Raw genomic sequence first — 70,761 nt, forward strand, 5'->3', positions numbered from 1 at the left:
CTGATTTTCTGATTATGTTGAATTAAAGGGATATAGCGCGAAGCGCTGATTGGCTGTTTTTCTTACCTGTGTGGAATCTGCCGCAGTTTAAAATTTCGCTTCCGCAGACAGGTATAAAATCACTTGCGCGTAGTGTGCAGAAATCGGCATTGTGGATTTTCGTTTCGGCCTTCTGGCATGCTGGATTTTCACTGTGTGTAGACTGTGATTTTGACGCTTTTTCTCCTTACACTTTTCGCGTTAAAAGGTCACTAGTTTTCTTTCGTTTGGGCATGCCGCCTATTGATCCTAACCGTGCTTTTGACAAGTTAGTAGACGCCATCTTCCATTCGTCTTCTAACCAGCAGCAACAACAGTATAATGCCGGTTATAATCACCGAGGAAGGGGTGGAGCCCGTGGTGCTTACCGTGGCAACTTTCGTCCGTACGGCCGAGGAAATCATAGGAATTTTGGAGACAATAACTTGCGTCGTGGAAACGATCATTGGCGTCGTAATGGCCGACCTCTGGGCGCACCGGAAGTTATTGAAGTACCTGATGGAGACGCTCACCCAGTTGCTCCAGTGGAAGCTGCCGCCGCAAACATGGAGGTTGACGACCCGGGCAACCAAGCAGCGAATGCACCGAATCCGGTCCAGGGCAACGGAAATGTGGCTGCAGGTGAGCCCAATGGTTTCAACCCTGCTGTCAATCTACATGGCCCACCAGCCTTGAATGCCGTTGTCGTTCCTCCGGCTGTCATTCCACCTGTGCAGGCCCCGGCTAACGCTGAATTTCCCGGTTTGCCACCAAATGTTTTGCCGCTACCTGAAGTACCGATTGTCCGCGATGCCCGCGACCGTTCTCCAGCTGATCGCCCACGTGCGCCGTCTGCGCCTTCCGGTCCTGTTGGATCAGCCGAGCATAATTTTGTGCCTGGCTATTTGGCCCAACAGCAGCAGCGGGAATTGGATGCTGATCGCCGACGTCAGATGGCTGCGGAAGTTTCTCGCCGTTTGGATGCCGCTGCAGCGTCTGGCTCTGGCATTACTGGTCTTTTTTCATTGGCCCCCAGTGCTGGCAAGTAACCTTGACTCACCTTTGACATTGACCTTGGTTGCTTTCTTTGATCTCATATTATTACTGGCTTTGTTGCACTGCCTTGACTTTTGATTTTGTTGTCTTTTACTGGTTTACATTATTGTATCAGTGCGCTGGTAGATTGCACTCACCATTTTTGATACGCTTATTTGTAGCTTGTTTGTTGTTGTTGACATTTGTTGCTATACGATCTATTTGTAGTACTCGAGAATTCGTAAGAATACTACTGGTTGGTTGATTTGGTGCTTTTGCTGTTTAATCCATAGTTCTACAGAATCGCACACAATCACATTTAAGATTTTACTTTCACAATTAATAAAGCTTTATGCCGTATACTGTACATAAAACACCATCTAAACTCAAGCGGCACCATGTCAGTAATTCATAGTTCGCCTTCCTGGATCCTTGGACCTCCGCCCTGCCAAACCCGTGGACTTCCGGATGCCTCTTCGCCAAGGATTCCACACACTAACTCTCTGGAATCGCGGCGTACAGTCACATTGGGCATCGGATGGACGCGTGGATTGTGCGGTGGATCGGGATCAGGATGGGTGGAAGTGCACAATCGCACTGGAATGTTGCGGGATGGATTGTTTACTTTGGCACGGCCAAGCATCGTTCGTGGGGGTGACGTATGGGAGTAGGATCATACGCCGGATGTACGTACTGGATGATGACTGTCCGCCTTCCACCTGCAACATAACGGATAATCTAGTCAATCAATGCTGTGATTTGCTGTTCTCTTTTACTAGCGATGTATATGATGTCATAACGCGAAGTCTATATAAGTTCTTGTGATGCCTAATATCGGTATCAGTAGTCTGAGATTTACTTCTGAGACTGCTTTCTAATTACGATTTCCTAGTGTTGTGAACTGTGATGTGAATTGGATAAAGAGACAGCAATACTTGTTCCTACGGAAGTGCATAGTCGTTCCCGGATTATCGCTTAGTATACAGGTTTGCTCGTGACACAATCGTCCTAGCTCTTGCCGATCCTCACAGGACTTACGACCGGAAGTTGTGATTAGCTCGTTCCTGAGGGATTCCTGATCTTCAGTGTTCCTGATTCGTTCGTCTTATTTCCACCTTAGTTCTTCTGTTACAGTTTGAGAGTACGAGTGCCTACCGATTGAGCATTACAGGCGTGGAAGAGTAAAGATTGTTCATGGAGCCTTAACCGGCGTGAACGCTTATACACGACACAAGAATCTAAAGTCGAAGTTGAAATCCAGTTTCCTTGATGATGATGTGCTCGGTGGCGACCCGGACGACGTTTTTGATGACCTGTGTTCGCTAAAGGATGCACTGCGGGACTGTGCACTGCTGCTGAACTTAAGTAAATGCGAACTAATTGTTCTGGGAGGTTCGGAAGAAGACAAAGGAAAGGTGACAGCTGCATTCCTTGATGTGTTTCCTGATCTACAGTGTCCCAAATTACACGAGCTACACTATCTGGGTGCACCGCTACACGACGATGTTACGGCGGGAGCTATTGTTAATGCGACAGAGGTTGCAGAAAAAATGACGCAACGCTTGCAAATGTTACCAGCACACCAGGCGTTGTACCTCTAAAGATGCAGCATGGGACCAGTCAGAATGACGTATAAACTACGTACGGGTCGATGCTACATGCATAGCGGCCTTTTGCAAACATTCGACGCGGTAATCCGGGAATGACTTTGCACGATTACAAACGTTGCCAACACGGACCACATGTGGACGCAGGCATCCCTGCCGATCTCCGAGGGCGGTCTTGGAATCCGCAGCATTGAGAAGCTAGCCCTTCCGGCCTTTTTGGCCTCGGCTTACTCAATCGCGACGCTGGCATCCGAGACTGCGGACTTTCACCCTGATGAGTACTGCAGCGCGGCAGTAGAGCAATGGCAGGCAATTACAAAAAGGGATGCGCCGGATGTCAATATTCGCAACCTTCAGAAAGTGTGGGATGAACCTCTAATCGCGGAAGCTGTGGAAATGTTGCGGGTTGAAGCCCAGGATGACCTATCCAGTCAAGCTCGGCTGCGCGGCGTAAGAACAAAAGAGAATGGGGCTTGGCTAGAGGCGTTACCGGCAGCATCACTTGGAAACCTGCTGACAGATTCTGCCCTGAGAATCGCTGTTGGGCTACGCCTTAGAGCTGCTATCGTCACTCCGCACCGTTGCATCTGCGGGAACTGGGTGGACGCCCGAGGCTACCATGGCCTCAGCTGCAAGAAAAGTCGAGGCAGGAAGCCCAGACACAGCAGCTTGAATGCTGTCTGTAAACGAGCATTCGCATCAGCCGGAATTGAAACAGAGCTTGAACCAGTGGGCTTATGTCGAACGAATGGCCAACGCCCGGATGGCGTTACGTTAGCACCGTGGGAAAGAGAAGAGGAAGAATGCTGACGTGAGATGTCACCTGCGTCTGTACGGTGGCATTATCGCATATCGTGGCAACATCCGAGCGAGCTGGAGCAGCGGCGGCAAAGGCTGAACAGGATAAGGTAACCAACTACCAGAACATCACCCCGGACTACCTGTACGCCGCTCTGGGCTTTGAAACGCTAGGACCAAACGGACCGGAAGCTTCCCGTCTGCTGACGGAAGTGGGTAGAAGGGTACGGCAAAAAACTGGCGAGGCAAGAGCACCGGAATACCTGCGCCAGCGTATCAGCTTGGAAATCCAGCGCGGGAACGCGGCCTCCGTTCAGGGAACAGCCCCACCGGGAGCAAATTTAGATCAGTTGTTCTCTGTTCTTAGACCTCCCGAGGCTGTTTTCTGCTGATTGAGTGTACTGCCTTGTGATGTTAACGTTGTGTACAAGCTAAATGTACAAGAACAATAAAAATGAGCACCAAAACCAGTAAATTTTCCGTGATAAATACGTCTGATTGTTCTGTACAAACTTCGTTGTAAAGAGATATTTACAGCTTGTTTACTTCTGGACGATAAACAGGCCTGATCTGCAATAGTCTGTAGACCGCACATAATTCGATGGAGCGAAATAATACCATTACAATGTGAAACGCCTGTTGCATGATTTCCGGTCAGGAGAAGTACCTCAGCGCTGCGTTGCGCAAGTAAATAATGCTGAAATAATAGAAAATCCCATAAAGATACAAATATGTATGAAGTAAAGAATATGCCCATTTTGTTACACTTTGCAGTTATGCACAATGAGAAAACCGAAAACAGTGGGCAGCAAGTAGCGCCATGGCAGCAGTACTGATCCAGTAGGTTCGTAAATGTAATTTTCCGCTGTTTCTGAGTGCAATGTCCATTTCTTAACAGTTTCTTTACTATTTTGACGACCACACAGAAGCGCGTAGCCAACAGCTACCGCGTTTCGTTGGACAAAATTATCACGAACCAGAACAACGGTGTGGCCGACGGACAACTGAAAGGACTGTGCATGCCAGCTGGAGGACCGCCAAGAGCAAAGCCAAAATCACCGCGCCGTCAAATGATAATTCCTGTTTGACAATTTTTTTGACATTCTTCTCTCTGGTTACGGCCGCAGTGAAGCCGTTTCGTGTATGGGAAATGGTTCTTTTTACTTGTAAGGCGAATTGTCCTTTTTTTCCACGCGTGCTCACTGTCGACAGAATGCGATTATACGTCTGATTAATTTTTATCCCAATTGATTCTGATTGTTCGCGGCTGGGTTTGTAACGGGAGATTTGATCGTGTCGCAGCAACAGTAGTAATTCCTGATTTGGCGACGCAATGAGTTAATGGAATTTTTATGAAATTTTCTGTGTGGTATGTACCGAAATTGAAATTTTTTCGACCCGACAGTAGGGGTGTTTCTTTAGGATGTTGTATTGTGGTGAGCGGGATGACTCAGGTGAGCACAGCAACACATTGGAAATCGCAATGCTTGGTCTGCTCAAAAGTCAGTTAAGCTTTGATTTGAATTTTTTTGCAAACTTGGTAAATTTTGAAAAATTATTCGCTGAATTAAGTACTTATCAACAATATTATTAGGTTCGATTCAGTTTTTTTAGTCTTGTAGACTATGATGTTGTCACAGGAATACTACAGTTTTCAAAAACGCTTACGCTCACGCTTTTTGTACGGAACTATTACCGTATTAGAATCCGATCATCTTTGCAAAATCTGATGCCTATCCTCGTTGTTTTACGGCACGGAACAAGGCATAATATTATGTAACATACAGTATCCGAAGCCGGTCTGTTCGTCGAAGTGGTGTCGTAGTGCAAGGGCGTAATGGTATTTTACCAAATTGTCGGCATTTCGCTATTTCTCAGTTAAACGCACTGTATTAATTTGGTTGCTTGGATAAAACTTTAAAGTAACAATTTTTTAAAACCAATAATTTTATTAAAATTCGTACCCGGTTTAAAACACGACGTTGCGCGTAAATTTGCTTACTTTGCCAATGAGGTCACTCAATCAAATGAAATAAATAAAATAACATTTTATCTGTCATAAGACTCATAACACAACTTCAGATAAGGTTGAGTAAATGTTAGTTTGTCGTAGTAAAGCAGCATCGTAAGTTTAAATCGGTTCTGTCGTATCGGCTCAGTTCGGAAGCTTTTAGCCTAATATTTAAATTTGGTGGCACACTGCAAATTACGTTGGAATTTTTTCTCGACGTGTGCGCTTAGCCGATTAAAATTTAATTGCAAATGGCATTTCATTTGATGATAATCGATAACACGACGGTATGCACTGGTCAGTGCTTGTTTGCACAACATAAAATGGATGATGCAGCCGTTGAGCTGTTGCCATTTCGAGGGGATAAAGTAACCTTTCTGCAGTAATTAATTTATTACGGTGAACGCTTTCACTTACTTCCACTTCTTTGTACTTTATTGCAGAGCCTTTTAACTTCCAAAAACGAACCGAGAAAAGGCTGTTCGTGTACTGAAAAGAATTGTAACCTAACCGTACTTATAACCTAACCGTCCTTACAACACGATTTTTTTCTTGCGTCTGTTTTATTGAAAGTCTGAATAATAAAAGTCGCACCCTCTTCCTGTTTTCAGTTGATTTTTTTCGACTGCATACACACTGCTAACAAACTGCCATAATGACACAGAACGTCAAATAATTAGTGAGGTAAGTTCTGAAAGGTCGGTAGAATGCTTGCCACGGCTGCCACACCGCTGAAAAATAAGGAGGAGAAAACACCAATGAAACAATTTTTTGTTACCGGCAAGAGTAACATAACATAACGTTGAGGGTAACATTTCGGGTTTAGCAGCGGAGAACAGCGCTTGTCGAATGACGATTAACGATTTCAACGTTTTTTCTTCTCCTACATTCCGTTATTAGTTTTATGGCACACAAACTTAAATACACCAGTACAGTAAATAAATTCTTCTCTGCAAGACCGTGTAATTTTTATACCGCCACAACCGACATCTCACAATATGCACCGAAACAGGAAATCCCGAAAACCGACATATAGGGATACAAGCAAACATTCTTCGCGATTTAGATACAATACACAATTTTTTCCGTTGATACAGTATGTGTGATTAGTTTGTTTCCATCTTTTTCGATGGCAAAACTGCCACCTGAGATGCTACTGGCTCAAACTCAAAACATAATAATTAGACGCGAGGGATATTTAAAAAGTACAGCGGTAAATAAGCATAATATATAATATTAAACACCCGGGCGCAGCCAGCCGCGGTTTACAGTATATGCGGTAAGTTGAAGATGTTTGTCTGCGCACACACAGTCCCTGATACCCGTAATTATTTACAAGCAGCGATACTGCAATTAATCATCACACCGTGCGTTCCAAAAATATGCAGTGCCACATAAGCAGCTGCAGAAATCGCAATGAAAACAGGACGTTCTTGATGTTATCAACTGGTACGGTGTGCTAGCCGGCTACATGCGCGGCTCACACACCCAGAAAAACTGGTATAGTTGTCGTATACAGAATGATACAAAGTTGTCGTACATACTCCGATACTCGTAAGTACTTCATAGTATCATACCAGCAACCGGCAACCAGCAACCAGCAACACGCTCTTCAGCTTTAACCTGGTACGAGAGTTTTGCTTTTCTTTTGCTGCTGTGTCATTGACAAGTTCAAACATAACTGACTGCGCATACCCGGCGCACCAATTGTTTTCGTTTTTTTATCGTAGTAAAAATCCACCAATCCCCTTGATTGCGGCTAGTATCAGGAAGAAAATTTGGACAGCAGGGATCGGTTAGCAGGAGCTTTCTCTGACCAGATCTGCAGAAACGGTCCGTTCTCGGTTTATCAATTATCAGCACTTGAATTAATTCTTATTACTTCTACCATTTTTATTTTCCAACGACTTACGAATTTTCGTGTTCAAAATTTCCTACAAGGCTGCAGCTGCGACAGTAAAATTTATTTCACAGGCACTTCCATTCTTGTCTATATTAATTTTATGTTTTATAAGCAGGCGCAGGCAGGATCATGAATACCGAGAATTTTGAACTAAAACCACCAGCTGAGAATGCAACGGTTATCACCATCGTACCGGTGGAGAATGCTCAAGGCCTTGTGCCATCGACTAGTGCAGGCGAAGCGGAAACTAGCTACTCTACAGACTCTGAATCTGATAATGAAAGCCATGGATTATTAGCAGAACATTCTGGTTTGGAAGGTGTAGTAGTACATTCACCGGGTTCTCAAGATTCTCCTGAGACTGAGGGACAAACTTTGCGGCGCAGACATAGACCAGCAGAAAGCGATCGTAGCGATCGTAGCGATTCGTCTTTCCAAGTGACTGTGATGAAAACTTCGGCTGCAGAATTCATTGTGTCATGCGATCTGTTGGAAGAAAACCATTTCTGTGACGATTTGGACGAAACTGCGTTGGCATTAGTAAAGAGATCTGCTCTTGTGCTTGTGGAGATAATATGCACTAATGCTTTACGCCTATGGTACTATATAAACATATTTATCAGGAATGCGAAGATTGCTTGCATTGCCCTAATCGAACGTCTGCTTCGACTGACCATACATGATCTTTTTCGATATACTACTGAGTTTGTTTTGGACGCGTATGATCAAATCGGGCACTATTTCCTGGGGTTTCCGGATCCCTATTTTGCCAGTACGCCATTTCGGCAATGGTTTCGTTTAATCGTCGGGTTTGGAACCTTTACATTTACCCTGCCAATATTGGATGTGGGTTCCGATATTCTGTTCATTCGGAATCTTTGGTCGGATACAAATTGCTACATGAATCCGCAACTGTTGATGTTGATCACACTAGTGCCTTTTTTTCCGCTTATATTCTCCTTTGTAACGGAAATTTTCAGTGTGCATGTGGACTGGGCGGAAGCTTCTGCCGAGAACTGGCGGCTCGCTCAAGGACAGCTTATCAAGTTGCCGGACCCGCACCTTCTTTCAAAACGAATTGTTAACGATGGCTCATGGAGCGGTTTACTCCAGGAAAGCCAAAGCGAGACGTTTAAAAACCGGGTTAAAGAGAATGTATTTCCTTTCGAATTTTTTGTTCGGTAAGTCAGCTGTCTCAGCTTGTCTGCAACAAGCTTAAGAATGGCCATGAAGTAAGTGCCTTTTAATAATGGCAAAACCGTACGGCACTGGAAGATTCGATTTCGGAGGAAGCTTCCAATTCGAAAATACAGTAGTCGGCAAGACATCCCGAACGGAGAGTCAGGAGACAATTCGTCGCGAGGTGGTTTCGACGGCGGGACAATTCATCGCGAGACTGTTTTTCGAATACACACCCTAACCATCCGACAAAATAACATTATTGATAGAAAAACACAAGAACACAAGAAAATTTAAGAAACATAAGTAAAATAGAAGAAAATCACAGAACCAAAAATGCCCTTGAAAAAAATAATAAGACATAAGAAACCTAAGAACGGAATTGAGAAAACGTGAAAATTAAGCGTATAAATTTCCTTTGCGGTGATTTGTCTGCGACCAGAGGTTCTGCGTCAAAATGTCGCAAGGGCAAGATGTGTCAAAGTAACATGTCATAAACCTAAATAATAATCCCAGCGTCTGTATAGTAGTATATCCCGCGTCGAATTTGAGTTTTGTGAAATGTTACCCACCCGTGACCCAAATGTCTGGCTGCGTATGCGAAGTGCGGCTTGTGGTTCCGCTACCCGCTTTTCAACATGCTACAGTCATGTATTCCACTGGACCACTTGTATGCTGCTTGTCTGGTTAAGAACATTTACATTCTTACGAAACGAAGATTACGACTACGTAATATGGCTTAAATACGGCAAGGCATTACTACATGGATTTTTGGTACTCGTCTAATTTGTACTCGGTGAGATTGTTCCATTAATTTTAACGTTATCTAACTGCCTCCAGCGGGCCAACTAGCACACTCCCGCATTAGACTTTAAAGCTGCAGCTGTGCAGAATCTCGGCATGTTGATGACTAATTTAAGATCTGTTTTGGTGGTTTCTGCTTAGCTGCTGGTTGTTTTTCCAAACGTGGAGAAATGGTGCCCATAATGGAAAGGATTCCCGATACAAAGAGGAAAACGATCTGGAATTTCATGATATGCACCTTCAAGGGGCTCAGCTAAAAGAGATCAGATACGAATCCAGTATCCAGTTAATCATACTGTTGATTTTAATGGGGACCGGTACCCAGCCATTTTCCTATACAGGTTGCGCTTCCGTTGTCATGTCATTGTTGTCCGTTGCGAAATATTTCCCTTCTTCGGCGCAATTGCCCGAACGCTTCGCATTTAGCAGGAGTTTACTTATGGAGCGGGACTGCATTGGCTTTATGGAGGCCAATCAGCTGCTTCCGCCCAGTTTGGTCCTGTTATATGGAACCCTTAGCAACTTCCTTTATATCGTGTGCCGCTATCACGTAATAATTTCTTTGGCAGTTTATAACTGGCAGGCCGGACTCATGCTCATTGCTCTGCAGACTGTCATCGTAACTGCGTCCCTGATACTGTCCTACCTTCTACTGCCTTCTGATTCGTTCAGAATGCGCCGAATTAAGGGCAGCTGGATTGCAAAATACAAACAAAGATATCCGTGGCGTAGAAAGATCGGCAACGTCGTCGCATTTGTTGGGTGTTCGCTCAATATTTTATTTTATTTCCTTATTGCACCGGTTACCACAACCGTGACAATGTGGGGCTGCGTGCTGGGAACTGCACTGCAAGCAGTCGCTTTAGTGGCGTATTTTTTTGTGGTGCATTTTGAGTGGCGAAACAACATTTACTGCCGCGAAGAAGTTCCCCGTATTGGACAGTTTCTGCAGTCAGCTCCGGTTTTTCATAGACTGCTTATTACTAATATTCTTCTATCCTGTGTATTACTGCCAAGCTGCACATATGCGCTGAATGTGGCTGCGCGCAACGCGGAGAACTGGTGGATCCTCCATAGGCAAACTTGCACGCAGTGCAAAGGTAAGAAATTACGGAACGCAGCATGCAAACGGAATTTGTGCTTAAATGTGCAGATATTTCTGCACGTTATTACAACAAGACACTCAGACCTCTCAAAGAGGGTTGCTGTTAAATGGCCCTCGTAGCTAAACAGACTGTTCTGTGCTAGTGGTGTTGCACAGTTTAAGGAAAGGTCAATCAAACGATCACAACGCACGAAAGTAGGACTCACAATAACAACTCACAATAGGACTCACAATCACAATCACAACTTATTTATTGTTAAGAGGTGATACTCCTTTAATTATCATTAAAAATTTAACAGTTTACCGCATCAACTCAAACGCATTGCATCAGTGTGGTAAGCCACACTGATCAAAACAACACATGTAACGCTGTACGCTTCTGTATCTATCGTATGTACCTTGTTTTAAACCGTGTAACTGTATATTTTGCCGCATTATCGTTGACAGTTAGTTATTTGGCTAACTTGGCTCCTGTGCAGAAATTTAAGTCCTACAGTACAGTAAAACCCCTCGTTACGTACACCCTTATATAGGGGGCAAAACTAAGCATCTTCCACCGTTTCCGGCTACTACTGATTTTAGCCGGCTGGTGGTTTACGTTGTGGATTGACAGTGTATTATGTAAAGCGCCGCTATTAAGAAATTCAGGTGTGGACGGTACATGTGGTATTCACCGCATCGTATTAATTTATGTACAGCAAATGCATGTACAACATAATAAACATAAAATTTCAACATTAAATTATCAAACGCACGATTAACTCAACAACATCATAACGGCGAAAATAAACAACACAACTCTGACATCCGGGCAAAGCATAGCTCTACCAAATTAAATTCTGTGAGTTAGAGCTTCGAAACAAGCTTGATCACAATGTAGCTTAATTACAATTAATAAAACAAAATCTTTGGCCAGATCTCCAACACATAGAACCATAAAATCTCTGATAAACCTCTGTCACGGGTTTTTAAAATATCTGCCTTTTGTGCTGATTCTGGCACCGCGGTTTTTAATAACTGCTTCGATGCGTCCTGGAAGACTGCCGTAAAGTTTCTCGAAACTGATCTTGTCCGTCACGTACTGCCAGGACTCCAACACGTACTTGCGCAGCTCATCTGCTGTTCTTGGGGAATAGCGTTTGTTCATGTATTCTTTCATAATACTCCACACATTTTCTAATGGGTTAAGATCGGGAGATTTAGGGGGCCATATGGGAACTCGAACTTCTTCTCTTTTCAAGAAGTCCATTGTGTACTGCGCAGTGTGTGAGCTTGCTCCATCCTGCATGAACGTGACTGGGCCGTCTTCGCGCATTTCCTCCAGCACAGGAAAGAGCTCTTTACGCAGCATTTCGACATACTTTTCCTTGATAAATCGTCCACGGACTTTGAATAAATTCATCGGCCCAAGTCGCGAGATGCATCCCCAAAACACGAGGCCTATCTTTCTGTTGCTTCCAACAGGCATCTGCAGATCGTACTGGTATTCTGATTCGCCTTTCCGACGCCGCATCTAGAGATACCCAGGTTTGTCAGTACGTTCATGTTTGGTAGTGTTCATTTCGGTTCTGCTCTTTTGTTTCTGAAATACCAGTTTCTGACTGTAAGATAATTTATAGTTTTACCTGAACTTTATTCCCCACTAAGCGAAAACTAGACTCGTCCGAAAAGAGCCAGTAGTGAAAGTGCTTAGGATCTTTCCCCACTGCGACTCGCAGCCTGTGACAGTACTCCAGGCGCTTATTTTTGCTTCCGGAGACAACTTGTCCTGTACACGGGATGTCTTTTGAAAACCCGCAGCACGTATTCGTTTGCTGATCGTCTGTTTGCAGATGAAAACGGGCTGTGGACCTTCCCGTAGGATTTTCTGGATATCAGTATGGGTAATGGTTCGGTTCCTGCTCACCAGATCAATAATTTTTCGAACATGTGCAACAGATGTCTTTCGGTTTTTGAAGGCTTGTTAGGTGCTGATGGCTTTCTGTTACCGTCGGGAAGGAAATGTGTCAGCACGTAATGAACTCATTTTTTCACATGCCCGAATTCATCCCCGATATCGGAATATTGCTTTCCAATACTTTTCAGATAAAATACTCGCTGTACGATATATTTGTCGAACGGGAGCATACATATTACTGAAGGCATTGAAGCGAAATAATTATTATAACAGAATGATGTTGAGATTATCGAAATCAATAACACGCTCAACAACAGACAGAAGGCAGACAGATAAAAAAATACAAGAAACAGCCTCGGCTTCGCCTCCGCGTTTCTTGTGGTCCTTGGCCATGCTATTTGAATTTGAATGAATTTTTATTAGTATAACATCTATATTTCACCGAAACATTATCGGTACATGCAATAGGGCAAACAAGAATATACTATGAAAATCAGTGCATGATTCTCTCAACCTTGAAAGCATTTTCCTTGGCTGTACATACAGATAATTTCACGGTACCCCCTACCCGAAAAGAAAGCCGAAATATCAGTCTATAAGGTATGAAATTCGAAACAGTGATAGTGCACTGGATCACTAGTTCAGTGACTCGTCACTTAACTGGCTCTTTTCACTGGAAAGTGGTGTGTGCCCGGTGGTGTATGTCCGGTCAGTAGTGGTCGCTCGAGTACTTGTTTATCTAACCGGTTACGTTCGCCGGACAGTAGTGGTCGCTCGGGTGCCTAACGGACTCTGTGCAATCGACAGCAGCATGGTAGCTCAGTCACTGGTTAACCTAACGGGCTTCCTGCACCGAATAGCAGTGGTAGTTCGGTCACTCATGAACACTGTACAATAATGACAGCTTGGTCACTCGTTCACCTACCTACCGGCTCTCTGCACCGGAGAGAGTGGTAACTCGGTCACTCGTTCCCAAACGGGCTTTGTACACTGGCCAGTAGTGACAGCTCGGTCACCCACTCACCTCCCGGGCTCTGTGCACGGACAGTAGTGGTAGTTCAGCCACTCGTTCTCTAACGAGCTTTCTGCGCCGGATAGGAGTTAAAGCTCGGTCACTCGTATTACCTAACGGGCTTTCTGCGCCGGACAGTAGTGACAGCTTGGTCAACCGCTCACATAGCAATCCATAGTGGTAGTTCGGTCACCCACTGGGTTAGTTGGCTATTTTAACTATGCAGAATATAGTGGTATTTTGGTCACTCGCTGAACTAACGGGTTTGTGCACTGAACAGTGGCATTAGTTCGGTATATCACTGATTGAACAGACTAGCGGCGTCTGAGAAAGCGGCGTCCGAGAAAGAATCAGCGGCATGGTTGCACGCGTTACCGGCTGCAAGCTTGGGAACGGTGGTGAATGACGAACATGTTAGAATTGCCGTGGGATTACGATTTGGTTCGCCAATAGTGGCACCGCATGAATGCGCGGGATGCGGCTTCCAGGTAACTTCAGATGGCCACCACGGATTGTCCTGCCTGTGTAGCAAAGGTAGATGGAGCCAGCATTTGGAACTGAACAGTATACTGAAAAGGGGATGCGTAGCAGCGGGCATACCTTGCGAGTTGGAACCGAAAGGAATATTCAGAGAAAACGGAAAACGTCCAGACGGATTGACATTGGTGCCAGTGCGAGATGGAAAGCAGCTTGTATGGGACGCCACTTTTGCGGACACGTCAGCACAGTCGTACGTTAAACGGTCAGCAAGGGCAACGAGCGCAGCGGCACACCAAGCAGAATGCCGGAAGCGATACAACTATCGACAGCTGGGCGAAGAATACTGGTTCTATCCTTTTGCCGTGAAAACCCTGGGAGTGTTCGGCGAAGGAGCCAGAGAAATGGTCAGTTTCCTTGGATGGAAAACGAAGTAGAGGTCCGGGGAATGCAGATCCACGGCTTTTTTAAAGCAGCGTAATAGCCTCGCAATTATTAAAGGCAATGCGGCTGCCGTTTTAGGAACTTTACCGGACAAGAATAAACTGATGGATAATACTGATTTCGTTTGTTTTTTTAACAGTGCATTTTTGGCCGTAGTGATAGGAATAACGACTGTTATGTCGCGATAAGAACATCAATAAAGATTCATACTCGATTGAACAGACAATCCAAGTAGTGATAGTGTAGCGATATCTGCTTGGCCGGCACTTGTTTAGAAATTGTCCTCGATGACAACGTGGAGGGGAGTCGTTCTTGTCGTAATAACGGTCTGCTAATTACTTAAATCCATTCTGATATTTTAATTAGTGGAAAATACTTTCATTTTTTAACTATAATTTTTTGTTTACGCTCAATAACACGCTCAACAATAGACAGAAGGCAGACAGATATAAAAATATAGATGTAATATAACTTAAAACTCAATCCTTTTTTGAAAGTAGAACGAATAATTTACGTATGACCTTACATAAACAGCAACTTGCCTGTTTTTCATTGCCGTTTACCTGATACATTCAATCTTAACAACGGCGCTTTACATAAAGCACTGCCAAGCCACAACGTAAAGTGTAAGCCACCAGCCGGCTGACATCAGTAGTAGCCGGAAACGGTGGAAGAGGCCTAGTTTTGCCACCTATACAACATTCACCTCTTTATTATATACATGCGGCTGAGAACCAGACTGTTCGGTGGATTATAACACTTAGGGGCGGTTCTCTACATAACATTCACCCCTCTATAAGTACAACACACACCTTTCGTGGAACCGTGGACAATATACAACATACAGTCAACCCCTGCGTTACATACAGCTGGCTGAATAAGCGCAGAAGGGTCTCAATGAAAGTTCCGGTTTCTGTTTCAGATCTGTCCACAGTGTCCAGTACCAGATCTAACAGTGAAAACAGCAAAAAAGGCACTGAAAATTAATAGTTACCGGTTTATTCTCTAGCGTTAACTGCCAGTAATACGTTAGATTTTTGAAAAGGTATTGAAAACAGAAGCGCTGCGGAGTCATTTTTTGGAGGAATAACATGAATTTATAAACAAAACATCAGCGGCACCGTGCTTAGATGCTATCGACCAATATGTGGCCAGCCCCCTGGAGATAATGACCACCCCCAAGGGCAGTGCCCCTGTGTAACAAACACCTCTTTACAACATTCAGAGAGCTAAGAACGGAGGGTGTAGCGGAATTTTACTGTATATTGCGTCACTAAATCAGACTTAAATGGGGCAAAACCAAAGGAATAAAGATCTTGATTTAAGTTTATGGCTTTCTATTCACATACAGTTTGTATAGCTTTCGCTGATGCGGGTATCCTGAGAACCTCTCAGTTATGAGAATTCTGTGACCTCGTGCAAGCTAAACCTCTAGCTAAACCTCCGGCTGTCGCAGACATTATATTCCAAACACACGAATGTCATAATGCCACAGTACTTCGAATCCGCTCGTAAACCGATAACTTTTACTTCACGGTTCAGCAAGCGATCACTCGTGTTACGTTTATAAGATCGACAGTGCAGAATATGTTACTTGGTCAAACAGGTGCATAGTGAGCCAAATAACTAGAGTAGTTCACATTTGTTTTAGTCAGCACCCTCTTGTTAAGTTTTTCCTGATCGTTGCGGACGTAAAGTTTATAAAGCAAACAGAACAGCCAAGGGGTTACCCGCAATTTCGTCGACAAAAATTCGTCGACCGTCACTTCGTCGAACAGGCACAATGTCGACCCGTCACGACGTCGAACCAACGTTCAACTAAACCATCTCAGTTTTCTGAGGTTTTAGGTTTTTTTAGGTCCCTTAGGTTTTTTAAGGTTCTTAGCATTCTTGGGTTTCTTAGGGTTTCTTAGGTTTTCTGGTCGTCGCCCTCGTGACGGTAGACACTGTGTCGGTCGACGTAGTGTTAGTCGACGAAATGTCGGTGAGCCCAGTCAAGGTTGTTCAGTTATTCACAGTCAATAATATCACTATGCAGTCAGTGCAGTCAGTAATTATATAAGTTTCCTGTCTGTAGTCAAGTGGCGGCAGTGCGCCGAAAGCTGTAAGTTTTGATAAAGGTTTTGATTAAACATGTTCATTGTCTTTGTGTTCTTGTTCTACTTACCGGTTAGTATTACTTACCGGTTAGTATACAATTAACATGAGGTTAATATTTCTTGTAGGTTTTAAAGATCGGTTTTGCTCGCACCAACCATGCTGGCTTTGCGATTGGATTTGGTCTAACGAGAACGATAATCTAGAAAATTTCCAGATTATCAAACCGGTCCCGTTTCTATTAAATTACAAGGCCCCCAGCGCAACTTCCATAATAATACTGCAGGTTTTAGCTCTAACTGACGATGTAGAACGTGGCCGAAAGGGGGACATGCTGCTCTGCCACGACCACTACTCGCAACTTGTTATGATCAGACTTTGGTATCAAAATGCAGAAAGAGTGGCCCAGGATCGTATAGATTTGGATCGCGATCGCGTTTTATGGGATATTTCTGGTGACCGTTCCCTCCAGCTTTTTTTGATTCGTGTCCGTACTTGGGGACGCCAGTGCACAACCGATCTGCTGGAACATCTGTACACACCTGAAGGTGTACCATTGCAGTTATGGTTTAAAGCCAGATTGTATGACCAAATGAACGAGAGTGAGTGGATAAAAGAACGAGATTGTCTGGATATTTACTGGTTAAAGGCCAAGGAAATTCGACAGAACCATAGGTCATGCGGCCGTGAATGCGCACTCCGTCAAAGGTTTCTGGCGGGACGTTTGACCATTAACTTGGAGCCTTCAAAATCCATTACGAGCAACCTGCAGGATAAAGTTTTTACACTTTACAACAATTGCTCTTACTGTCGGAATTTCGCCAAATATTTCTTTCTCATAGACGAAAAAAGGGATGGATTTGGAAAATGTTGGTCTGCACGCCCTTGTCCTGGGATCGAATGATCAAGCAATTGTAGGGATTTATTAACAAACTTCCAGATGAAAGGAGGTCTGCACTGCTGCACATATCAAGTTTCAAAGCGTTCTGTCGCGAGAATGAACAATATCTGTTTTTTACTTGGTGTTGTTTTGTTGGCGGGAAGGTGGACGGGTGAATGGCGGACATTCAGTGAAATCGCATCCACCTTTCTGCCATCTCAGCAGCCAGCTGCATTCAGTGTTTGATTGTGTTTTCATACGTAACTTGTGAGTGATGAATGCATGTTTGCTGGTACTACTCTCTTATTGACAGACACGCTGGCGATGCACAGTAATAAAGCGGAAAGGCAATCTTGATAGTTAATAGTAGTTGATAGTTGATAGTTAATAGTTGATAGTTTTTAAAAAATCGAAGATTAGTGAAAGATGAAATCTAACATTACGCGTATTCCACAACAGGCAGACATTTAAAATGGCAGCATGATCAATCGGCGAGGCGGTACCGAGGGAGCTACGACTTCCCTTTGCTCCACCAACTGCTGGACTCTACGAAATTTTGATTGTTCGGCTCTGCCAAAGGCAGACGAAGTCATCTATCCATTTTTACTGTACGTGTGGAGTCAAAGCTGAATCCTAGATCCAAGTGACAAACCCCAGTGACAAACAAAAACACACATCCGAGAATTCGCCTATGTATCAGTAATATGTACTTAAACAATAAGCACACCGCATGTGAACAAACAAAACATCCGACTGGCAGTTACGGGTTGGGTAGTGGAGATAAAATTGTTGACACGGATTAGCATGAAGACAATTTTTTGCGCTTTTTTTCAAATCGAATGCTATTAAAAAACGTTATCCGTTACCAATCCTTGGCGTGCAGCGAGTCAAAAAGTATAGGACGGACAGGGCTTGTATTACATAATTGGGACATTACACGTACAATTTAAGTGACATGTGTATCCGAACAACATTTGAATTTTGCATCGAATTTAGGGTAACAGCTGCGCCCCGCATGACTTAACATACCACTATTCATCTGCCCGCCTTTTGCATTTCCTTTTTTAGTTGCCCTTTTCAGGTTTATTTTTGCCTTTGACGCCGTGATTACCTTCAACATCCCAGTTTACCGTTAGCAAGTACGGTTTCAAAAGTCTTTCTCGTTAATTATCGTTAAAAATAAGTTGATCATTTGACTCGTTTACAGCATTTTTGTGTTTCTGAGGTACTAGCATTAAATTTAAACAGGCATATGTACTGCATTGGCATTACTGCAACATATACATAGAAAAACTTACACAATTTTACTACTCCGATTAATCATTAAGTAACCTCACGAAAAAAAAAGGCTTTAATGTCGCACCTTTTTTGCAACGTACCGTACTCTTTTTAATAAAACAGCATTGAAAACCTTGTAACGTTATACGATTACATTACAACCCAGTACAGCATTACACTGCATAATTGTTAATTTGTTACTGCCAGCTAGCATTGTGATCCACTGTTACGCTGTATTACGTTGCAGTATTTAATTTTTTAACAGAACTATATTTAGTAAACTAATTTTCCACGGCGCACTGATAAAAAGTAATCAGTGCTGTATTTATAATCAAATCGTCGTTGTGAATGTATTTAACACCGAAAAAAGGTTGTAAAACGAAGGAAATTTCAATTTTCGGCACTGTACAACATTACAACAACATTACACCGTCTGATCTATGTAAACTGACGTTATCTCGGCCCATGCGTGCTCTTCGGTCTGTGTGCAGTAGTCATCTTGTTTGAGCTCTTTGTGTGGTACGTTCGTTTGTTTGCGTGTATAAGTGTGTTTGTATGTGTATGTGTAGATTTATCGCAGTTACAGTACAAGACCGCACATACCATTAAAGTTTGCTTCTGGCGTGTGCGGTATACACAGTACCGTAGGAAGTGTACAGCACACACTAGTACTATACACGCTCTCGAGTCTCGACACAGTCCTTAAAGCGTTACACAGCCAGAGATTGATGTTGTCTTCTGCAGGATCTTTTTGGCAGTCCGGGAGGAACGAGGTTTACCAGCTTAGTTAAAAAGAAGATTCACAAAAATGTGTATCGAATAAGTTTATTCACAATCGAAGGGGCGTATTAAAAAATCCAGTAATCTTTAGTTCAAGCGTTTATTTGAATTTTGATCATTTTACATAGTTCCGATACGAGTCGGAGTGATACCGAAGGTACGTAGAGTAGCAAAAACTAAACTAAACTAAACTAAATTAGAAATTGGTTGTAAGTTTTGATTGCTAAAACAGATTTCGCTAAATTTTTGAGTTCAGTTAACCTTTGGTGAGTACATTTTTTAGTGAATTAACTTAACCTGGCTACAGTTTTTACTATTTAAAAACTACTTAGTTTCTTGTTTTGTTGTTAAGCTGAACGAATAAAAGTTGTAAACTAGTGAGTTCAAAATATTACCATCGATGGAAATATGCTTTATAAAGGAACCAGAACTAACTTTATTTAGATATGGCCCATTTCGTACCACTCTAGAAAACCGACCCCCTTTTTTTGTTACTGTATTCCATGTAGCCTAAGTATTCCGGTTGTATTCCTACTGTATTCTCCGCTTCGAATATAACATGATTTCAGTGTTCTCTGCCAATTGGCCGGTATTCCTACGTATTCCGCCTGTATTCTGCCCAAATTCAAGGCGTATTCTAAGTTTTCTAATTCGGAAACCCAAGAATACATGGGGAATACAGGCGGAATACGGGAGAATACGAGGACACACTAAAGAAGACAACAGTCATGTCTGAATTAAAGCTATATAATGGAAACTCCCTCGCGAATACAGTAGAAATACAGGCAGAATACGGATGGAATACGTGGGAATACTGCTAAAGTCTAAAGGTACCTTAGTCATAGAGGCGAGGTTAATATATCTGTGGAGTGTGCCCGTATTCCCACGTATACTACCTGTATTCTGCCTGTATTCCTAAAGTATTTCCTAACTCACTTATCTAACCTCAGTGACTGCTGCCTTCCTGCAGCATATTAGCGCATTCCCACGTATTCAGCCAGTATTCACCACGTATTCCCTGTTCTAGATAAAATCTAAGTAGCCTAAGAAACCGAAGAATACACGGACAGCATACGGGGAGAATACGTAGGAATAAGGTATTTAATACGGCACAGGAAGACATAGTCAGCCGTACTTGCAAAAGCAAAATAATGGAGAACATAACGTCAATACAGACAGAGTACGTGTGGGATACATAGGAATACGTGGAATACAATCAACAAGAAAGGGGCCGATTTTATTGAGTGGTACGAAATGGGCCATAGGTGTAGATAAGAAAACTTTTAAATCTCTCCAGTACATTGCCAATATGAACAGCGACAGCGCCGTTAACGAAATCGCAGATCCTGGGTGCGAACCTGGAAAAAACCAATCGTCTGCTGTCTGGGATAACTTGCCCGAAGATTCAAATATCACTAACAGAGAAAACCAGCAACTATTTAACCACATCGAAACTGGAGTTAGCACTGAAGGGAGTAAAAGCCCTAATGCAGCAGACGTAACGCTTTACGAAGATGATTCTGGTGAAGTGGACTGGGACGGACCAGGTTTCCTCTCGTTTCTATGGCTTAATATTGTACACTCAATCTCGCATTTTTTGTGGGGGTTTCCTGAACTATTTTTTACTACTACTGGGTTTTGGAGATGGTTCCGTTTGATTGTCCATTTCGGTATATTCACTGTCGTTCTGGCTATAGCCGATACCATATGTTACGCATACGTTATTTGGAGCCTTTGGCTGGATTCCCCCTCTTCTCTTAATTCGTACATGCTAATGTTTATCACGGTAGTGCCGTTATTTCCTACCGCTGTTTCTGCCCTGGAGTTTTTAAACTTAGGAGATTGCGCAGTAGCCTCTTATCTTAACTGGCACCTGGCACGCCAAACATTAATTAAACTGGGCGACCCCACCGTGTTTTCCAAATGCCTTGCAAGGGACGAATCCGAAGAAGTTATGTTAGCGAAATGGGGTGACCCGACCGTAATCTCAAAATGCCTTGCAAACGATGAACCCGAGCAAAGAGTGCCAAAAATACTAGAGATCGGACTGATTACGCTCTTCCCATACCGGCCAAGGAAGAAATCTGAAGAATTTTTGTACACGTTACCGTACATGGAGCACCAATTCCTTCGGAATCCGTTCCTATGGCCAAGAAAACAGCTTCTTCCTATGGAATTCTTCGCTCGGTGAGCCTAAAAAAAGTATTGAGCTAATGACAGTTCTACACTGTAGTACTAGCAGGGTTAATTGCTTTCTTTTATAAACGCAAGGAAGTCTAATTATTGCCATTGTCACTGCAATCAAGATTTAAACTGAGAAACCAAGGTTTGAAGGAGGCGGTAATGCCATGCACTTACCTCTGGTGCTTCTGCATAAGGCAGGACAACCAACAGCAAAACGCATTGGTTCTTAAGCATTTCACAATAACCGGTCTCAGTGCTTCATACTGTATACGGGAAACGGCTTCGGCCTCCGCGTTTCTTGTGATCTGTGGTCGGTTCTCGAATGATTTTGAATAATATTACTGTGTGTATAATTTGCGATCACTATATGCACTAAACAGTGGTATTACTTCATTCCTTCACCACCTATCATGATTTACGCTCAAGAAAATAACGGTAATTTGGTTTCTCACTCTCGCTCCGGTCGATAATACGGATTACGGAATAATTTACGGACCGTATACGCTGATGAGGAGGGGATTCAGGATTGATTGTAAGGACAGACGGGACTCAGGATTGATTGTAATATAAGACCAGGGCTTATGAAGACCAGGACTAGGTCATTTGCATATTTAATATGTAAAAGTGTTTAAGTTGACAGTGGTGGAAGGGACGAGGTCTAACGGACCATAAAATATTAAATCCCAAAACAGATTTCTTTTAGGTTTCTTAATTTGAATAAACAAAATGTTCCCTTCACAGAATACTTGAAATTTCTAAAAGATCGGAATCGTTTCCTTGCTGCAGCTTTACAACGAAATCAGGGAAAATCGCTTTAGCCACGCCATCGAAGCCACCGCACTACACTACGAATCGAAGCCACTGCAGCCCATATGCGGCTGATACATGTGCATATTACCATAATGTCATAACACTGGGTGGCGTGCCTAAAGCGCTTTCGTCACTGATTTTCTTGCGTAGCAATTGCAAGAAAACGGTTCACGATTTTTTTAAAAATTTTTAAGTACTTTGTGAAGGGTATAGAATAGAAAATCGGTTTGTGGAATTCAGTATTTTATGTGGTCCACTTAAGCGACCATACTAGTACCGTAGTACATATCTCAAAACATATCAGCCGCTATAACTCGAAGCTCTCAGGTAATCGCCCATTATTAATATTCTTAGTCAGTCAGTTCCTAGCTCGATCGGGTATTATGAACGCGGGTATTATTTTTTCAATCCCTGTGTTCACACTGCAGATGCCGGATGTTTGTTCGAGCTTGGAAAGCCGATCTAAGCGTCTCACCATATACACCAAATAGGAACATCGAATATCAAGACATACATCTCCAAAACGTGCATTTGAAAGCAATAAAGTACGGATCAAGCATTCAGCTTGCCGTTCTGTTGCTGCTGACGATGACAGGAGCGCTTCCTCTTACAGTTGCAAGTGGGACGTCGGTGGCGTTATCGATCTTATCAATACTCAAATATTTCCCTTCGTGTGAGCAACTTCCTGGAAACTCTGCCTTTAGCAAGAGTCTTCTGCGCGAAAAGGAATTTATTACTTTATCTGAGGCAAACCAACTGCTGCAGCCAAACATGGCCATTATATATGGACTGCTGAACAATTTTTTGTACATGATATGTCGATATCATATCACCATGTTATTACTAGTGCAAAACTGGCAGGCTGCGTTTGGTGTAGCGCTGATACAATGCTCAGTTGTATCTGTTGTCGTAATTCGACGTTTCCGCCACCTAAAGTCACCGTATCAGATGCGTATTGTAACAAGGGAAAAGGATAATATTTATCGGCCAACAATCTGGCAAGCGTGGAAGAGAAAATCGACAACTGCTATGCTTTTTGCGACCAAATATCAGCGACTCTGTTTCATTTTGTATTGCTTCCGGTTTCCTCAACCACAACGAAAACTGGATGCCTGCTGGGTACTGTTCTACAAGCAGTTGCTATCCTTGGTTACCTTTTCGATGTTTGGTTAAACTCAAAAATAATGCCTGTCAAAGCCGAAAAGGAAACGCTTTACAGCGATCCCGCGCGTCAAATGTATGATCCTGTTTTCGACACCTTGCTCATTATCAACTGTGTCATATCTTTTGTGCTGCTGCCTTTGTCACATTTCAAACTGGACGGTTGCATTGATGCCGATCGGTGGATTCGTCATCGAAATAATTGCGGAAAATGTTCAGGTAACAGCGTGTGCTGCATTGCGTATAGATGTACGGTAACTTTCTCGAAAACGGTAAACTACCAGATTGAGCTGCTACCAGACTACCAGACTGACGAACACCGGTGGTACTTCCAGAGGTAACCCCGCTGTACTTCGATGTGTCTCATGGTCAGTAATGGATCATAGTGAGTATGTCGCCTGAAATAGGAGTTACGAGTACATTACTCCCTCAGTAGCGCAATACACGACGCAATGCAAAACACTTCACCAGCAAAACCAAACCTCGGCTCTAGCTTTCTTGCAAAATTTTAAATAATTCCTAAATACAGTATTTAAAACATGATTTCAAAACTTAAAAAAATTGTTGGAACTTTGAAATGGTGTAAAAACGACCTTCCTTCATTGTTACTGTAATGTGCGTTGTCATACGAAAATTGAAGCTAATCCGTTCATAATAAGACTACATCTACTGGTACACCTGATTACATTTAAGTTTTTTGGAATTTTCCAGCCGTAATTCCAGAACCGGATGTCGCGCACAAACGGTTTTTACGTCAAATGATACAAGTCAAATGTCTACCGAAAGTCACTTAAACAAAGTGTTTGAGCACGCGCAAAAATTTGGTACCATGTACCAGATTTGTGCGCATTATGGCAAAGCGAACCCATTGCGCGCTGTGCGGGTATAAGAAGCGTCTCTTAATTGGACCAAGCTCAAACTCTCACTCTGATTCTGACCACTCAAACTCTGACTTCTCCTACTCTGACTCTGACCGCAATCTTAGACCAGGTACTAAGGTTTCTTAGGTTATTCATATTTTTCCTAGGTTTCTTAGGTTATTCTTATTTGTTTTAATGTTTTTTGTGTATTTTTATCCATTCCTAGGCTGTCGAAGAGCAGTCTTAGGTATTCTTAGGTTTTAAGGTTTCTTAGGTATTTCTTAGGTATTTTTAATACCTAAGAAATCTGAGAATAGCTAAAGAAGAACCTAACAGAAACCTAGAAATCGAAGATACCTTAAGAAACCTAAGAAGAACCTAAGAAACCTAAGAATCTTATTTTGTTGTTGGTCAGTTTTGGTGATCAAAGTGTTGCGGTCGGAGTCAGATTTTGAGCGGTCAGAGTCAGCGTCAGATTTTGAGCAGTCAGAGTCAGAGTTTGAGTGGTCAGAGTTTGAGTCAGAGCTTGAGCGCGGGCGCTCTTAATTTAGCGACGATACAGTACTGGGGAGCTTCACTTGATTGTAGACAGTACAAGTATGGTCCCTGTCGTGTATGTGTACTTATGATTGGATATAAGTACTGAGAAGTACGTACTCATAAACATAGATTTGTTCACCACAACTCACTGCACACTGATCTCGATCTTAAGGTTACATGGAAACAGTGCCGACCGGTTGCTACGTGTCATGATATTATTATTATAATTACAATCCTCACTCCGCCGTTTCTTTTCCGTTTTTTGTCAAACATCTCCTCCTAGACCATTCGACATTTCTGCGTGCGCGATAGCTTAAAAAACGTCTAAATTCATGTAGTTTGGTTCAAAGGTTTTCGTTTTTCGTAAATCTCATTTTTGAAATTACGAAACTTTTTCGAAACGAATTCTGCTTATTGGCTGTATCAGAAAGTATTAACGGCGAATGGGCGGAAACAATTATTAATGCGGAAACCAAAACTATAGCAACACACCGTAATACCAACACATTATGAAAAGTGCGAAAGGTGGAATTCCACATTTACTGAATCAAACTGCAAATCCGACATGTTAACATTTTGTTTTTATATTTTGAAAACGAGTTTTGCATTTATTTTATTTTAATTTCGCTTAACGATTTTGATTATATTTTCTTATTATTTATTTCCAGTTCTTTAGACAACATCTCCTCCAAGACCATTCGCCGTTTCTCCATATTTCATTTATATATTTTTTTTATTCTCCATATTTTTTTTTATTCTCCATATTTTATTTCATTTATTCACATTTCATTTATAAATTTACAAAACTTTTTCGAAACGGATTTCGCCTATTGGCTGTGTCAGAAAGTGTTAATGGCGTACAGTTTTTTCGCCCATTAGACCCAGGAAGAGAGGTAGGGTTTCGCTGGTTAGACAGTGGGGATTGGACTGCCATCATTTAAACTAGGGACTAGGGATTTTCGCCGGTTAGACAGAGGGGAAAGGAATTTCGCCGCTTAGACAGAAGGGTAGGAATTTTTGCCGGTAGGCCAGAAAGAAAAAAAGTTTTGCCGATCAGACAAAAAAGGAAGGATTTTCACCGGCCAGACAAAGGAATAGGGATTTTCGCCGGTTAGACAGAGGAGAAGGAAATTTTGCCGGTTAGACAGAAGGTTAGGGATTTCTTAGATTTAGAAAAAAGAATTTTCGCCAGCCAGGCAAAAGGAGAGGGATTTTTGCCGGTTAACCAGTGAAGAAGGAAATTTCGCCGGTTAGACAAGGGGGTAAAAATATATAGTGCAGATAGTAAGTAGTTCATTGTATTACTATATAATTTTTCAAATTTCAGTACTTCTATTATTTTTATATTTTTAAAACCATAAACAAAATTCAATCCCCCTCAATTATCTTTCATTCGGCGGATCTTTTTTGACAACCAAGACTTGAGTGCTATTATATTTAATGTGTATATGCATTCCAGATCTCGGTTTTGCTGAACCGTTTAAAGCAAACTCCCATTCTGAGTATCCAAAATTCGACGTTTGCAAACCGAGGCCGGAGGCCGAGGGTTGCCTTGTAATTACAATCCTCACTCCGCCGTTTCTTTTCGTTTCTTTAACCAACATCTCCTCCTAGACCATACGCCACTTCTCCTTATGCCTTAGCTTAAAAACGTGTAAATTCATGTAGTTTGGTTCAAAGGTTTTCGTTTTTCGTGAGTTTCATTCTTAAAACAACGAAACTTTTTCGAAACGAATTTCGCCTATTGGCTGTTTCAGAAAGTATTAACGGCGAATTGGCGGAAGCAGTTATTATTGTGCAATAATGATATTCCGACGTTTTTCAGCCGAAATCTTCTCGTACACCATCCGACGCAGATTTTCGTACGATAGCTGAAAAAAGGCTAAAATCGTGTAGTAATAAATTCGTCGAACGACTTTCATTTTTTGATGTTTGTATCCGCCGAATTACTAAATGCGCCCAAAACGAATTTCGCTGATCGGCTTAACATTAGAAACTAACGTTTTTAATGGCTTAGCGTAAGAAATTATAAGCGGATTGGCGGAAATGCGAAAGGTTCGAACGCAAGTCGCTGCTTGATTGTTGCACTTTAAAGCAAAACTTTCTTAAAAACTTTGTACGATAGCTTAAAAACGTCTAAAAGGATGTAGTTTGTCTCAAAGACTGTTGTTTCCTAATCTTTTTGTCCTCCGAATTGCGAAACAGGTCTAAAACGATTTTTGCTAAATAGCTATTCGTTATTAATTAATAAAGTATTGGCGGAAATGCGAGAGTTTTCGAAAAAAAACCGCTGACTAAAACCATGCATTATAACATTACTAATATGGGCCAGAAACACATTTATTCGGAAAATATTGTGGAAGTACAGAGATGCGGAATGGCGTAACTTACAATGCTAGGAGTCAGTTTATGGGTGACAAACCTACTAAAGACTTTCGTTTTCTGATCTTTTCGTCTTCCGAATTACGAACTAAAGTCGAAGAACTCGCATAGTTCGTACCTACGATTTCGCTTTTTCAAATTCTCGTACTTCAGTAACAAAACATGTCCAAAATGGACTTTGCTGATTGGATTATCATAATTTCTTTAATAGTATTTGGAGACTTTCCCGAAACCGCTACCAACGTTACCTAAACATAAGCATGAATTTTCGTCCATTACAAAAAAAGGCGTAATTTACGCCGATTGGACAGTCGGGAAGGGATTTTCGCCGGTTAGACAGATGGGCGAAATTTTTGCCGATTAGACAAAGGGGGAGGGATTTTGCCGGTTAGTCAGTGCGGAAGTGAATTTCGTCAGTTAAACAGAAGTGAAAGGATTTTTGCCGGTTCGATAGAGGGGAAGAAATTTTCGCCGGCCAGACAAAGAGAAAGGGATTTTTGTCGGTTAGACAGTGAAGAGGGGACTTTCGCCAGTTAAACAGAGGGACAGAATTTTTTCCCAATCAGACAAAGAGGGGAGATTTTTCGCCACCCAGGCTAAGAGAAATGGATCTTTGCCGGTTAAACAGTGAAGAAATGAATTTCGCCGGTTAGACAAAAAGGTGAAAATATAAAAAACAGATAGTAGTAGTTCATTGTATTACAATAAAACTGTTTAAAATTCAGTACTTGTATTATATTTATATTATTAAAACCATAAACAAAATTCAATCTCTTTCAGTTAATCCTTCATCCGGCGGATCTTTCTTTGGCAACTAAGCCTTCAGTGCTATTTTATCTTCAATGTTTATAAGCAATCCGGATTTTGGTTTCGCTGATTCGTTTAACACTTCGTTGACTAGCAGTTTTGAGCAACGCGGCTGACTTTCGTGGTGGAAGTCACCAGAAGCCTCCTATTGGTCATTAAGATCTTCAAACCAGTCTTTCTTTTTGTTTTAAAGAGGTTTGACCAATAACATTGACCTTAAGACAAAAGAAATACACTCGCACCTGCGCCAGATTTACTGGCGATGAAAGAACTTGGGAACATCTTTTGATGAGATGTTCTGCTTATCTGCTAATTGCTCGCATGGCTTCGCATCTATTGTCTTTGCTTAGTCTACGCTGACCCGGATTCAACCTTTTATTGTCCTAGCGCTATGCGCGCGCACTTGATTGTTAGCTGCTCTGGTCGTTTTCCATGTATGCCTGTCAGTCGAACAGCGGCATCATTGGGCAGTCTTCCCAAACTTCCTAATGCGCCTGATTTTTTTGTAAGCCATCGGCAATACATACATCGCTCGAAATTTTACAGTAGCGTGCTAATACTGTTCAGTGCATGCAGGCCCGCCACAAGGTTTTTGGAAAGGGAGGGGGCGCAAGTGCGCCGGAGGGGCGGGCTGCCGGACTCAAAGTATGACGAAAAGTAACACGTGACACGTCGGCCAGCCTCGCCCCGCCCCCTTTCAGTACTTTAAATGCGCCCCCCCCGGCGGTCAAAAATCCGAAAAAGGGGGGCGCCCGCCGGTGCGCCCCCCCTTTCTGGCGGGCCTGAGTGCATGGCCTGATTTTTTCGACATCTTTCATTCACGCAATCGAGAGCTGTAACAGCTTGAATGTGAGTGTCCCAAAAGGATGGTGACTTCCACCATCCCAGTTCTGGACTTCCGGCTGCACTGGGTGTGTTGTAAATAGTACCATTGGAAACTAGACGTTTTTTTCACCCACACAGCCCAAAATTTGCTTTAAAATTGTTTTTTTGAAATTAGTTAGTGATTTAATAGGGCCGGTTGTGGTGTGAGTAACCATGCTAGTCAACGAAGTGTTAAAGAAAAATTCCATTCTGAGTTTCTAATATTCGACGTTTGCAAACCGAGACCGGAGGCCGAGGGTTGGCAACGAATTTTGCTTATTGGCTGTATCAGAAAGTATTAAGGCGAATGGTCGGAAACAGTTATTACTGCGGAAACCATCACTATGGCAACACACCGTAATACCAACACATTAGGAAAGGTGGAATTCCACATTTACTGAAACAAATTGCAAATCCGACGTGTTAACATTTTTTTTTATTTTGAAAACGTTGCTTTTTTGTTTTTTTATTTTTTTATATTTTGCATTCATTCTATTTTAATTTCGCTTAATGAATTTGTTTATATGTTCTTATTATTTTTTCCGGTTCTTTAGATCATTTCCCCAAGACCATTCGCCATTTCTCCATACGCCATAACTTAAAAAACGTGAAAATTCATTTCGCGTTTCGTACATTTCAGTTATAATTATACGAAACTTTTTCAAAACGGATTTCGCCTATTGGCTGCGTCAGAAAGTATTAATGGCGCAGAAGCGGAAAGAAATATTATTATTGCGAAATGCACTTAGCAATACCGTAACAGTGGATGGGCGGAACCAATTATTATAGGGCAAGAAATTTTGCAGAAGGTCAGGCATTTTCGCCAGTTAGACAGAGAGAAAAGAATTTTTGCCGATCTGACCAAGAGAGGTGGGGGGGTTCGCTTTTTAGACAGTGGGGGTGGGACTTTCGCCAGTTAGACAAAGAATGAGGGATTTTCGCCGGTTAGACAGAGGTGAAGAAAATTTTGCCGCTTGGACAGAAGGTTACGGATTTTTGCCGGTAAGATAGAGAAAAAAATTTTGCCGATCAGACAAAAGGGGAAGAATTTTCGCCGGCTAATCAAACGGACAGGAATTTCTTTTGGTTAAACAGTGAAGAAAAGAATTTCGCCAGTTAGAGAAAGAGGTAGAAACATATAGTACAGTTAGAAGTAGTTCATTGTATTACAATAAAATTTTTTAAAATTCAGTACTTCTATTATAATTACATTAATAAAACCACAACAGAATTCAACCCCTCTCAATTGATCTTTCATTTGGCGGATCATTTTTTTTGGCAACTAAGACTCAAGTGCTGTTACACTCATTGTTTATAAACAATCCAGATTTTTGGTTTGCTGATTCGTTTAAAGCAAAATCCCATTCTGAGTTTCTAAAATTCGACGTTTGCAAACTGAGGCCGGAGGCCGAGGGTTGCCTTGTTATATATACAAAGCTACTTCGCCGTTTTTTTTATCCAACATCTCCTCCTACATCGTTGGACGGTAATTTTCGCACGATAGCTTAATAAACGCCTAAAATCATGTAGTTTGTCTCAACGCCTTTCGTTTTTCGATCTTTTCGTTGTCCGAATTACGAAAGAGGAACAAAACGAATTTCGCTGGTTGGCTGATCATTAGTTAGATATTAACATAGGATTGGCGGAGATGCGGAAGTTATCGAACCAAGACCGCTGACTAATAACACACAAATAGTACAATACTTTATGTGCCATATGTGCCAGTATGCGCATAATACCGGGCGGCTGAATTGTAAAATATTTTGGAAATGTAAACAATGCGGAAAGACGTAAGTTAACAGGGAACTTCTGGTACAACTTCGAAGCAAAATTGTGTACAGTGCTTAAAACAATCATGTAGTTTGCCACATAGGGTTCGTTTTTCAGTTTTTTTCCTCTCCGCGTTTCGATACGAGTTTGAAACGAATTTTCGATTTCATTAGCGGAAAAAAGAAAAGGATAACTGAAACGGGCAAGGTACATACAAAAACTAACATAAGTAAGTATTATTAATAAGAAGGGAATTTGATAAGCACAACAAATGTCCCTGTAATCAGCAAATTCCTGACAGGAAGATATAATTTCCGATGGTGTTCTTGCCGGTGAGACAGAGGCGGAGGAATTTTCGCCGGTCAGATACATAGAAGTACAGGGATTTTCGCCGGTCAGATAGAAGTACAGAAATTTTCGCCGGTCAGATAGAACTACAGAGATTTTCGGCGGTCAGATAAAAGTACAAGGAATTTCGCCGGTCTGATGGAAGTACATGAATTTTCGCCGGTCAAACAAAAGTACAGGGATTTTCGCCGGCCAGATGGAAGTACAGGGATTTTCGCCGGTCTGATAGAAGTACAGGGCTTTTCACCGGTCAGATATAATTACAGGGATTTTTGCCGGTCAGATAGAAATACAGAGATTTTCGCCGGTCAGATAGAAGTACAGGGATTTTCGCCGGCCAGATAGAAGTACAGGGATTTGCGCCGGTCTGATAGAAGTACAGGGATTTTCGCCGGTCAGATAGAAGTACAGGGATTTTCGCCTGTAAGAACACAGGGGCATGGATTTTCGCCGGTTAGACAGAGAGGATGGGATTTTCGGCGGTTAGACGGAGGTGTAAGGATTTTCGCCGATCTTACAAAAAAAGAGAATTTTTTGGTCAGATAGAGGATGAGGTGTTTGACTGATATGTTATTATTAAAATTTTTTGCTAATATGTTATCTGGCTCAACCTTTTTTGTAGACGAAGGTTTTATCTATGGCACTTCCATAAATAAAAGTATATGTATACACGTTTTTAATTCAAAACAAACCGCTTTTACGACCAGTTAAGTTCCGTTTCCTAAATCTTTATAAAACCACCACATTTCTTTCTTCAGTTTTAAAAATTCTCAACCGAGGCCGGAGGCCGAGGTTGAGCTTGTAAATATAATGACCGCATACACGTGCACAGCACCGCACAGTCTCCATGATCCGTTACTGAGACAGTACAAATACCGAATAAATCTTTTTCCCTAAGTTGTACAGTTGTCGAATAAATCTTTTTCCCTAAGCTTTACAGATTTCGAAAAGCGGTTTTGCACCAATCTACCCTGCTGGCTGTGTGAATTCTCCTGGTCTACCAAACATTTTAACTTGTGTTGCTACGATAAAGTGTCCCCATCTTATATGCCACCAGAGGCCAACAAGATACTTTCTCCTGTGCCTTTTTTCGCAACAAGTTTGCCACAAGAGGGATTTCGCCACAAGAGGGATTTTGCCGTACTTGACGCAAAGACCGCGCATGGCCTGGAGCTTTCAACTGGTGCATCCGAGCTGCTGTGTCACTCTCACAAGGCAGAATATCGACAGCGACCTGCCCCGAACAGAACTGATTCTGACGTGGATTTTCGCGCTAGCTGGACTTCATCAAAAACTGTAACCTCTTTTCTACAACAGATCTATACGCCAAATGCGTTGCCACTACAATTGTGGTTCAGAGCGGTGATGTGCGATCAAGGGGTAACGGATCGGCATGTTCAGAACGAATACTGGTTGCTACTGAAACAAATCAGGGAAGAACACAAATCATGTGGCCAGGAATGCGTGCTAAACAGAGGATTTATAACCATATCGCAGCAACTAAGAATGGTTATTAGAAAGCTGGATTCGCAAGCGGGTAGCAGTTGGCAGAACTTGACCTTCACCCTGGACAAAGAGTCGCCCCACTGCATGGCGTTTGCCCAGTTTTTCTTCCTCCACCACGGCGAGCAATTTCCTCGCTGGCCCGCTCGAAAGTGTCCCGGTCTGAAAGCGTCTGAAATTCGTTTGGATGCAACTGAAAGCGCTAATTCCATTTAGATGAAACGCTTTTAGCGATATTTGTCAAAATATAGCACTGTATTTTGTCAGTCTCGATAAGGATAAGTCGCCACATGTAGTTCAACTGACCTTATTTGACCAGCCAGTCGTTTGCAATTGGTTTCGGCAAAAAATGATTTAATTTGTAGCACTATTGTCTTACTAAATTAACGCAATCAGCATTAAGGCAAACCTGGCATATGTACCGTGTACGTATGCTTAAAAGCAACACATAATTATAGCTGCCTGGTACACACATAATTATAAACAACACATAATTACAGTTAGCAATCCTTCGCAGCTTTAGCATTCGCGCGAGACTTCTATTTTGAGCTGATCTGGAGGACTTGTTACGAACGCTTGAATTCGCCTATGATGTCGATAGCAAAGATACAGAGCAGCTAGTGCGAACTCCGCGCGCTGCAAAAAATTATAATTTGCTCGAGAATATTTTTGAAGTTTTTAGGCACAGCGTCACGTGAACAGATCACTACGACGAGCAGGAACAAGCAGCACCGAAGTTCCGGCTGCCGGCCAAATGTTGTACACTGATTTGAAAGGAGAAACAGTTACTGTATAATCTGTATTCAGTAATTTATAATTGAATAATTTTCGTATAAAGCGATTTCAACAGGTGTAATGAATACTGTGCAGCGAAAATAGTTCTAAAGGGGAATATCTCGAGTAACCTTCTGTTTATTCAGCAAAAGGGGATATACATACAAAAATGTCTGCTCCTATTTAAAAAAGATGCAAATTTAAGCATTGAAAAAGCAATCAAAATCCTTATTCCGGGTAATTATGTTGGCAGTTTACATAGTGATGTATTTCTCCACTGTATAAAGCATAACCACAATTCTCATTCGGGCGCTGAAAGGCTACAAAAAATTAACTGACCACAGAAACGGTTGACTCGTGATTGATTTACCCGAGCCCGAGCAATCGAAATGAAGGCCAAACAACTTGAAGTTAGTAATGCAAACTTTCGACCGTTGCAAACTTTCAAAGCGGATAATAGTGTTTTGAAATTGTCATGCCATCAATCAACAAACAGCACCAGCTACTATTGACATGACAGGTTCACAATGCCGGGGACTTTTTTTGCACAGTATTCTACAACACGCTGAACAAGTTCCGGATCGGACTGCATAATTTCCTCCAATCCTTTCCCATGCAGCACGTTGTCCAGATATTTTGGCATCAATGCCATCGCCGCCGCTCTCAGCACGGGGAGTCCGCGTTGCGCGGAAAACGTCAGCAAAAGAAACGCTTTCTCCACGCTGATGCTATCGGCTAATGTATGCTCGCACACTGCACGCAAATCCATCAAGGCGTACTGATCCGCCATGCTCAGCACTTTTACCGCGTTCTCAGCCGTGACCTTCCCGGTTTCACTTCCATAAATGTACTCCAGCAGTATTTCAACACATTCGGCATCAATATCGCCTAGATCGCAGCGCGATTCCTGCTTTTCTTTGGTATCGTGTGTCAGCATAGCGGCGAACACTGGTGACTGTGACATCAGAATGAATCGATGGGCAGGGAATTCGGTGCCTTTTTTGGATCGCAGAATAAAATCACCGGTCTGTTTATGCTGTACATTGCGGGAGCCGTCCATTTGACGATAGAGGACGTTGCTCGCTAGTTGTAGTGTGTCCGGCGCTCTTGGTAGTGTTAAATTCTCTCGGATACTCTTTGGTTCTTCATACAACGTGGCATCAATTTTCAACGTGACATAAGTGTCTTGCGCGTCGGGTTTTTTCCAGGACTGAGATCGGCCGTCCAATGCAAACAATATGATCCATTCATAATTACTTTCGGTGGAAGAAGCCCACAAAGGCACCGGCCGAAAAATGCCATCCCAGGCCCGAAGAACGTTTTCTGTTGTGTCTCCTGTTGTTGCACTAAAGAAAGAGGAATAATCAGAGCCAAGTAAATATAGTACTATGATAATATGCTAATCGGAAGAGCGCTTTTTTTCAAATTTTTATAATGCCGTCCGGTTGATTACCCAGAAACCACACGCTCATCGAAACGCCATAAACGAAATGAACGAAAATGGGAAACTTATAAAAAGATAAACCTCCTAAAGCGTTTATTAAATTTTTAATTTAGTTTCCGGCTTCGCTTCGATCTTCGAGTGCTAGCCAACAGCGGTGCACTTTTCTAGTTATTCTTTGATTCATTGCTTGTCCGTACCGAATCGTATACGCTGCAGCCACAGCGTGGTTTCCAGTGTATACTCTGGATGAGAGCTCTGTATCGGTCAGACACATGCAAGCAACCTCAACAGTCGATTTCGACTTCCTGTCTCCCGAGTCGTTCTGTATCTTTGTAATATGGGTTGATGGCTATGCGGAAACGACCCTGGTAGTTACCGTTGAGCCCTAGTTCGTTCCATCGCTGTACATTATATTCATTTCTTTTCGTCTTCGGTACGAATGAATATTTTCGATTTTGCATTCCAAAGCGAAAGGCCCTTGGTTTCCATTTGTTAAGCAATCCTTCACTACAGGACTTATTAACGACGCATCCATCGTGAATATTTTCCACAAATTTTTGTCTACGAAAACAGTGAATAATCCTAAGCCGATGTCACGTCAACGATCGGCAAACATTACCAGTTAATAGATCAAATTCAAATGGTAGAACCTGCACTTTCCCACCTTTTACCAACAGTATTTTATGAAAATTACCGACTTATTCTGGCAGTGATGATTTTACAGGCAAAACAAATCGCCTGCATGGAGATACAGCAATGCTGGTTATTTAAATGTGCCAACGTAAAGCTTTCTTCGTGAAAACTTTGACAGCGTGATGCGGCTTGCAGAGTCGTGGAAAATAATATACTTACGTACATACCGATAGCCACAATAATGTGGTTAATGCCACTATTCTCCTCGGGCTATCCGAGTATCTATTATTAGAAGTCCATGATAAGATAAGCGGTGTCGAAGCAAATCCGAAATGATGAGTTTATAGTGCCTCAAAGAAACTGTTCTAATTCGCATAAAATATGACCGGTGGCATCAGCACCTGGCTGCTGTCTGGACGACTGCTCGACATCCATTGTTTGCGAGTGGCAGTTTTATTTACTGGCAGTCGTATGACAAAGTACCCGGAAGTTTTGATCCCGGAAGCTGGTTTTGAGATTGGGCAAAGCCGGAGTGAGCGACGCGAACGCAAAGAGGCACCGGTAGTCAGTAGATCGCATCCTCGAGCTTTCAACACAAAAATAAGCAGTTTTCATTACGTGACCGCATCTGAGTCGTTTACGTTTAAACCATTCAACGGGCAGCGTTGCGAGCTGCGGCTACTAGATGCGTCCCGTCGTACAGGGTAGGTTGACATTTCACGCACCGAACGGTCTTGGTATCGTAATTTCAGTGGTTCATCGCCCTTTGACGGAGTGGTGATATATTTAAGCAGTGCGCTTTGGCCGCTGACTGACATACAGAGTAGCAGGGATGCGCAGGTTTTGCCATTTTCATGTGAAAATTATTTATTGCTGCAAGAATTTAATATTTTTTTAAATTTTGTGATAATAACAAGCACAGGGAAGCATTATACGACCGAAAGGAGCTTTGCTGTTGAGAATGTACAAACACGAAAATACTGGAAAAAACAAATTGAGGCATGGAAACGCTTCTTGGTTTATCCGGCGAGATAACAAAACTTCCGGGATTTTTTAAAACTGGTACTACTTGTCGAGCGTCGTTGCTTTTGCTGAAATTAAGTACTGTTTTTAGCCGTCCTTAATACATCAACCTGCACTTCCAAAAAAACAAGCAACACAACAGTACCACAACTCTTTTTTTCGTTACAATTTTTTATCGTTTCTCCAATTTTTGCATCATTACAGGAATAGGTGCCAAGCGCAACTGACGCAACGAATTATAAAACATTGAAATGAAGTGGTTTTTTCATAAAATCTAGTGATGAACACAATTATACCGATTTTTACCGTTATGAGTCGGACTGTAGCGCCGAATATCCTCTCAAACATCTGAAATTGGCAGCGTTCCAGGAAGATATATATATGATAAGGGCACGATACGTGTGCACATATGTACTAATTTCATGTACGGAGCTTATGTATACACGTGAAACAGTCTTGAAGCACTCTTATGGAATTGCAACTTTCTAACCTAACCGGAGTTTCACGTAGCACGATAAACTAGCAAGCAATCTTGGCAGCATGTCCAATTTCTAGGACAGAGAGGTCCATGCTCGGCCCTGCAAAATAATAATAAAAATAGCGGACAGCGATATATAGATCCAAATTTTAGCCCAATTCAACGATAGAAGTACCAAATCTGTCGACGAACGATCTCATGATAAGTGAAAATAACTTAAAGATAACTTAATTGCCATGATAGTTATAGGAAGAGATACATTGCAGGCCAGAAAGCATTCGAAATATGTTCCACGCACTTATTTTTTGTTAAACTTCCATTTTCTAGCATGTAACATCAGCAGTCACTCCTGTATGCAGGATGGGCAGCTCGGCATCCTCCACCAGCTCTGCTACAAAGCCCGCTGGGTTAAACGTACGCGTGTCCGGCTTTGGTTCAGGTCCTTCAGTGTCATCGGTTCTACGTTTCAGTTTCATCAGTTTCTTTTTTTTTACGCACTCCTTAATCCAATCTCGCACAGCTTGCAGTTCATACTTAATATTTGTAACACGCTCCCCTTGTATAATAGTGGCTGCAAACGCAAGTGCAAGAAGAGCCGATGCGGCATCCTTTCTGTGTTTTGGAACTTGTGGAAGTCGAGCGGTAAGGATATGTTTCCTATCCTCTTCTTCCTTTTCTCTTTCCTTTTCTTCGACGCCTTTGCCGTATAAGACGGCAAAGGGTCTGCACGGCAACGAGCACGCTGCGCCGACCGCCTCCTCTGGAGGCGGCAGTACTAACCCATTGCTTTGCAGGTTCGAAGACGTTACCGAGGATAGTGTATCATTTCTGATACAGCAATTGGCCAAGAAGAAAAAAAGCGCGGGTCCGTGTGGAATGCCTGTGAAAATCCTCGGTGAAATGAACAAGCACATGGCCAGACCACTGACGGGCATGATCAACGCGTCACTCAGGGCGGGAGTGTATCCGACCATCTTCAAAAACGCCGATATCGTTGCAATCCCGAAGCAGCATAACGCGCAGCAACCGGACGACTTTCGACCTATTTCGCTTCTTTGCAACATCTCAAAAATCTTTGAGAAAGTTGTGCAGAGCCAGCTCGTTTCCACCTTAAAAGCGAAGAACATCCTCTCTGACAAACAGTCTGGTTTCAGAGAAGGTCATTCATGTGAAACATTGCTGCTGAAAATGTCCGAAAAATGGCGGAAAACGATGGATAAGGGGCAGGTGACTGCCGTATGTTTTCTGGACCTCAAGAAAGCGTTCGACTCTGTTTCCCATGCCAAATTAATTGAAAAATTGCAGGCCATTGGGATTGAAGGAAATGCGCCGCTGCTGTGGTTTTATGACTACCTGACGTCTCGTAAGCAACGAGTGAAAGTAACAGCGCGTGTGTCGGACTGGCTCCCAGTGCGGTCGGGAGTGCCACAAGGAACACGGATGGGGCCTGTGTTGTTCATTGTGTACATTAACGATATGCCAAATGGAATGGACGCAGAATTGTTTGCCGATGACACAGTACTGTATGGCATCGGTCCTACGAAAGCGGAAGCTGCAGCTAAGTTAACCGTGCAGATTGGTAAAGCGACAACTTGGCTTGCAGATAACACCTTGTGTATCAATGAAAAGAAGTGCAAACTGATGTACATATGTTCCGAAGCGAAGAACAGCCAGCCTTCTCCGGTGGTTACAATCAATGACCACCAGATGGAAGAAGAAAAGCACGTGAAGTACCTGGGGATCTACATAGACCGCAATCTGCAGTGGGGAACGCATATCGATCACGTGCTGCGGAAAGTTAACTACGGCATCGCAATGATTAACTGTGCAAAAGACGGCCTGGATCTGCCCCAGCGTAGGAGCCTTTACCATGCCTGTGTGCAGCCACACTTCGACTACGGGTCGGATACGTGGTCACCGGCATCTTTGGCTTTGCGCGGTAAACTGGCCAAAGCCCAGCGGAAAGCACTGCGGGCGATTTCTGATTACAAGGAGCGGGTAACACCCGAGCTGTATCAGAAACTGCGTATCCTGCCAGTGTACGACCGTTGGAAGCAGTCTGAAGCAGTATGGTTGTACAAGATCTACAACCACGAGGCGTACCGTCCACCGCAGTATTTGGTCGAGATTATTGACTTCACGGATATTACATCGCGGTACAATCTCCGGAAGCCGAAAAGAATCGAAGCCTCAGCAAAAAAGAAGATCGGAGAAAGCACGCTGGCAATGCGACTGAAGGAGATCTTTGAGCGCATACAGAATGTTAACATGCAGATACTCAGTGTTGATGGTGTCGGTTTTTTCAAATTTGCTCTCAGAATGGTGGATCTGTCTTAATGTTGTTTTATTGTTCGGTTACTTTTGTAGCGACCAGACGTTGAAGTCCCGTTAACCGGGTTGTCTGCTGTTGATGTAATAATAATAATAATAATAATAATAATAAGAACCAGATGTGGCATTTGTCCGATGCCGATAAGTGACACCTCTCATCGCTGGAATATAAGAGCAGCTCCGCTGTATTCCAATAAGTAACAAAGACATGTTCTGACGATGCAATACTTGAAGTATGGATTTGAATCGTTGGCTTATTTAAACTGAATCTAGCTGCCTTTTTATAACCTTCGCTAAAGTTAATAAAACCATCCCATGCAATGTCACGTGTTGACGCAATGTACTGTGCAAAATAGCCGACCATTTCCCAGATTATGCTTTCGGGCAGTAGTGGCGTTTTTGACTGCTTTTCTGTCGCCGCACCCGTATTTTCGCTTTCGTCTTCAGTTTCAGTCCTTTTAAAAATTTGAGCTTCTCTTTGTCTTTCATAGGTATTATACGTTGAGACGGCAATGGATCGTCGGGAGAAATGAAACCAGGTTTTACGCAACACTCCAGAATAGACTTCAAATCTATTTCGCGGTTTGCTTCCGTAAGTTTTCTCTCTGTTTTGGACAGTTTCAACTTAGTTAAATCTTCTTTCGCCTCGAATTCGTTGAACGAGTCCAGTATCCATCGTCGTGCATTCTCGTTCGTAACAGCACGCAGACCCTTCTCTTTCTTGATACTATCGTCCATTATCAGGTGTTGGGCGAAGCGTCGGAGTTACAGAAATTCACGCGTATTTCTACCGAGTCCCTTTTAAGTAACTTATCATAGAGACACCATAGCTGAAGCAACGCTTGGGGTTGAATTCAAATTCGCAGCTGGCATAGACTTGCACCAAATCCCTCTTTGAAGTATAAAGGGAAACGAAATAGTGACGGACACCGTCGAAATGAACTTGAACATCCTTCTTTGGCTTTTTGGATGACTGCGGGGTTAATTTTGTGGTTAATTTTTTGGTTAATTTTGTCAGAATGTCTGCCACCTGGAACATTCCAAAGAATTTAGATAACGGCGGTTCTTACGTTTCGGATTCCTTCCAGGTACCGCTTCAGAAGTGCAACAAACGCAAAAACGGAGGCAGCCGACATCGACGATGTATTGCTTTCAATTAGTTTTGCCTCTTCTTTAAGCACATAGTGCTTCGCCTGATAGTGCTCTCTTTGTGGTTCAGCGTAATACAAATCCAGCATGACCAAGTTGCAAACATGGCTAGTAGTCGTCAGCAATCCGCAGGTGGGGTATGGGTCATAATCCGTACTGACGTCTACATGTATCAGGCAACGTCCTTTGTCCTTGTACTGTATTTACACGATATTAGGGACAGAGAAATCCCCAGGACCGCTCGCACTAGGCGTCGGCTCCATTGATGTCAAAGGAACCGACAACTAGTGCGGGCGGTCCTGGGGATTTCTCTGTCCCTTAATATCGTGTAAATACAGTACTTTTAAGACTTGCCGGTGTACCATAACTGAGAGATTTCTTTCCACTTGCAATTGGCATTTTTTTCTTTCGCATGGGTATGCTTCCCGTCCCACAGGCTGCTGTGCTCTTCGGGCCCTCGTTATATCGGAGCTGGTCTTTAGTAAACGGTCTGCTGTTGCACACGATTTTGTTATTGACGAATTTACAAAATGTTCCATACGTAGGGTTAGCGTCGTGACGGAGCGAGGACATTTTCTGTGTATCATTAGGTCAGCACTAACCGTACTTGCATGTGTGCAAACTTTCCGTTACAAAAGGTTGACTGTATGTTTTGCATATCCATGGCCCTTTCTGCTGTCCCTGAAAATTGGTTTTCAGTTTTAGTTGGTCCTTGTAATTTTCTTGGTGTTTCTTGTGATCAGCCTCAGTTATAGAGTGTCCTGAAGTTAAACAAGCGGAATAATAAAGACGTAAAAAACAATTCTTTCCGCTAGCCAAGTTGCCTGCAGCGTGCAGTGCATTGCAACTGACAGCGGCAACAGACACAGGCGATTGCTGTTTACCGTATTTCTATCATTTAAACGGACCAACATGTATGCGTACCGCAATGTACCCGTACGAAAAGTGCTGCTTGAAATAAAATACGCTTGTACGGTAAAATAAATTTTAAGCTTTTCTTTATTTTCTTATGCAAACTTGTACGATGTTATGTCTTAGGTATCAGTTATCACCTGTGGGACGATTCGTACCAAAGAAAAAAAGTGAATCGTTTTTTCTCTCCTTGTAGTTAGTCACAGTAGACATCTGTATACATGCTGTAGATACCCTGTAGACCTATCGGTAGTCATCTGGTTTCCCTGGATGGATACAGCGTGTCTACAACGGTGTCTACAGGTTGTCTACGGATGTCTACCGCTGTATACAGGCAGCCCTTCTTAGGTTTAGCTCGATACACTGCCTGTATACACCGGTAGTCACCTGTAGACAGCCCGTAGACATACTGTAGTCACCTGGTTTCTTAGGTTTTCTTAGGATGTATACAGGTTGTCTACAGAGTCTCTACAGGTTGTATACAGATGACTACAGTGACTACAAGAAGGAAAAAAACGTTCCATTTTTTTTCTTTGGTACGAAACGTTCCATATATAAATTCATAACTGTATACTAACGTGAGCTTCTTCGTGATTACAGAAGCCCTTGTACAAAACAAATGATAATGTTCAGCTATCGGCTGCAGAAATCTGCAGCTGTGACTATGTTGTAAGACTGGCTAATGGGTCGGTGTTTTTAAAGATTGTATCGGTACTTAATCAATCATCGTTTTGATTAATGGAGTGCAAGTTTTACTTTGCGGCTCGGTTACCACTGGAATGCGTGCAGTACGTACTATTTCTGAGCTATGGCTTAAGATGCATACCTTTTCCACAACGGTATCTAGCTGTAGTTACCAAAACTGCCTGGAGAGTTTTCCAAACAGCTTAAAATAACGCTAATACTGCGTACTGTAGTGCGTACAGCAGTAACATAAATAACATAACATATCGACACTGTAATAAACTCACGCGATATTCAAACGGCGTTGTGCAACTTGTGCGTACAAGCAGACTCTGCGGCAAAGCGGACCTTGAGCCATATCGACACACCATATAATATAACTGTACACAAGCTGGTTGTCTCAGGCCCTTTCTGTAGTATTATAGACGGGCTCCATATTGCAAACCTCTACTGGGACTTGTTAATTTTTTAAATAGTATTTTTGCTGGGCGATTGTTAACAGAAACGCCACTGCCGTCGTGAGTGTCTTATTTTCTAACCAGAGGAAATTAAAGAGGCGGTTTTGATTGTGTTTCGTATTGTTAAATTTTGATGTGAAAATGACATCATTATTATATACGTGCATTAGAAAATGCTGTTATCGTGGCGGTTGATACTTAATCGGCACAAGTGAGACGCGTCATACATTTTATCAATAAGTGAAACATCGTCTGAACTCGGCATCATGGACGAAATCCCAGCGACCAATACAGACGAATGCCACGATATCAACACTGATCCGGTTTTGCTGCCTTTGCTAACGACATGTGCTCCTAGCTGCAGTAAAGCGGTAAATCCTGATTTCACCGAAGACGGCTCGGATGACAGATCGGCAACGTCCCGCAGACATATTTACGCTGCGGTACAAGCAGCCACCAGTCCATCGGTCTCGTACGTTTCCGACGAAGACATTTCAGATACCGCGCACCAGTCAGACTCGTCCACCAGAGATACTTCCATAATAATAAATTTGGATAGAAGAATTTGCTATGAAAATGATCCCGGTGTGAGGAGGAGTGGCCTCCCCGTACGCCCGCACAGGTGCGGGTGCTAAGTTGTTTTGCTGTTTTTGCTAGTGATTTTCTCCATCTACCAGCTCTTCGATCTGGTAGATTCTTCAGTTGCTAGCCATCGTCGTCTGAGTAACTTGCTGTACTTTTGGCCCCGCAGCATCTGCTGCGGGAGCATCTGTAGTGCTATATGAATGGGATATAAAAGTGTGCAGTTGATTGTCGGGTGTCTTGCGTTTCCGCATAGCTCGTAGTATACAACACTGCTCACTCTGCAGGATAGATTCCGTTTCTGTCTCTGTCCGTGGATTCTTTCTAGATCCACCATCATACCGGTGACATCGAGTTCGATGGGAATAACTCGCAGTTATTTTCTGTTATTTTCATGTATCTGTTCATGAAATTTCCTTTGAGGGTTTTACGATTTCTAACAAATGATATACAGGTGTTTTTAACTGCTATACCGCATAATCTGTTCCCCTTTTTTCGTTACTTAAAGCAAGCTGCCATGGAGACTCCACAAAAAATAAGCCACTTTCTTCTGGGATTTCCGGAGCCATTTTTTGCTGCTACTAAGGGTGAACGGTTATTCCGTTTGATAGTCACATTTGGAATTTTCACCGTGACTTTAGCACTTGTGGACATAGCAACTGACATTCTGTTTATTTGGAATCTTTGGGTGAATACAAGTTCTTACATCAGTTCATCTGTCCTCATATTCATCACATGCGTTCCTTTTCTTCCCCTTATATTATCTACTATTCGATCGCATTCTGATTGGCACAACGACTTGGCGGAAGCCTGCGCATTAAACTGGCGATTGGCTCGGCAATCCCTAATGAATGTGGATGATCTACTTCTGCTCTCTAAAGAAGATCGGAATGACGGGCCAAGGAGCGGGTTGCGCTCGTTTCAGCAGATTAAGAGCTGGAATGAAAAGCGAGGTCTGGAAATTTTCCCTTTTGCATTTTTCTCTCGGTAAGATCACGAACTTTGGTTTGATATTTTGAAAAGCTTGCCCAGTTATGACAGCAGCTGGCGCTCAATAAGGGTCATTCGAACCAGCAAAAATATTGTAATGTCCGTAACTTGATCAACATTTATTGCTAACTGTTCATTAATACGACCATAACTGAAGGATTAAGTAAGTAATTAGAAAATGATACAGCACTACTGACAGTCGTTGCTATACTTTAATTATACGTACACTACAAATATTCTAATTAGCCGGGATGAAAAACGACAGTGCAAGAGAGAAAGTTTCAGCGAATCAGAGCGTTTCTCGCCTGTTTTACAAATACAGTAAAACCTCTCGTTTCATACACTTCTTTATTAAATACACTTCTCTGTAACATACAACCCATAAGGAACCGAATTGGCTCGCATGTTATAACATAGGGGGGATTCTCTTTATAACATTCACCTCTTTATAAGCCTTACATACACTTTCCGCGGAACCGAATGTAGTTTAACCAGTGTAGAGAACCTCTGAACAACATTCAGTTCCGGTTAAATACAGTTGCATACAGGTAGCCGGATGCAATCTGACGGAGCAACATTAACGTTGTTTGTGTAAATGGTAATTACTATGTGGTATGCAGAAGTATATCTCACAGAATATTTTTTGTTTCCAGTTTTCAAGTATTAATCGTACTTTATGATGAACTCAAAACGAAGTTGGTATTTTTAATGTACTCGTGTGCAATACAAATTTGTAATGTACTACAGATTCTTGCAGCTGCCTTAATGTTGCATTAATAAAATACATGTAGTGCGAAGCCCCTACCCCAAATTGTTACAGCGCCCCTGGGGGCAGTTTCCCTTTATAAAATACACCCCGGTATAACATACGAAACTGATGGAACCGTGCCTGTATTTTATAGAGAGGTTTTACTGTAAGTGTAGGTTGTTCTTTAGATAAAGATTTGTTGTGATTAAGGTTTTAGATAGAGATTTATTATTGATTGTGTCTGTCTGAAGCCTAGAGAGGTACCTGCTCCACGCAAGTACAACAAACCCCATTATTATTATCAATATTTATTATAAATAAATAAACAATAACTGGTTTATTGTCCTTTGCTACGAGGCTTCGCCTCCTTCTAAGCTAAGATAGAAAATCCTAAATAAGAAGAGAAAACAAAAAAGCGTGACATCATGACAGCAACCAAGGATGCGAATTTAAAGTTTGTGGTTTATTATTTTTTTAAAGGTTTATTAGTTTTAAAGTTTATTATTTTTATGCTGCTGACTTACTGAAGTGCGAAAACGCATGGAGTAACAAGAATATGGCACTAGACGCAGTTGCTTAAGATATAAGTAAATAGAGCGTACCGCAGACTTGGGACAGGACGCCATGTCAAGGGCCCAAGGAAACTGTCTTTCTAATGTTTTGTTAATTGTGACCCGCAGGTTTCTTTGGTTTTGCACTGAGTGGATTTCGAATGTTCGATTACTCGTGAAACTAGGGTTGTAGTACAAGCCCGATACATGCTGAGCATGTAAAGGAACAGGTAGTTTGCAATAAGCGCTGTTACCGCTTGAACGATAACGTTACCCACTGCACGACAATTATGTGGAATGGCAAACCGTGTTCCGCAATTATCTCGCTCCCTTACTGCACTGACTTTAGCCGAGCCCCCATCCGCACGACAATTACGGCACTTTTATTAATTTTGGCAGGCACCGGCCAAGCCGAGGGCACTAAATAACGGGTACAGGACGTGCATCTATTGTTCTGATAAGCCCTCCTTAGCGGCCGGAGGCCGCCGAATGGGCAGACTGCCCGCTACTTTTCCTGCCTGAACTGGTCACTCGTATAATATTATACAGACAGACAATGCCAGCCGGCGCGCACCAAGAGTGCAACGTTTCAAAAATTGTTGTTGTTGACATGTAGCTTTTAGGAGATAATCGTTGTGGCCATAAAACAGTCTAAAATGACCGCTTTCAAATGATGCAAAACAAGATGCAGTAACTACTACCACTAAATAACAGACGCGGTATTAACCACTTTCGTACGCTAACAGATGGCTAAAGTTTACCGTATGAATATGGCTGATATTGCGTTTATTAGTCAGTGACTCAGTGGTAGCAATTATTGCTTCCTATCGCACATCAATCGAAAGCGGCTTGCAGCCCACCGCATGCAACGCATAAGCAGTGTGGCGTGAAGCGCCGAGGTATGAAGGTTGACGTAACGTAGCATAAATTTGAAAAATTCGCTGTATTTACGAATGCTTAACGTGAAATCAGGCTTCTATCACTAAGCAGTAAGAATTTTAAGGTTCTCGTTGTACTAATCTTATAGTATCTCGAAATGTTATTAATTTCAACTGCAGAATACAAATCAATGCACGTATTTGCTAATCAAACAGTGAATTTTATTATCACATGTTGTTATATTATCTTAGTTTTTTTGGAAAGGTAATTTACGGCGTCCGTCTCTTTATCTGCCAAAACGAAAATGAGCGGAAGGGAAATCGGTTTTTCGGTTTCGAAGAAAAATATCATTTAAACTTAAACTGAAAGTGCAGAGCCGCATACCGTAAGCTTTGGGTCGCCTATCGTAACGTGATTTCACAAATTCTTTGCAGTTGCCAACTGTTCTACGAAGCGTGGAAATACGGCCCAGGACATTCTTTCTATTTTAAAAGTACCGATATAGAATTCCAGGATCTACACCTTCAGAGAGCGCATCTCAAGGAGATAAAATACGAATCCAGTATTCAGCTGATAATATTAATGCTATTGAGTGCCACGGGCATTATCCCCTTTTCAACTGTTAACTGCCTTTCCATCATATTATCCATGCTATCCATTGCTAAATATTTTCCAGCATTTGCTCGTCTCCCAGGAAGGTTTGCCTTTAGTAAGAAGCTGCTTGCAGAGAAAGATTCCATCCAGCTAACAGAAGCCAACCAACTGCTTGCATCATGGCTTTGGGTGCTGTACGGCACCATTTGCAATTTTCTGTATCTTGGGTGTCGGTATCACATCCTCATTGCTCTCGTTGTGTACAACTGGCAGGCTGCCATTGCTACAATAACTATCCAGTTTATCACGGTGTCGGCATTTCTGATTGGGTCGTATTATTCACTGAGCCAGAAGTACCAGATGCGTCGATTAATTTCTAGACGCCCAAGAAAGAAGAAAAACCCATGGAAGATAAGAATCGGGTGGTGTTGCGCGTTTTGTGGCCAACTTGTTACCACTTTGGGACATTTTCTGCTAGTACCGGTCACTACAACAATGACGAAAGTGGGATGCGTTATGGGTACCGCTTTGCAGCTTACGGCAGTAACTGCTTACTGTATTGTGCTCCAACTTGGATGGGACAGAAAAGCCTATTGGTACCACACAATTCTGCAAGATGACAGTGAAACCGCGATAGACTTTTCCACAGTGCTCTTCCCGGCGCTAGTGGCAAACGTTGTTGTGTCGTGTGTGCTTCTGCCTTTGCTATGCCGTTTGATGGACGACAGCAGCGGTAACAGCTGTTGGCTGCGCCATCGGGAAACGTGCCAAAAGTGTATTGGTATGTGATGGCATTTTGCAGCGGTTATAATTATAATTATGTTATAATTATTATCGTACCATCACATTCGTGATGCAAGATTGTGTATGCTCTCGTTTTAACGAAGATTTGGAAATGACACCGGTATCAGCGGTGTTTGTTTTATATTATTTTCTTCATTGTTCTTAAAGGTTACGAAGGCACGGCCGTGCAGATTCTCGATATAGGAAACGGAGAGCTACGCATATCGAAACTGGGCGTTACGCATATCGTTTCGATATGCACAGCCTTCGCGGCCGTGCATATTCGATACAAATCCGGAATGAAAGTCTGGCTTCAGACCATGCTCTTCAAACAGCTAATTTAATAATTAGGCTTAGCCTAATTGAATTTTAGAACTGTACAATACATTTCGCAGCGACGGAAAAAGTCATGATATTGCGCATAAATTCATAATGCGCGCACAAGATACGTACCATTAAAACTTAAGTCCAGCGAAATAAAAAGAACAATTCGATTACAAAATTCGGCTAATGCCAATTTTTTTGTCCTATAGATTTCCAGGAACGTTATTGCAAGGTTCGGCCATGTTGGCTTTGCGAATGGGCATCGTCTTATGAAAAAAACCATCTAACAGCGATCTATGACGACTTTGGAGACTTCAAGGAGGATAAAGATAAGATAAATGGCCAAATTGAAACACCCGTCATGTTTTCAGGAAAACCTCTACCAACCGACCACCATCCGAACGGACGTTTACCAACCGAGAAGTGGATTGCGCACAAAGTGCTTCGTTGTAAAAGAATCTGTGACCGACAGTGCGATCGCGACGGAGATATGCTTCTTTGTTTGGAGCACATCACGGCATTAAGAGCGACATCTACCATCCCTCATGACGGTATCGGATGTCCGCACAGCGGACATGCTGGCTTATGTTGGAAGTGTTGCAAAGTTTTCGGAGTTTATGAAACGCTACCTGGTGATTGTACTATGACAGTCCTTTTAGAAGCAATTTACGCTCGTGATGTCATGCCTTTTCAGCTGTTATTCAAAGCGCAGCTGTATGACCGTGGAATCGCTAAGGATGGCGTTACTCTGGATGTATACTGGTCGCGTTTCAAACAGATCAGGGACGAGCATAAGTACTGCAGATACGAGTGTATGCTCAACAGAGTATACAAAACTACGGCTAACCATTCAGAATTGCGTGTTAATGTCCAGCCGAAAGTAACCGATGGCATCTTTTTGGATAATTTCGATTTCATCCTTAACCTGTCATCAGTTCACTGTAAACAATTCGCCGAGCACCTATTGCTGCACGATGGTTATATCGATCAACGGCATGCCTTCCCAGCCCTGAAATGTCCCTTACGAAATCCAGATTCGCATTGACATGCCTCAAACACTAGTACAGCAGAATGCTTACAGCATCTTATGGGATTGTCAGTTGCTCTTCAACATCAGTTATTGATTCTTTCATTCCTGTCTTCCTCTTTAAGACCAGTGTCTATCATCAAAAAACGGGGAAGGCGGCCGCGCCCGCCTCAAGCGCTGGCCTGTCAGGGCACACCAACTGGTGCGCACACTATTTCGCAGTATTCAAATTCGACGCGCGACCTGTTTGCCACAAGGACATTTCGAAACCACACAAACGGAGGCTGGGACACTTCGGTTTGGGAAATTTTTTTCTGAGACATTTTGACGAAACGTCTGGGTCGCGGACAGTTCTCCACAAAGTCGACACGCTTAATTTTCGGATTTTCCGGTCTTTTTCTTCCGTTTTCTTAGGTCACCTTGGGTTAATAACTTTTTTGGTTTTTAGGTTTATGTTTTCTTGTTTTCTTATTTTTTCGTAGTTTCTTAGGTTTTTTGAGTTTCTTTGGTGTCTTGATTTTCCCACTTCTTTTAGTTTTCGTAAACTTTTTCTTAGGTTTGCATGACTGTTTTAATAAGCTTAATAACAATAATCTGAGGAAGGCAATGTTTCCTCGGCGAAACGTTTTTGCCGCGAACTGTTTCGGCGTCGAAACGGTCTCGCGAAGAAATGTCACGCGACTTGATGTCCTGCCGACTACATAGATGTCCCGCAACGAAACGTCGCGCGGCGAGATGACCTTGCGGCGAAATGTCTGCGACCGAATGTCCTGCCTACTAATCTTCAGCGACATGTCGCCAGGCCGAAAAAGCCCATGCTGTAGCATGAGCCAGAGTCAAGACTGTAGTTGAGAGATTGCAGCATGAAGTAGATATGTTCTGCCTTCAGACAGCTTCGTAGTCAGAAAGTCATTATCTTTTATAAGTTTTTTGCATGTGCTCCTTATTTCGAGGAAAACACTTTCTAGAAAGTAGCAAAATGTGCCGCAAACTGCAAAGTCAACATTGGTTTGCCGACAATAAGCAAACTGCAAAAATGCATGAATTTCATAAAAATCAACTGCAAAAGTAACACTTTGTCAATGCCCGATAATTTTAGTTCCAAATAGCAACGCGCTTGGTTTAAATTTGTAAATCGGCGGTTTACAAAAAATTGTTCAAGCCGTTATGCAACTGTTTCTGCTGCTGCCAATCGTTACATCCTACTCTGAGCATGTACTCTCAGACCGAGAATGATTTACTGTATTGTATCATCATATGGTAAAAATAATCTTGCCAGGTGCCAAAAAAAAACTGTTGGAAACCGTTGCACAAGACATACCGCTCATACTGTGTACTGTCCATATACACACGCAGACACATACGCGATGCAGAAAAGTCAGTGCACAGCTGCTGGTAATTCTGGGGTTGAGCCGGTATTATTTGATCGTAAACATATACGTAAAGTGCCACTCTATTAAAGAACTATTTTGCCGAAGGCACCAAACTTCTTTCTATCGCCTGCATGGCACTGACTGGCGTGCTGTCCAAACGGCAACCATGCTGCTACTGCTGACTGAAAATCTTGTTTTTCAACATCTACATGTATCAGCTATTCAATATCGAAAATTGGCAGTGTAATCAATCAACAATTTTCGGAATGCGGACTAAGCCAGTTAACGTTGCCATCCACGACGTCAGTTTCCAGCGCTGCGTGATTGTGATTATTTTATTTATTTAAAGCCCTTTGGATTTCGATCAGTTGCCCCTGTAATGAAGTAAGGTTTGTACGGTTGTAATCCGGTCAGGTTCCGAAGGCCGTTTTTCCTTAGAACTGCAAGTGAAGTTAATGTACGGTTGTCCGAAATTCCGAATCACACGATTTCCGCGAAATATACTAACGCTGGTCAGTGAAAAATCCAAAAAGTTTAAAACTTACCGTAGGAACGAAGTCATCGTAATGAATCAAGTCTGTAATCACATAAAAAAAGGATGGACAAAATGTATGTAAAAGCATGTAGGATCGCATCATTCTAAGTCACATAATTATCCACATTTATGCAGACAGCGCAGTGCACTGTACGATTAACAGGGAACATTTTGAGGCTATAAATTCAGAAAATCCTCAATTTTTGCAGAAAGTTAGAACAACTATATAAGTCGAATAAAAAAATTATTTCATGTGCCATGGCCAATGGGCGGGGCCAAAACAGAATTTAAAAGTCAATTCTGCACTGTTCTGTAGCCTATAGGCAGTGCCCCACATTATATTGTACTTTACAGTACTATTATAACGTTAGTGAACAATCTTTACCAGTGCAAGGCCAGCTTACTCGTTCCAAATTTTTATCTGCGCTTCACAAGCGGCTGAATTGGGAATGCTCTTTGTGTTTCGAGTGAATCGAGTCTTACGACTTCGACGTAATATTCGAACAATTGCTAACAGAAATCAAACTGAATCGCTTCTACTAAAAAAATGAAGTTCAAACTGCATAATCTCCACAAACGGGAAACAGCTATGACATACCACAAGCGAGCAAACAGATAACAATTTGAAACGAGAAAGCTGGCCTCGTCCTGGTACAGATTGTTCATTGTTCAGTAACGCTTACTCGTATGGTCGTTCAAGTGAAACACCCGAAATATTAAGTTCCCCAAACCAATTTTCTTCCGGTGTTTTTCTTTATCCAATTAAGGAGGATTTACTCTTTACAGAGTACTAGGAATTTTTAAAAAAGCTTGAACCGTTTTCTTGCAATTGCGTCGTAAGAAATCAGTGACGAACGCGCTTTAGCCACGCCACATGAGCCACTGCACTTAGCTCATATAATTGGAGTCACCGCCGTACATGGGCGGCTGTGCCATCGCCGTGTTAGAAGTTGATTTAGAGGAGCTCGAATTCAGTTTAAAGACATCAACTTTGAAGAAATGAGGAAAAAAATTAAATTAAACAAAATCAAGTTGGACTAAATTAACGTCTAACACGGCGATGGCACAGCCGCCTATGTACGGCGGCGGCTACAATTATATGAGCTTAGTGCATTGGCTCATGTGGCGTGGCTAAAGCGCGTTCGTCACTGATTTCTTACGACGCAATTGCAAGAAAACGGTTCAAGCTTTTTTAAAAATTTCTGGTACTCTGTAAAGAGTAAAACATCCTTAATTGGATAAAGAAAAAAACCGGGAGAAAATCGGTTTGGGGAACTTAATATTTCGGGTATTTCACTTGAACGACCATCGCTCATTCACTTATCATAGTGTTTCACTTGAACGACCATACGAGTACTATATTAATCTTGTAAGGTATAATGCGGTGCACTGCCTGTAGGCTACAGCACAGTGTAGAATTAACTTCTAAATTCTGTTTTGGCCACGCCCATTGGCCATGGCACATGAAATAATTTTTTTGTTTAACCTATATAGTTCTAACCTTCTGCAAAAACTGAGGATTATCTGAATTTATAGCCTCAAAATGTTCCCTGGTAAGTTGAGATATCTGGCTATCTAGTGCACTACCTCACATGCGCACGGATGATTGTGTATGGGATTTAATATGCGACCGTTTAGTTCTAAAGTGTTTTTGTTTGTTGACAGAACACAAGTTACTGTATATTTGCCTACGAATCAATGATTTTGACTTGAACACAGAGAAACACCCTTTCCCTTTTGCACCGACAGATCTATAAAAAAACCCACCCATCCACCATCTTGAATACCCAGCGGTTGTTTTGCTAAGTATTACTTTTTTGTGTGGTCTAGCTGTACAGCCCAAGAAAGCGTTCCAAAGGTTGTTAGGAGCGCATAAGCTATAGAGGTAAGTCGTAGCGACCAAATCTGAATGTGCCAATATTGAACCTTTGCTATTTTCTCATCGCCTGCTACGTTAGTTTAGACGGTACAGTATGCCAGTCTGGAAGCTACGCCTGATGTTTGTTATGCTCACTTATGCTTATGCTTAGAATCTCTCTTTCGCTCGTAGTATGAAATAGACGCAAGAAGGAAGACAATTAATTATGATGCACCATATGGACAAGAAAAGGGAGGCAAGGGGCAGTTCACTATCTTTGCCCACTAATTTTTACAAACTTACCTCGGCCAGCGATGTTGACACTTGGTCAGAACACGCGCTACGAGTACCTGTCGTACTGGGACGCGGTACAGAGGACGATCTCTTTTTTCTGAGGCATAGTGCTTACCGGGACCGATCATGCAGCAGTGCCTTACAGTTGCAAGTGCCAAGCCCATGTCAAGAAGCGGAACGGTCAACCCATGAACATAGCAACGAGCAAGTATGGCTTTCCTCGACTGATGAAACAAAGCAAATACGACCTATTCTGACTGATAAAGACAACAAAATATGTCCAATTCCGGCTGGTGAAGAAAAGCAAATACGACGTATCTTGACGGATGAAGAGCTCTATTTACGATATATCAGGGAATATCCCCAAGAGCGAGCAACAACTTCTAAAAGCTGCAGTATACCAGTCTTCAACCATAATGCCTGCAAAAATGTTACAGCGGTGCGGAGCGATGACGCAACCGATTTTACGAGTCGGCAGGCGGGACATCATTCTGATTTACATCAGCAAGCACTATCTGTCAATACCCTGACAACGAACGCAGCAGCCACGAGCCGCGGCGACAGCAGCGCGGCTGATTCCAGTCCCTGTGAGCCGCTTTTTGAAGACGATGACGTCGCTAGCGACAGGGAAACATGGCTGGCTTTGTGCCAAACCGCTGTGACAGTTGTGCAACAACCGAGGACACTTTTTCAAAATGCGTTCAAAAGTATGCATAACATTTTTGCTGCCCTGCCCAGATGGCCTGGAAGTTGTTTCGGTTCGCTGCACGAACCTCCAAGAGATTTCGTTAGCAAGCTATCCCACGGGATAAATCAGCTTGGAAACTGCTCGAACTGGCTGTTAGGGTTCTTTAAAGGCTTTATGTGCAGTATCTTGCACCGGTTAGGTCACTATTTGTGGGGCTTTCCTGATCCATTCTTCGCCACTAGTGGATTCTGGAGATGGTTCCGTTTGCTTATCAGTTTTGGCATTTTTACCATCAGTCTGACAATATTGGATGTGGTATCGGATGTCCTCGTTGTGCTGCAGCTTTGGGCGGACACAAACTGCCATCTCAATTCATCATTGCTTACGTTCATTACTGTAGTACCTCTTTTTCCAGTTATTATCTCCACAGTGATGGAACGGCTTCAGTTGAAAAACAGCTGGGCTGGAGCGTCGGCGCTAAATTGGCGGCTGGCTCGCCAGAAGCTGATGAATCTCGAAGATCCCCTTCTATTATCAAAAGATACGAAGAGAGATAGCAGTGAGTCTTGGACAGAGGTGTCCGATATGGGTAAAAATTGGAGCTGGAGTATGAGAGCACAACTTGAAATTTTCCCGTTTGAGTTTGTTAGCCGGTAAGACAAACTTTAATAAATAGTAGAAAATTCTGTCATACTAAACTTAAATTCGATTAGTTTTGTTGATGTACTTTTAAATATAGTAGCCATTAAATAGAAGGAAATGCGCCACTTTCAGATCCGGCCGCTGTTTTCTTATTCAGACCCGGTCGGACTTCGCTTATACGTTATGTAGATTATCGAGCAGCGTGTGCGTCAGTTACCGTATACCAGACCCTGTGGTGCAATTTTTGCGTCAGTTACCGTATACCAGACCCTGTGGTGCAATTTCGTTTAGCAGCTACAGTAATTTGAATCACATCAACAGCGGTAGTTCTCAAACGATGTAGGTCATAGAAATATAGATTCGCGATGTTTCACAAATGACCCTTTTTTTTGGCATGATAACCAATTTAATCTTCGTAGATGCCGAAAATTTTTTCGAGCTTGGAAATTCAGTGCAACCGATATAAGAAGAAACAGGTATACGAAAGGCAACGACATCGAATTTCAAGATATGCAACTGCAAAGAGCGCAACTGAAGCAAATCAAATATGAATCGAGTATCCAGTTGATCATCTTACTAGTTCTAATCGGTACGGGTGTATTGCCTTTCTCAGCTATACCATGTGTTTCATTGGTCTGCTCCTTCGTATCGGTTTTCAAATATATCCCTCCGTGCGCGCATTTACCAGGAAAATTCGCATTCAACAAGAGTCTGTTGGGCCAGCGCGACTGCTTAAGCGTAACGGAGGTTAATCACATGCTGCGGCCACGAATACTTATCTTACATGGAGCAATGTGTAATTTTCTGTATATCGCCTGCCGTTATCATGTATTCATTTCCCTCATTATTATCAATTGGCACGCCGCGGTCTACACGACACTCTTGCAAGCACTAATTGTTGTTATCTCCATGGTGTGGTCGTTTAGTGGAGTAAAAATTCAATCAAAATATACCATGCGGCGCGTTCGGCCACCCAGTGGCTATAATGAGTCATCTGGCACAGTTTTTATTCGCTGCGCTTGGAAAAGGAAAGTTGGAAGCGCTTGTGCATTTTTCCTACAAATGGCGACCGCTTTAACTTACTTTTTGCTGATACCGCTTACAACAACAATGACGAAACTAGGGTGTTTTGTCGGTACCGCTTTGCAAGCGGTAGCAATTGTGGTCTATCTTCTTGTTCTCCACCTTGGATGGAGACTAAGTATTTCGTCTTACGTAGATACATCCCATAAATGGCTTTTGCACCATTCTTCCTCACTCGTCTATCCTACGTTGTTTGCCAATGCTGCGGTTTCTTGTGTTCTGCTGCCGCTGGTGCAGTTATTGCTGGACAATAAGAATACTGCCAGTTGGCTCGTGCATCGAAACAAATGCCGAAATTGTTTAGGTAAGATTTGCTCTGCCGTGGCTTATAGCTAATTTCATCGTAATGTTATTTCGGTCATTTTTATCTTTAAGTATATGTTTTTATAAATGGGTCACCAATCTGGTTGCCCAGCCGGTTCACAGTTCGGTAATTCCGGGCCTTTCCGGCAGTCTTCAGAATCTATCCTGTTTACAGTTCATACTAAAACTCAGGCGTCAAGTTTTTATATTTTGTTTTCTTAAAACCGATGATTTCTTAAAAACGCATTATGTACGACAGTGGTAAATTTGGTGACCGGTTTATATAAACTTATAGTTTAAGTGGTGAATTTCGTTCTGTGCAGTACTGTGATATCCACACGTGCGCAGTATGGAACAAAGACTGCCACGTCTAACAGGTGTAGCGCTGAAAACTTCAATCAACCGTTGACTTACCGTACTTATGTTCCGGATTTTAATCGTTTTGACTGGATCTTGTTCTTGTGTGTTGTAGCATTTCAAAGTCGATATTGCAAAAAAACACCTTGTTGGATGTGTGATTGGTTGTGGGCCTTAGAAAAGGGGAATGTCAGGCGTTACTCCGGACGTCCAGAACGCGAAGACATTCTATGGAAGGCCCGCTATGGAAGGCCAGATTTTGAGAAGCGTGCCATTGATTGCGGTTGCAGATTATGATCCGCTTCAGGGATATGAAACATCAGAAGCATTTTATCGACTTTTGGCACACTATCACAAGGATGTTCCCGGTGACAAGCTGCTGTGTCGTGCGCATTCTGATCAGTATTACGCAAATTCTGAGGAAGGTGCACCAGACAGCCCGGTAGAGTCACTACGCTTGTTTCACCAAAAAGGACTTGTTCGTTTCTGGGATGACTGGTGCAACACCAGGTTGGAGAGACTTACGGATGACTTATCTGACTGGGATATGCTGAGTGACATTTCGCGAGAAGGAGCTATGACAACCATTATAGCGAACATTTATCATTATGAAGTATTGCCTTTGCAGTTGTGGTTCAGAGCTATCCTGTATGACCAAGGTGTTGAAAGTTCAGAACGGCAAAACACTTGCTGGTCACGGCTCAAGGAGATCAGGGATCAACACAGATCATGCCGATACGAATGTGTTCTCAATCAAAATGTACGAGCAGGAACAGTTGAGCTAATAATCAAGGTTCCCGTCACAGGAGCCAATGCGCCCGCTTACGATACCTGCAATGTCACCATTGAAATGACATCAAGATATGGCAAGGAGTTTGCTGACTATTTCCTGCTTCATAACGGTTATCAGGGCTGCAAAAGTTGGCCGGCTCGTACATGCCCAGGGCTATTCGACTTTGAAGGCCAAGCGGCTGAAAGGATCCACATCAACGCAAGCGATCTTTATTGACATAACCGGAATATACTGTAAATCATAATAATAATATGGATTTAATCATAATGTACTATGAGCAATAATGATTCCTTTTATTGCTAGGTTGTCATCAATATTACAGTGCGGAAAGATTCTGAAAGTATTTTTAACACGGCTGTCAATCGTGTCACACGAAGTAAACACAAAAGTTAATAAGGAAGGAGATTTTTAGCCGGCGTCTTGTGGTGCGCATTTCTCCGTTGCTCTTCGCCACGTAATAGTCGTTATTCGAGCCGCCTATACTCAGTTTCAAAAGTACGGTTTTAGTTGCAAAGAGAATATTCCTCCTACAGCGATATTCGATGTTGGGATATCTTCTACGCTAAAGTATCATATATCCTTAATCTTGGCAATCCTGCTGTTGCTTATACAAATATTAGGGTGTTGCATTATTATTATTGTTATCTGCAGCTTGTCACCACAATTAAATGCAGCCCACCTTCACTGCGTAAGTATCATACAAAGTGACACTTTCAACCTGACATTCTAGGAAATTCATTTTGAAGTAGTTTCCAATCAGCGGAAGCATTGCGGGAATAAGTACAGCAAAAAGTCCAAAACTTCTTGCGATTAATACGCCCCTTGCCGCACTTTTGAACAGTGCTCTTGTACTCTGTAGTCTGCAGTCAGATGTACTCTTTAATGTAAAGCTTGTCGTGCGATCCAGGAGATAACAACGCGTGCGTGCGTGTCAACATCCAAGAGATATCGCTTAATTAGAATTTCAAAGGGCAATGGTATAAACCGTTGTACTCAAGAATCGACGTGGAAGTTGTATGTTACATTACGCACTTGGACCTTCGGCAGCACGGATGCATACCGCCACAAGTTACAACCCGCGTCGATTTCCCGCGCACTCAACACCGACCTTTTTTACTGGGCGCTGAATTTGAAGGAGCATAAAACCCAAACTGGCCAAGAGCAGTTTGTTTTTGAATTTGTCTTTCGCTGTTTGGCATTATTTTTGGTCTGCCTGTTTGAACGAACACGAATTCTGGTAGCGCCTTTACGCGTCCAAGCGTACAACTGTTTTCTAGTAAGAGAATGCACTTTTGAAGGCCTCTGGCATGATCCTGCTGTCACGGTGTATACTGTAACCGCCCATGAGGGCGATCAGCTATGGAGAGCCCCTGTTAATGGATTTTCTACTGGAATATCAGTGTCTCTGATTTTGAATTGACCATTTTTATGTATTTTCTCCCATTTATGCCCTTTTATGAATAAAAGCTAATATTAAGGGACACCCCATGTTTCCCCATATTGTAGATTTATAGGATATAGGTAGCAGTACCTATGACACTGCGTATAACGTCGGCGCCTGTGCCCCACTGCCCGATCTTGTTTATGCTTATGCTTGTTTATGTTTTTGCTTGTTAAATTAGAATTCGTTGGCCGAATTCAGTACAGAGTACTATGGGTGCAGTTGCAAAATTTAATAGTTTCGAACAATTAATCTGTTGAAGCAACAAAAGTAATCTACAGTATAAGAAACTAAGTCAACGTTTAACGTTTGAAAGCCGTGCACTCGGCCGTCACCCGTGTTTTCCTAGCACGCAGCATCGACCTTTCACTTTTCGGAGAAGTCGGTTAAGGGAAGTGGCCCGGTACATGGTGCCAAACTCGTGTACATGCACGAAAACTTTCACTTTCGCGCACTCACAAACACATTTTTGTTTCGGTTTATGCTGTTCTATAGCCAGAAGATTTGTATACACTGGCGTGAAAACCGTTTGTGCGCGCAACATCCGGTTCTGGAGTTATCGCTGTTAGAAAATTCCAAAAAGTTTAAATGCATTCAGGTGTACCAAAAGTTTCATTATGGACCGATCACCCTCAGATTTTGCACGTAAATGCACACAACCACGAAGAACGTTTTTACACCGATCCACTGTTCTAGCATTTTTTTCAAATTTTAAAATGAATTTCAAAAATTTTAAAATTCATTTTAAAATTTGAAAAAAATCATGGAAGTCTGGATCGGTGTAAGAATGATCTTTATGGGCATGCGCATTTACGTGCAAAATTTGACGAAGATCGGTCCATAATTAGACTTTTGGTACACTTGAATGCATTTAAACTTTTTGGAATTTTCTAACAGCCATAACTCCCGAACCGGATGTTGCGCGCACAAACGGTTTTCACGCCAGTGTATACCAATCTTCTGGCTACAAAATATCATAAACCGAAACAAAAATGTGTTTGGGAGTGCGCGAAAGTGAAAGTTTTCGTGCATATACACGAATTTGGTACCATGTACCGGCCCACTTCCCTTAACTCTGCCGAAGAGGAGTTGGCCGACAAAGAGAAATTGCCTCAACTGCAAATGAAAACTGGCCTCCTAACATTGGCGTGCGTGAGTGGTTGTTTGCCCCCAAGAAGGGCCAGCAGTGTCAGTCTGTTTTTACTGCTTAAATTTCGAATCATTTTAAGTAGTTTTACCTGCGCAAGCTCACTGTTACCTGAATTGGCCATTGCCGAATAAATACCTCATCACTGCAAATGCATCAGCAACAGGCGAATTACAACATTTGCCTGTTGATCGGCCAAATCGGTGCTCTGTCGATCGAACTCTCTTAGGCAGCGTTCAAATATTACGTAACGCAATTTTTTCGTTTTTTCACCACCCCCTACCCCTTGTAACAACGCGTAACAAATTTTTGTACCCCCTACAGCCGTACGTAACGGGTTCGGTACCCCCCACCCCCCATAATTCGAAAAAATTTTCCTAAAAATTTTAAAAGAAAAATCACGAACAGTAGCTTTTGCATGAGTTCATCGTCATTTGAGTAGTCATCGTCATTTCACTTTAAATACAGTTCAGTGGGCAAGATACTCATAAGAAAATATTGCTAACATATCGGGGAACGTGTGGGAAGAATACACTTGGTAAATTTTTTTTTTGCGTGTTTTGTACGCTCCAGAAGTAATAAGATAAACATTTCAGCTTTATCTTTAGTGGTGCCCAAATGTAACGTAACATGCTCGTCACCCACCCCCTACCTATGTAACAAAGCCGTAACGCTTCGGCCAGACCACCCCCCCACCCATGGCCGTTACGTAATATTTGAACGCTGCCTTATCCCCTTCTCATACACTTGTGAAAGCAGATAACGCTGTTACGTAACGCCGAAAATCGGCAATTTTGAACCCCTCCTGCCTTTGCGTGACGCATTTGCTAATACCGATATTTGGCCAATAACGTTTTTGGACACCCCTTCTCCCCACCCCGCGTTACGTAATTTATCGATGCCACCTTAAGTAAAGCAAATCACCTAATTGCCCTTGTTTTACAATTTAATGTTAGTATGTTACGGTTGCTCCAGCTTTTAGATTTTGTTAACTTACCATCAGAAATTATGTTCGCTCAACCAGAAAAATATCCTTGGTTTGGAAAAATAGTCCCCGGTATTTTGCATTTTTGGAATGTGGTGGATGGAAAATGGCGTACAATAACTGCTCCCTCCGTCGGACGTACTAATCAAGATCTAGTTGTAGTAAAGCACAAATGTATATATTTTCACATCATTTGTAATGAACACAGCCACAATTTTCTGTTTTTGGAAGTGGACGCCTTTACTTGAACGACATGATCCGAGACCGAAATAGGGATATATATAACCGCAGTGGCTAAGTGTGGCGAGCACATATTTTACTTTCAAAATTACCAGAACCGATTGTATCGATTCGATGCGGCTACGAACGAATGGCTGTGTTTACCATCGTATTCTTGGCCAGGAGGACGATGGGGCTTTGCAATAGCCGTGATAAACGGATACCTGTACCTCTTGCGCGGGAAGTGACGATGCCTGGCTATAGGGAGCGTGATCCAGCATCGGACTGCATGCGTCTGAACGTTGAGGCTGCTGCTCCGGCATGGGAGAAGGTGCAGCCGCTCCTGCGATCGCGGACCGAGATATGACCACGCCGCTTGGGTTGTCCAGGACCGAATTTACGTCTGCGGCGGCAGACATGCCGCAGAAGAGCCCGCGCATACAATAGAGTTTTACGATATGAAAACCGAAGCAGGATGGTCCACCGTTAACTTGTTAGAAGAAGATGGTCAACTGTTTTCGAATTTTGTCGCAAATTGCAGTCCAGATTGTGCCTTACTATCGGCACTGACAGTTGATGTCGATCTGACGGACATTTCTGGTTGAACAAAGTTTTTTCTATGCACTTTACCGGAAAAGCTGACGGAAAATCTGTTCAACAATCTAGCCTTTTCAAAAGTGTAGAAACAGCAATGGGAAACTGATAAATGCTTGTCATGTTCTCTTGGTCTCAGACATTCACCTACTGTTGTTACTTGCTAGCTAATTCAAAATGGTCAACGTACGGTATTAAAATCTGTAAAAGAAGAAGCACCGAAGTCAGTATGTACAAACAAATCTTCCGACCAATAGCTGCTTAAGTTCGGCTCTTAAAAGGTCGTCGTATACATGCACTGTAGCTTAGTTTTCTTCTATAGCCATGAAGGTTTTATCGTTTTCCTGGTCGTCCTGATAATCACTACTTCGGCAGGTAACCTTTCACAATTTATTAGAATATATATTCGTGTCTTGCCGTCCTCTCGCTTGTTTTCCTTATTATCGCCGTTATCGCCATCCTGTCGATAACAAGCGACAGGACGGCAAGACACGAATATATATTCTAATAAATTGTGAAAGGTTACCTGCCGAAGTAGTGATTACCAGAACGACCAGGAAAACGATAAAACCTTCATGGCTATAGAAAATGGTAGTGGGTGCAGTTAAACATTCATGCCAGGGAACACGCAGAAAAAAAGGAATAAAGCCGCGCGGTGTAAACGGCAGTCCGAGGATTTGTGCTAAACTTCGACATGCTCATTACTTTTATCAATTCATCATTTTTATTCATTTTTATATTCATTTCTTTATTAGCACACCTGTTGTCTGTTGGTTTTAACTTTTATCACCTGTTGTGCAGCAGCTTTGCGTGGATATGAGCCTATCCGACTGATGCCGCTAGAAAGCTCCAGAGCGCAGAGGACCGTCTTTGTCGATTGATTTCGGGGTGTCAACACTACGTTTGGGCACTACCAGTGAACGGATAAAGTAGCGCTGCTAGCCGCCTTGAACCGGGACTCTGGTGCGTGACTTAACGCCCTCCCTACCCTAAATCTTCATATATTCTTGCGTCATGATGAAGTGAGAACGTGCGTCGCCCTGCGACTGGGCCTCTTGGGGACGAGGAGCACAACTGTGTGAATTGCGCTAGCTATGTGGAAGCAGACGGTCACCACAGGCTCTCTTGTTCAAGTAGCAAAGGAAGATGACCCGGGCATCATAAACGGGACAAAGAAACAAAACGTGGCTGGGCAACGACGGGTTTCCTTGTGAGAGTAAGCCATCGGGATTAATAAACATCGGGAGCTAAACTTTAGGTGCTTAGCCGTTTCATCGACATTTTGGTCTTTCTGGAGCAAATTCAGCTATAGGTTGCTTAGATGTTAAGTCAAGTCATAAGACAAAACGCTTTTTGCTCGCTTAAAAGGTTGCGTCACATGAAAGAAACCCGTCACGGCATTTCCACTCACAGAATTAGCGGTTGCCGTTAGAAAGCAATTAAATCAAGTGATAGTAGTTGCTCTCAACATCAAACAATTACCATACAGGTATATTATAATTATAGGCTTTTTGACGCCAGCGGCAGCATCGAGAAAGATCACCACTAAACCGATCAAAATCAGAAACCGGAATAATTGCAAACTGCAACGAAATCAAGTGATGCAACGAAATGATGCTGCGCAACAGAAACAACATGCTCTCTAAACATTCACGCGCTATTATCGATATTATTTGGCTCTTTTTCGTCTTGGGTACATCTGTGAAAAACAATTATTACGACAAATTCGGCAGGAGAAAGAAAGTGAGAAACCATAAAAACCATCATCACCTTCTTCTGAAAACCATCATGAAAACCATATTCTGAAGCAGTGCTTTTTTCCCAGAGTTGGGAAATTTACTTATTCTTGTGTTGTAAATGATGACTGCCGTTGCATTGAAAGGTGTAATTACCAGTATACAGCAACACAACACAGCAGCATGATGCATGTAACCGTCCAGAATGTCAGGAGGGTTTAGCTGTCAGGCGGATGTTGTATTTTATAAAGAGTATGCAAAATTCCGAAACTACCAAGACTAAATACTCCGCGCGTCTTTAATACATGTAGTTTTTTTTATAATTTTTTTGTGTAATGTAGTTCTTTTTGTGCAATTTTCGTGGAATGAATGTTTGACTAACAACAACTGCGCCCAATACCAGCTAAACTTTTGGTGTTTACTGTTTAGCCGCTTCATCGACATTTTTGGTCTTCCTGGAGAAAGTTCAGCAAGTCTTACCGGTTTGTTCCGATATAAAGTCGTAACGTAAGACAAAACGATTTTTTTGCTCGTTTAAAAGGTTGCATCGCATGAATAAAACCCGCCACAGCAACTCCACTCACAGAATTAGCGGCTTGCGTCAGAAAGCAAATTATTGTATCGCGTACGCAGCAAACAACAACAGTGTTTCCTCTCGTTCGGCATTTATTTCTGAGCATATGAAATACCAACAAAAACCAAACAAAAACAGGACGGTTGTACCGAGGGTGCAACCGAAAACCTCCTCTCAATTAAATCTGGTAAGGGAGGGACGGTGGGAAGATCAAAAAGCTAACACGATTCGCTGCGGTATCAATGTCCAAAGACTAGTTGAACCTTGGCAGCGAGAAACTAAAACTAAAAGAGCTGTTGAGGATAAAGCTTCCCGGGACAGCTATTTATACGGTCTCCTTCGGGGCGGTGTTACATCCCGCTTCCCCATGAAGTGACCAATGGCTAACACGCTGCCAATAATCGCACAGGTTACGCAGTAACCTTAGGCCATTATTGTATCGCGTACGCAGCAAACAACAACAGTGTTTCCTCTCGTTCGGCATTTATTTCTGAGCATATGAAATACCAACAAAAACCAAACAAAAACAGGACGGTTGTACCGAGGGTGCAACCGAAAACCTCCTCTCAATTAAATCTGGTAAGGGAGGGACGGTGGGAAGATCAAAAAGCTAACACGATTCGCTGCGGTATCAATGTCCAAAGACTAGTTGAACCTTGGCAGCGAGAAACTAAAACTAAAAGAGCTGTTGAGGATAAAGCTTCCCGGGACAGCTATTTATACGGTCTCCTTCGGGGCGGTGTTACATCCCGCTTCCCCATGAAGTGACCAATGGCTAACACGCTGCCAATAATCGCACAGGTTACGCAGTAACCTTAGGCCATTATTGTATCGCGTACGCAGCAAACAACAACAGTGTTTCCTCTCGTTCGGCATTTATTTCTGAGCATATGAAATACCAACAAAAACCAAACAAAAACAGGACGGTTGTACCGAGGGTGCAACCGAAAACCTCCAAAACGCCCAGAACAAAGCAAAAAACAAACCAAGGAACGGGGAACGAGAAAGGAACCATCCGAGTCAATTAGGAAAGGTGTCGCGATAGAATTGTGGAGTACTGTAGCCGCAAGTCGTAGTCCCGCGATACGTAGCGTTCAAAACAACGGCTCCTCCAGTTTCCTTGCGCTTTCAATACGTCGGTTGGTACATCCAGGGAGTGGCATATGTTGCTGCACCACGCCTAAAGGAATGTGTTGATACACGGGCTGCTGATAGGCCGGCATGGTGTAATGTTGACCGTAGTAAGGCGTTGAACCTGTTAGCCGACAAAGGAACAACCAAATTATGGTGCGCGTAAGAAAATAGAGCACTTTGTGAAGATGATGGCAGTTTTGCCAACAACACTTGCAGTGCGCTTGTGGGGCATAACGGATGTGATGCGGGCAACTTAGGTACTGGAATACGTAGAGTACAACTTTGGAACCGGTTGGTTTTGAGCTGTTTCACGGTAAGTACAGTTACCTTTTCCCCGAAAGAAACGTCACTAGGCCTTAAATGTAACCCGCGCTTGTTATAGAACAAATTAGAAGATCGTAACATAGAGAAAAAGGCTATCAAACATGCGGCCCAAAAACAATAACGGAAACGGCGTTCTACTTTTGGCAGTTGATTATGTATAGCAAAAAGTTCGGTTATACCTAATGCGCGTCTTCTGTGTGGAAGTTCGGAACGCTGCCGTTGGACTCCACTTAAAGCGCGTTTAATTGCAAAATGCGAAAGGTCAGGAGAGGGATGGCCGCGAAAGTTATTAAACGATACTAATCCGTTTACATAATTTATGACAGAAGAAAACTCTAACGTGCGAGATAAGTGTGAGATAAACAAGCCTGACGGTATGTACCGAAGTCGGTAATGCCCGTAAGTTATACTGCTGACAAAACTTCTCAAAACAGCGCCACTGGGAGGAACGGGTACGCTGTGTAGATTTAGCCATCCCCTGCATTTGCAAACGTTTCAATCGTTGTTCCAGAGCGTGAATTTGGGTAGCTACAAAGAACATCGCGCGGTAAGTTGGGACCGGGAAAAGGCTTTGCAAAGCTTTGTAAAAACCGGCTCCCCTGGCTCGGTGAATCGGTTAAGCGACTAAGAGCGTCCGCTTGAACATTTAAAACACCGGCCGAATGTACAGCAGCAACACGAAAGTTAAAGCGCAAACTGGCATAATAAACCGCTTTGAGCCAGAGTAGTGCTTCATAATTCTTTGTGCTACCGCGATTTAAAAACGCAACTGTTTGCGTGTTGTCGCTAAGAACAAGCACTTTACAGCCCGAGAATAATGGTGCCCATACTAGCAGCGGGAGACATGCTGCAATTAGCTCCAAAAAATTAATATTAGCGCGCAAGTTAGTACTGGTTGTGGGTGCTGCCATCCAGTTTGTTGTGAAACCCGTTGGAATCAGCGCAGAGGTGATGTCCACCCAACAACCTGCTAACCACTGATCATTAAACACCGCGCCATAACCGGAAAACGAGGCGTCAGTACTAATAGTTAATGTTGGCCAGATTTTCCCCAGTTCAACTGGGCATAAGCCATTGACCGTTGCCGAAAATTTGTGCCACCATCCCAGTTCCTTGCGCAATATTGCGGTTAGCCGGAATTTATCTTGGGCGCGTTTAAGCTGTGCTATGCAATCATAAAACATGCGCGCGAAAGTTCGGGCGCCATAAACAGCTTTACTGGCAAAAGCTATATGACCGGCAATAATTTGAAGTTCTCTTTTTGTAAGCTTTTGCTTCTGAGAATATGCATATGCCAACTCTGACAAGGTTTGCATTTTGTCAACCGGCAATTCCAAGCGTTCGTTGACTGAGTCAATGATATAGCCTAGAAATTGTATACGCTGAGTTGGCAAGATGATTTTTTCATGCTTTACTTCAAAACCCAGTGACGTTAGCAGAGCTATTAAGTCACGTTGAGCTAACTGGCAAGCTTCAAAGGTGTAGGCTATCACCAAAAAATCATCTAAGTATGCTATAACACAATGACCACGCCGGCGCATCATGCGTACAATCGCTTTCGATATACGATGAAAAATATGTGGGGCATTTGAAAGTCCGAAACACAGAAAGTTATCGATATAATAATTTTCAGCTTCGTTTTCAAATTTCCACGCAAAACCTTGTAATTGACGGTGAGGCGGATACACCGGCACCCAGCGGTACGCAGATTTAATATCAGTGATTGCGAAAAAACAACCCGGCTTAGCAATCTCACACACATGATCGATAGAATCAAAAGTAAATGATTCTGCTTCGATATAAGAATTAAGAGAACATTCAAAAGGCCGGCTGCAATCTGTAATTGGACGCGGGATCAAAGAGCCTTCCTTGGGAACGGCTCCTATCGCCTGCACGCGAAGTGGTTTATGAGCTTGTTTTGAGAAACGTCCCATATTTAACTCTTCGCGAAAAAGCTCATTAAGCAAAGGCTTGCTGCTGGGATTCAAAGCACTGGCATAATTAGCGCATGCAGCAGGGACAATAACATCAAGATTATTCACTAATCTGAAGCCCTCTGCTATCCCAGTAAGAAGAAAAACAGCGTCTTCATCACAGTGCAATTCTCTTTCCCAGACACCGAGTGAGCGGGTGAGAGAACACCTGTGAAGGAGATCTGTGTCAATAACTATTGCCTTGCCGCCAATCTGGACTGATGGTGCGCTAATTACGGCGGCAAGGCTTGGTGTTTCACGTGGCACTGTGACCGGCAGCGCGATTGTTTGCTCTGCCACAATGTGCCGCTTGGTGGTTGGCGCCGCAGTGGCCACACACGTGCGGAAAACCGGAACATGTGTTTGCTGTACACCGGTTATCTTGCCACAAAAAACAACATGCATGCCGGTATCGTTTTGGCTGCTTATAGGAACGAAAAAGCTGTTTCTTATTAACTTTGTGGCTTTCCTCATGACGGCGTGTCTTTGCATGAAAAAATTTATCACACAACATGGCACGCTCCTGCACGCTAGAAAGTTCAAACTTTTCAAAATCTGCCTGTCGACGGAACTCATCGTCAAATTTAAGAACCGCATCGTCATCATAATCTCGCTGACGTACTGACAAAAACTCCAGGTATTCCAGATAGTCTTCGAGGGATTTCTGGTAAACTCCCGAGACTGTTCTGGCTAAACGAAGTGCCGTACGCAGACTATACACCATGAACTCAGAGAACGAGATCAAAAGCTAACACGATTCGCTGCGGTATCAATGTCCAAAGACTAGTTGAACCTTGGCAGCGAGAAACTAAAACTAAAAGAGCTGTTGAGGATAAAGCTTCCCGGGACAGCTATTTATACGGTCTCCTTCGGGGCGGTGTTACATCCCGCTTCCCCATGAAGTGACCAATGGCTAACACGCTGCCAATAATCGCACAGGTTACGCAGTAACCTTAGGCCGTAAACGAAGTGATAGAAGTAACTTCAACAGCAGACAATTACCGTACAGGTATGTCGTGTAGACTTTTTTGACGTCAGGGGCAGCACACGAGAACGATCGCCACAAAACCGATCAAATTCAGAAACCGAAATAATTGCGTATGTTTTGTTATTTGATTTCTCAGGCATTCATGCTCTTTGAGAACAAACTTATCTTCGGGAATGGTACTTTTACTGTTTGACTGTAGTACAAACTGCTCTTAACAGCCAACAAATAAATGTGGGAAAATGTACTGTTGCAGCACATACACTGAACCTTCACAAGAAGGCGAATGCGCCCACGTTAAGAATTATATACTGTAGATAATAGTCCATGTCATATGTCACAACGTTGGCTCGGCAACTAGTTCTTTCCCTTGTTCTTTCCCTTGTCCTTTCCCTTGTCCTGGGGAATGGGAGTGCCAGGCAGGAGCAGTTGCGCCGCCTGCCGGCCAATCTTCAGCTCCTTGGCAACCTCATCCACGCTCTTTCCCTTCTGGAACAGATCGCGGGCTTTCTGCTTCAGCTCTGGTGTTAAGGGTTTCTGTCAAAACCAACGATAATAAATGCGAGAAAACGTGAATTATTTTTTTAACTCAACGTTTTTCACTGTGAGTCTCTGTGGATAATTCTTTTAGAGAAGAATCAAACACGAGAAGATGGTGAATAACTATTAAGAAAGTTGAAGCACCAGCAGCTGTTCTCGTCCTCATACAAAAATACAGTTTTGTTTCCTTAAGCTTACAATTTCGTTTTTTTGGCCGGCTTCCGCAGTACTAATAAACTGAAAACAAAACACCACGGTTAATGCGCAAAAGGTTAAATATAAGCTGTTCGTGAGAATTATTTAGAAAGGTCACGAAGGAAACTTACCACGGTAGCCACCACGGCCAGGAGGAGGATGCACCATCGCAGAAGATTCATGTTGCCGTCTCAAAGTAGGTACTTACAGGTTGTAGCAGAGAAAAAACCTGACTTTGGCTTGTGAAGGAACACAGGTTTACTTTGCTGAAAAGTGAGCAGAAAAGCTTCGTTTATATACCAAAGCGGAAATACTTCCTAATGAGAAATGTCTAATTGAGAAAAATATTTTTGACAAACATATGTACGCAAACACTAGACATTCATGGAAATTGCTGTTTTTATGAATAAAAAACGACATGAATGCCATTCGTGCCGATTTGTTGGTGAATTATCGTTCGCGTAATTCTCGGATTTGGCGTGTTCACATGCCGAACCTGCAATTTGTTATAGTACCGGATAGCACAATTGAGACTACAGAGTGGGTGTACGACAAAAAACACCTGCAGTTTTTTCTAATGCTTCAGGATAGTGTTAACTGGCAAGCCACAACCTTGCAGTTGCCTTTCTCCGTACACACACTCTGTGTCGCACTTATGAGAAATCCTACAGTGTACTCGTACAGAAAACGATCGAGTCATTTTCAGTGCATGTAAAAAAAACATGCCCGGCGTGATCGCGCTGCAGCTAGCACGGAAATCGCCAAAGGGAGCAGCAAAGAAAAAAACAACTTGTTTTTTGTGAATGCGCTGATAATGTATGTAGTATGTACTGGGGTTAATGGGAACTACCCATTCGCTGTCATGATTACCGGCGACGGGTTGCTCATAACAAAATTTGGTCAGTGGTCAAACCGAATGTCTTTTTCACATTTCGTGGAGTTGTACTCTGTATTAATTAATTAGTGCTCTTTCACATTTTGCTGGGTTATTTCTGGAAAAAAGCTTACCGTATCAACGATTACACATCTCTCACCATACCGAGACTTGTCATGCTAGTGAAATTACTCATTTTTGCAATATGTTACTTCCTGTGTACAGTATATTCTCACATTACGCACGGAAGATCACTTTTTATTTGCTCTTGCGAGCTAACGTCAAACGCAGAATACTGTCTCACGCCCTGTTTGGGAAATTTCGAAACGTCATAAAAAACATACTTTTTCCATAAAAACGAATGGTGCTGCTCACCGAATGGTGCTGCTTAACTAGTATTTAACCCGTCAAACGCTTTCAAGTTCGTTTACTTCAACTTTTTTCTAAGAGACCTTCGCACAATGCAAATTATTTTTAAATAAAATGAAGTTTCTACCGGAATCTGTGTACAGGACAAATTGCCGTGTGATTTAGCGCTCATGTTTTTGGGTTAAGACTTTAGGGGCACGTGTTTCGCAGTGATCTGATATGGTTCTGTCTCATCTGCAAAAGAAACTACTACGAACTGCCGAAGCCGACAAAACAATCGCTGATAATCAGCTTCGATAGTTTCTTGAATGCGCCTGAACTTTTTTCCTTCTATTCCTCCTGCATGCAGTAAAGGGAGGAATGTTATATAAATCTGAATGTTTAAGAGAGTTTCACTATATACGTAACTCACGTAAGTGCAGTAAACCTTGTGAGTCTGATCACCTCAAACACGGGTTTACAATGGGCCCGGGCTTGGACAAGCGCATCTCGTTGACAGTGATTAGCTATAGTGGTGCTATAGCGGATACTATAGCTAGTGCAGCTGCTTTTCACACTGAACACCTTGCAAGAAATTTGCGTGCTCAAAATCAACAAAAATTTTGAAGTGCACTGTATAATGGACTTCGTAAAGGTGGTAAACCGTAACCCCGCGGCATTAGCGATGCTGCCTATACGCACGGGTGAGTATGCGCTAACAGTGAACACAGTCCTTTCCAAGCCCAATGTACAAGTGCTTTCTGTATCTGTATATTATAAAGCACATTTTTATTACGATTAATGCTAAGTGCTTACCGCAATATGAATGCGTTATACATGATGCAGAT

At 42.6% G+C, this 70,761-nt stretch overlaps 5 protein-coding genes across 18 annotated transcripts; 4 read left to right on the plus strand and 1 right to left on the minus strand.

Annotated features, from left to right (window-relative positions):
- Nucleotides 1-7,133: 7,133 nt before the first annotated feature.
- LOC129598428 (uncharacterized) lies at nucleotides 7,134-17,610 on the plus strand. Its single transcript, XM_055496321.1, has 4 exons — nucleotides 7,134-7,302; nucleotides 7,488-8,553; nucleotides 9,497-10,455; nucleotides 16,516-17,610. The coding sequence occupies exons 2-4, from the start codon at nucleotides 7,502-7,504 to the stop codon at nucleotides 17,289-17,291; spliced, it is 2,787 nt and encodes a 928-aa protein (XP_055352296.1). The 5' UTR covers nucleotides 7,134-7,302; nucleotides 7,488-7,501; the 3' UTR covers nucleotides 17,292-17,610.
- A 1,635-nt stretch (nucleotides 17,611-19,245) lies between these two features.
- LOC129598437 (uncharacterized) lies at nucleotides 19,246-32,916 on the plus strand. 9 transcript variants are annotated; one of them, XM_055496339.1, is made up of 4 exons: nucleotides 19,246-19,482; nucleotides 20,623-21,512; nucleotides 22,748-23,699; nucleotides 31,992-32,916. In XM_055496339.1, the coding sequence occupies exons 3-4, from the start codon at nucleotides 23,504-23,506 to the stop codon at nucleotides 32,768-32,770; spliced, it is 975 nt and encodes a 324-aa protein (XP_055352314.1). In that variant the 5' UTR covers nucleotides 19,246-19,482; nucleotides 20,623-21,512; nucleotides 22,748-23,503; the 3' UTR covers nucleotides 32,771-32,916. The 9 variants fall into 8 exon arrangements, 2 of the variants coding, with proteins under 2 accessions (XP_055352314.1, XP_055352315.1); XR_008691698.1 differs by having other exon boundaries at nucleotides 20,591-21,512; nucleotides 31,984-32,916; XR_008691694.1 differs by having other exon boundaries at nucleotides 31,984-32,916.
- Nucleotides 32,917-33,616: 700 nt separating this feature from the next.
- LOC129598439 (speckle-type POZ protein homolog) lies at nucleotides 33,617-35,533 on the minus strand. The gene is made up of 2 exons (XM_055496342.1): nucleotides 34,970-35,533; nucleotides 33,617-34,674 (listed from the first exon to the last, which is right to left on the minus strand). Exons 1-2 carry the CDS (start codon nucleotides 35,044-35,046, stop codon nucleotides 33,834-33,836), a joined length of 918 nt encoding a protein of 305 aa, XP_055352317.1. The 5' UTR covers nucleotides 35,047-35,533; the 3' UTR covers nucleotides 33,617-33,833.
- A 6,763-nt stretch (nucleotides 35,534-42,296) lies between these two features.
- On the plus strand, nucleotides 42,297-49,717 carry LOC129598430 (uncharacterized). Of its 2 annotated transcripts, XM_055496323.1 has the most exons (3): nucleotides 42,297-44,009; nucleotides 46,625-47,565; nucleotides 48,101-49,717. In XM_055496323.1, the coding sequence occupies exons 1-3, from the start codon at nucleotides 43,417-43,419 to the stop codon at nucleotides 48,934-48,936; spliced, it is 2,370 nt and encodes a 789-aa protein (XP_055352298.1). In that variant the 5' UTR covers nucleotides 42,297-43,416; the 3' UTR covers nucleotides 48,937-49,717. The 2 variants fall into 2 exon arrangements, with proteins under 2 accessions (XP_055352298.1, XP_055352299.1); XM_055496324.1 differs by lacking the exon at nucleotides 46,625-47,565.
- Nucleotides 49,718-50,505: 788 nt separating this feature from the next.
- Nucleotides 50,506-57,207, plus strand: LOC129598431 (uncharacterized). Of its 5 annotated transcripts, XM_055496325.1 has the most exons (5): nucleotides 50,506-50,675; nucleotides 52,657-52,711; nucleotides 52,877-54,319; nucleotides 54,728-55,695; nucleotides 56,167-57,207. In XM_055496325.1, the coding sequence occupies exons 3-5, from the start codon at nucleotides 52,911-52,913 to the stop codon at nucleotides 56,346-56,348; spliced, it is 2,559 nt and encodes an 852-aa protein (XP_055352300.1). In that variant the 5' UTR covers nucleotides 50,506-50,675; nucleotides 52,657-52,711; nucleotides 52,877-52,910; the 3' UTR covers nucleotides 56,349-57,207. The 5 variants fall into 5 exon arrangements, with proteins under 5 accessions (XP_055352300.1, XP_055352302.1, XP_055352301.1 ...); XM_055496327.1 differs by lacking the exon at nucleotides 52,657-52,711 and having other exon boundaries at nucleotides 50,506-50,803; XM_055496326.1 differs by lacking the exon at nucleotides 52,657-52,711.
- The last annotated feature ends 13,554 nt before the right edge of the window (nucleotides 57,208-70,761 follow it).

This window comes from Paramacrobiotus metropolitanus, unplaced genomic scaffold (assembly GCF_019649055.1).
Source record: "Paramacrobiotus metropolitanus isolate TYO unplaced genomic scaffold, Prichtersi_v1.0 Parri_scaffold0000122, whole genome shotgun sequence".
Lineage (NCBI taxonomy): Eukaryota > Metazoa > Tardigrada > Eutardigrada > Parachela > Macrobiotidae > Paramacrobiotus > Paramacrobiotus metropolitanus.

Excerpts from the sequence above, each read along its gene's own strand:
- LOC129598428 (XM_055496321.1), top strand. The coding sequence starts at position 7,502 with ATGAATACCGAGAATTTTGAACTAAAACCACCAGCTGAGAATGCAACG. Across the intron at positions 8,554-9,496 it reads CCTTTCGAATTTTTTGTTCG|CTGCTGGTTGTTTTTCCAAA; the intron begins GTAAGTCAGCTG and ends GTTTCTGCTTAG. Across the intron at positions 10,456-16,515 it reads AACTTGCACGCAGTGCAAAG|GTTTTAAAGATCGGTTTTGC; the intron begins GTAAGAAATTAC and ends TATTTCTTGTAG.
- LOC129598437 (XM_055496339.1), top strand. The coding sequence starts at position 23,504 with ATGCCTGTCAAAGCCGAAAAGGAAACGCTTTACAGCGATCCCGCGCGT. Across the intron at positions 23,700-31,991 it reads TAATTGCGGAAAATGTTCAG|ATTTCGAAAAGCGGTTTTGC; the intron begins GTAACAGCGTGT and ends TAAGCTTTACAG.
- LOC129598439 (XM_055496342.1), bottom strand. The coding sequence starts at position 35,046 with ATGTGTCTGACCGATACAGAGCTCTCATCCAGAGTATACACTGGAAAC. Across the intron at positions 34,675-34,969 it reads GCTGCAGCGTATACGATTCG|TGCAACAACAGGAGACACAA; the intron begins GTACGGACAAGC and ends CTCTTTCTTTAG.
- LOC129598430 (XM_055496323.1), top strand. The coding sequence starts at position 43,417 with ATGTATCTGTTCATGAAATTTCCTTTGAGGGTTTTACGATTTCTAACA. Across the intron at positions 44,010-46,624 it reads CCTTTTGCATTTTTCTCTCG|TTGCCAACTGTTCTACGAAG; the intron begins GTAAGATCACGA and ends AATTCTTTGCAG. Across the intron at positions 47,566-48,100 it reads AACGTGCCAAAAGTGTATTG|ATTTCCAGGAACGTTATTGC; the intron begins GTATGTGATGGC and ends TTTGTCCTATAG.
- LOC129598431 (XM_055496327.1), top strand. The coding sequence starts at position 52,911 with ATGATGCACCATATGGACAAGAAAAGGGAGGCAAGGGGCAGTTCACTA. Across the intron at positions 54,320-54,727 it reads CCGTTTGAGTTTGTTAGCCG|ATGCCGAAAATTTTTTCGAG; the intron begins GTAAGACAAACT and ends TAATCTTCGTAG. Across the intron at positions 55,696-56,166 it reads CAAATGCCGAAATTGTTTAG|CATTTCAAAGTCGATATTGC; the intron begins GTAAGATTTGCT and ends TGTGTGTTGTAG.